Genomic DNA, 69,984 nt, shown 5'->3' with positions numbered 1-69,984 from the left:
ATGTATAAATTATTACCGAGTCGCGCTAGGATACTGATTGGTACCAACCGTATAGTAGGAAATAAATTAAAAAGAGGGTGGGAGGCATTAATATCCATGTATTTTGGAGAATGTGAAGGTAAACTGTTCGTTGCATCTACCCTGTGCCATGGTACACGGTGATACAGTCGCCTATTACCATTTCTGAGAAACATGAACTCCTGATTCTCTCTAAAATTCTGACACATGGTAAATATACAGGAGGGACATATGCAAGAGAATAATACCGGTGCACTAAAGTTCCTATTCTCTCGTACACGTGCACTTCTGCACTGAAGCACAGCAGTCCTTTATCCGAGACTCGGTGGATTTATATTGGTAGTAATTGATGAAAAACTGTATATATGAGTACAATTGGAAAGGGATTTTAGCTACTTCAGTACGTAAAATACTTCAGTACATGCGCCCCAAAGCTATCACAATTACCCTTACTTAAAAAAAAAAATGCATGAGCTTTTTGCCTCATAAACTCAGATGAAAAATGATGTTTCTCACAGCACAATGGTCCTATACACGAGGTTTCCACATTTGTCCAGTACTGACTTGAAGAATATTGCCTGTTTTATTGCTAACATTTTCTGCAGTATCCTGGGTTTTCCTGGCAAGTGTCTCATCCAAGGCCTGACCAATTCTTGGACTCTGCCTCATTCCTTTATTTCACAAACTGCTGCCCATGGTGACAAAACAGCAGGTAATGCTGCATTGTAATGAAAAAAATGCCATAAAACTGCTTCTCGGGAAGTACAGAATTGGTATTAGCATTCTTATTCTGGATACACATTTCTCCTAGTTACTTATTTTCATACCCTCTCCATTATCCTGACTTCCACGTTTGCAATATAAACTGTGGGTTTTTACTGATGTACTTATTCTCTTTCAGTTGGAGCACGATTTCAGAGAAAACAGAGATCTTTTTTCCCTTCTCCAGTGCTTAGACTGTGGAGCTTTGATCCAAAGAATTTCTAGATAGAATAAAAGGAAATTTATCCTTTAATGAAGACTGCCTATGTGTCACTTGGCACTATGGAGGTCAGCCTCTTTCGTAGGTTATGACGTTCTTCTGACCAAAGTTTTCATGTTCCCAGGAAGTGGAAAATTAAATCAGGTATCTGAAAAATGAAGGTGGAATTTTACCTCTCCTGCATAGGAATAAGTTATCCAGGGTCAGTTCTGCCCTTGGTGGCAGGAAGAACTGAAATACTGTCACTTACTCCTAACAAAACATACCTTCTGCCTTTAATGTAATTCCATAATGAAATTACTGGACAATTCCTAGATGAAGGTACTGCTTCGAGCATGGGGTATGCCGATGTGTGTTCTTTGACACTAGCGTGCATTTGAGAGTACCAGATCCTCAAGTACATACGTTTTGGGTATAGTTCCCTGTATTATCTGAATGATACAAGACAGGTTGTTTATCCTGCAGGAAAAGATCCAGCAAATGCTAATGTAGATAGAGCTTTGGAGGTGTTACTTCTACAGCTTTTGTGTAAATACAAGTTTTTTATGTGAAGCTGATTAAACTGATGTCCTTGAAAGAGTTGTGTGTAAGAATTTTAAATAACTCCTGCTTTTTAATATTCACTCCCTCTTTGGTTTTAATTATTTTGTTCCTACATTTTCCCTTTCAATTTACTAAAAATCTAGAAATGTAATTAGAGAGAGGCTGAACTCTGAACAAGCTGCCAGCATTTCTACATCATGATTAAATATATCAGCCATCCCTTTAGTGAGAGACTGAAAAACAGGATTCTCATAATTATCTCCCCGTTATCCAGGAAAGAATCTGCAACACGGAGGGAAACGGAGTTATTGAAAATGCAGCACTAATTAAAATCTCATATAGGCTTCTGATGATCAGGAGAGTATGAAAACACAGTTATTTATTTATTTCCTGTATTTGCTATCTTCGTTACAAAAACAAACAAAACCATTCTAAACAAAACCCATCTCCAATCACTGGAGAGACTTAATTAGGCTTTTGTACATGCAACAGTCAAACAAACAATGTGAGCTACTTGATTCACCTCTCCTTATGCCAGTCAGAAGTCTACACACCTCATCTTCCACATGTAATCCGAAGAGGAATGCTGCAGTGTATTCACAAGCAGCAATGGAGTCATTCCTTGGTTTGAGGATATGGTCACTGTTTGTTTGTTTGTTTAAATTTTGAAAGAGAAAAAGAATCTCGATATTACTGGCTTTACGTGGTTTCACTGTGAAACAGTAGCAGTTGTGTCAGAGCCATTTACAAATCTACTACGCAGTAGGTTATCCTTCCAGTCTAGCTTATCCTAGGTTATCTCCTCCATCCTCTTGAAAATGCCGGGCTCTCACCTAGCCCAGTACAAAGCCTCCGTTATTTGTCTTGTCAAAGGAGTCTAAGCTCTGGCACTAGTCGAACACACTAGAGGAGAGTAAGCGTTGATATGGGTTGTGATGAAAGGAAAAGCTTCTGAGATACAGGCTTCTTTGCAACCAAGTAAGTCAGTGGATTCTCCAGGGGACGAAGCTGGCGAGATTTTTCTTCCGTATCCCTTTACCGCTAAATTGAATTTGCAACAGAATAGCAAGTACTGAGCTAGACAGAGTCCAGCATTCCAACTTTTGCTTCACTGTAAATAGGAGAGTAATTAACACATTTTCAAAATGTTGTACAAATTAAGTAATCTTCGGTTTTTCATGGAGTAGAAAGATAAGTTGAATATTACGTCTTTTTTAAACTGAGGCGTAGAGAAGATAAGCATTTCATTCAAGTTTATGGAAAAAACTATTGGAACGAGGGCTACTTTAGAAACTGGTTGCTTCTCGTTCCTAAGCAGAGATCTAGAAAAGAGTATAGGAATTGGGTTCTTTTCAGGCCTCCAGATTCAAAACCGTGACTGAAAACAACTCTTGTTCAACAGCAGTATAAAATGACAGGCGCCTACATTTTCCAGGTACCACCCTTGCTGACCTGAAAGTCCACAAAGCGTTGCCCGCTTCTGGTTATGCATGTGCTCAGGACTGTCATTGCCCGAGTACTTGAGCAGCTAGCTCCTACCTCGGCTGCGTTTGGATCCAGTAGGAACTGTGCGCCCTGGAACATGGAAGGATAAATTTGCTCTTGCGCAGCAACCACATAGGTACAGCATTAAGGTCAGCACAAAGCAAGACACCTGTAAGCTCTTCTTTTAGAAAGTGCTTGGTGGTAGCGGTGGCATAGTCTACCTTCTCACATACGAACCATTCCCAGGTCTGAGCATACAGCTATGCATATTTCTTGTCAGAATTTGCTTTCCTGACTTCAAAATACTGTAAGATAACTTAACTTAGGCATTGTTGCTGTAATCCAAAACTAGTTTTACATGTGAGTAAACAAACATTGTTTAAAAAATCTTGACCTCCTTCGGAAAAACTGTGACTTGAAGGCTTTAATTGCAGGGAATCTGTTCATAGTTCTATTTTTACCTCCATTGGAAAAGTATCAAAGCTAATTTTTTAGTGGAGGAAATTATACTTTAAAATGCACTATTGTGAGAAAGTGACTCCCTAATGTCTTTGAGTTGGTGCTTTGTTTCTCGTTAGAAGCATCTCCTGTCTTCCCTGATGAGCCTGCTCTTGTTTTCAGTGCTGGTTTGCTTTAAGATGCTTTTGATCCTGTATTCATTAAAACCTGATCCTGCTGCTTCCCACCAGCCCTAATGGTCTGTGAAATTATTTTCCTTTCTCTAAGACGCTGTTAACTCTGCAAGCGCCTGCAGAGTAGAGAAGCTCAGAACATTGTCAAAAGTCCTGCAATTTATTCAAACCAGCTTTTCTCCACAAACAGAAATTAATCTTTAATGTTAACACAGCAATCTTTAGTGGAGAAGTGGGAATGGACTGGAACAGAGTCCACAGGTTTTTATCACTGCTGTTTTCCCCTTCTGCAGGTACAGAGAGATAACTGGACAAAGACTTGAGAACTGAGCAAAAGATTCAGTCCATATAACAGAGCGTGAAAGCATGAATGAGCAATAAAGGGCTCAACAGCTGCCAAAAAAAAAAAGATGGGGGGGGGGGAATGAATCATGTAAGAGAGAGGAAAAAGTAGGGGACAATGAACAGAAGGGATGAAGTAAAGGAAAAACATAAAACTGCATTTGCTGTGAGAAACTGGAGAACGGAGAGAAGAGCAAATGAAGTCTAGACCTCGCAGGGAAAAAACAACAGGTAAAGAAAAGGCAGGCATCCACAGACTAGGAGTTTGGCTTTCAATTACTTTGTGGCAGGACACATAACTGGATGACAGTTTAGTCATATCCTGTTTTTTTTTTTTAATGCTGTTGAAAGAGAGCTGTCAAAACTTGTGCTTTTGATTAGACCACAATGATGAAGGCTAATATTAGTCATCAATATGCATTTTATTGCACAAATTCTAGTGACTGCTGTGAATTGAATAATGCTTCTCTATAACAGTCTTATAGAACTGACCAGTTTAACAGGGAACTAATCCCTTTCTTGTTTATGCTGTCTCAATAGCAATGTCCTGCAGTGACTTTTATGGCATTAAGTTATTGCAATCTATTTGGATCTTTAATTTCATTTAAAGATGCACTCAATTATTGCACCAAAATTTGTTTCTAGAACAGTGATTTCTAAAGCAAGCATTCAGAAGTCACGAAGGCCAAATTAATTTTAGTCTTTTTATAGTCTTTAAATGCATACTGAAGTCTTTAATAGTATGATTACATATTATTCTTAACCTGATTTCCTAAGGAAACAGAGCTTATATTGTTGATGTTCCTATCGTCCTACTCCATCCCTCAATAACTTCAACTCAGTAGTGATTCCCATCCAAATTCAAAAAAAGAAGTAGGGAGTCTTAAGGATAATTGCGTTCTACTACCCTCCATGAAACTAGAGGTTAGATAGAGAAAACTGATATTCCTCCCCCCCCCCCCCCAGGTGCTCTAATACTTTACTCTATACCCTAATAAACATTAGGGAATCCACATGGGGGAGAAACCTTCTGAATATGCTAAGTATGGAGAAAACTTGAAACGGGAGCCACGGTCAACCACAAACCTCAAATCTACAGGAAACTAGGCTTTGCTAATTCCAGTGTTGACAGAACTACTTCTTCACCGGACTAAGCTAACCCTTTTGGGACTGGCTAAGTGCGCAGATAAAACTAAATGCTGCATCCTGCACTCGTCCCCAAAGTTTAACACACGATACCTAAAATATTTACGGAATGCCAAAATCGTTGATCTCCTCCTGGGCATTTCCTAAATAATCAAATAATGATATCTGACTGCTCAGAAGTATTAATGAAGTTTTCTTAAGCAGTATCCCAGTGATTTTCAGTGATAACATGCTTTCCAGAATATGGATGGGTGAAAAAAATCGTCTTAAAAAGTATGAAACCAGAGAAAATAAAGCTCTAAGGTCAAAAGTGTGCACTAATTTAAAGTGCCCAATTTGAAATACCTCAGGTCTGATTATTCAGAGAACATGATATTTTAATGGTACTTTGTGTTTTCAGAATACAGTTCCAACTCTCTACAGGTGTGCTTGTGAACACTCACTTTTTGCAAATCTAGCCCCGCTGTTCATACAAACAGGAAGAACTACTAAATCTGCGGGGCTTTATGTTGCCTCGCAGGTCCTAAGGCAGGGGCAGAATCTCCTAATCCGGACTGGAGTTCAGTTTCTTAATCCTGAGACCAATCTATTTTCTCCCTGCTACATTCAATGTCAAACTAATTAACAAATTATTGCCCGTCACATTCACTGAATGAAGTCTGTCAATACCTCAGGAGAAAGTGACGCTAGAATAACGAGAAGAATAAACTAAATCGGAGCAGGAACTTGTAAATCTGTTTTGAAAAATAAGTAAAGAGCCTTAAAGCTGATAAAGAGTAAGAGAGGCAGCACTTGCCTGGAAAGCTGAATGCACTGTTCTGAGGAGAAGTGATTTTACAAAGTTTAGCTAATGAGTGTCAGGTGATCACGCTGCTAAGGGATACAAACTCAACTCCCTGCTTTTTCCACTGCTGCAGGAGAGGGAGAAAATGATCTCTGTTCTTTGAGTGTACATGAGAGAGGCGAGATTTTATTGTCTTGCAGTGTTTAATTTTAGGTGGGAAATAGTCCTTTGGAGGACAGTTTTCTGTCGTCGACTGGAAGAGACTGTTGCAAAATGGGCCTGTTAACGCTCTCTATTCATCTTCCAGGGCCACTGCAAGACTACTGTGCTGTCTCATATAATACCCAGGATTTAAAGGGGAAATTACAACAGCAACATCTGATTAAAAAAGTGTGAGGCGCTTTTCCTAGTCTCCCCCCCAGACAAGCATCCCTATGTGTGTGTACCACTATGGAAATCTTTCTTTGCTGTCCCCAACGTTGTGTGTGCCTATTCAGAAAACATTTCACCTCATTCCCCCTCGCCTTTTCAGGCCTCAGTTAAGCCAAAGACTTAGTCCTCATGCCAAGTAGTGCAATGTTTCCGTGACGGACCTGGTTGGGTTTTCATTTTTATGGCATCCTCAAGCATCTGCTCTGTGCTAATAGAACTGCTCTTGGGAATGCCCCACGCTGTACGTCCGTGCTACTCTTGGGAGAGCTGAAAACCCAGTCAAAGCCTTGAACCTGCTTGCAGGAAAAAAACACAAATCTGACGGGGTTTTTTTGCGTTCTTACAGCAAAACATCTCTACTGAATGTGTCAATATTTCAACACGTGCTATACTGGGTATGAGAACCACATTGTGCCTTCTAAGCATTTTTCTTTTTAAACTAGGTTAATTGCTCATAAAAATTCCGGAAATAGGCTATTAGCTTACCAAAGTAACGGAACTGTGATGATAGAAAAGAAATATTAAAAGTATATTCAGGATCATATATGCGTATACATATACAAAAAGAGAGTGACAGTGCAAGCATTGCAGAAAAGCATAGCGAGAGAAAGGAAAAACGTCCTTACGACTTTTTTTGCTGTTTTAATTTTGAAGCCTTGAGTGCAGTCTTAATTTTTCTTTAAAATATTTTAAACCTTAAAACACCTCATTCCAGTGTGACATCCAGCTGTCTCAGTTTCAGTCTGAGGTAATTATCTCCGTTTTGCCTGTTCTTTAAATGCATCCCTGGCTCACTGTTGCTGAAATTCTATTAGTTATGAACTATAAATCTGATTACGAAACTGCTTATTATAAGAGCATATATTTCAAATGCATATCCTATCCCTTACAAGCTTTTTCCTACTTGCAGGCAGCATAAACTTATTATGTGATGAAGTGGGACTCTGAAACTTGCATGTGTTTTCCCCTATGGGTGCTGTCTTAATTATCACGGGTGCTTTCATTCGGCGGAAACGGACAGGAATTGTTTCCTTCCAAAGAGCGTATGAAATCCTGCAAGATGAGCTCACGTATTCTTTTCTGCATATGGGTGGGCATTTGGGCCTGTACTTTTTCCTCCAGGGTTTGAAGTACAGGCTTGTGACTTCATGATACAAAGGTGGGTTTAGAGCAAAGCCCAGGCTCAGAGTGAAGGTACCTATTCTAGGCTTGCTTAGCTGTAGAGGCAGAATTTTAGCCATCTGTTATTAAATAACTACTCATTTTGTAGCCTTGCAGGGAGAAACCCTAAAGGGGATGCACCTTGGACTGTCTTAAGAATCAAACCTATTAAAAAGAATATCATGCTGGGGACTCTGACTCTTTTAAAGCTGAGTGGCAAAGCACAAATCCTCATTGTTTTTGAGGAATGAACGTTTTTTTTAAAGACGTGGTAGCTTTAAGATTGATAACTCATTGATTACAAAGCAGTACCGATGACTTCCTTATCCCTTAAACTGTTGTCATCTGAGCATGAGTCTTTACTATCCCGTGATCAGAAAATTATGTGTTGCACAATTATATGTACCCCTACAAAATACGTGCACATACAGTACCACCTACCTTATTCTATATGCTCTCTAAACATTTTATATTTTTAACATCTGTTGATGGAGTTGCAGAGGGAGCTAGTAAAGACAAGGAAGATGAAAGAAAAAAGAAAGCAGCTGCCAAGTTCTCTCCCTGCGGATGCCATGTCTCAGTTAGCTATGAAATAAAACTTCGCCTTTCTTAGCTGATGCATCAACCAGTTCCTCCTGGAGGGACAACAGGCACAAACAGTGCAGCAATATAATCTGCTGTTTATTCTCAGTATGTGCATGACTCTTCTCATCTCCCTGGAACCACCAAAAACTGACAAGGTTCCTGGGAGGATTCTGGCAGAAATGCCTTCAAAAACATTGACTGTGATGCCTATGGCTGCTGCTGTGCATGAGAGCAGCTGTTTGTGTTATATGAGGACAAGAGGACATGCAGGTGTGCACATACATATTTATACACATGCTATTTCTAATGAAGGACCATCCTGCTAAAGAGACAGTGACTGTCTTAAAGCTTCTAACGACTTAGCTTCAACGTAGTCTGTGCTGATGGTCAAAAAGGATTGAAGTGGAACCAAAATGGAGGAAGACCTTGATTTCGACATTACGTTTCTACTGTAAGCATGAAGACTCAAGTCAATTCTATCACTAATTAGACAGAAACTGCTTTTTGTTGTTTTTCTTCTTGTATTTCTTGAAAACGATTGAAATAAGAGTTCCCTCTGCTGGTAACTTGCTGAGTCATAAATGGACAGATGCCTCAGGGCACCTCTGGACCCATCGAGAAGAAGATAAAAGATGGAGCCACCTCATAACTTGTCAGCCTGACCCTCATGTTTTGCACTCGGAGGTTTTGTTTAAGTCACTTATTAAGTTTACCTCCTATTTCATGGCTTTCTCTTCCTATTTCTACTCAATAGAAGGTCAGTCACATGTGCAAAGGAGTCAAACCACAAGCATTCCCTTTAGTAGTTCCCTTGACAGGTCAGCCCAAACTCAAAAGCCGAGATTACACAGCAAGCATTCAAAGTATCTGCAAGGTTGGCTGCAAAGAGCACTGTTTTACACCATAAGAAAACTGGTCGTTTTGGAAAATACTTCACTACCACAATAAAATTGTTGCTTGCTTGCAGCTGAGGAAAGGAAAAAAGTGACAGATCAAGCACACAGAACTAAAGAGAGTAAGACAGTGATTTTTATTGAACTAGGTTTATACCCTTCTGACCAACTGCAGATGTCTTAAAAAAAGCAAAGACAGACACAACCCGAGTCCCAGCAGAACTGGCCAAGCCTCAAGCTGCTAAAGGGCCAACCGCTGGGAGAGAACATCTGGGTACTGTACTTTACTCCCTAAAACCTCTGAACTGCTTATAGGTGCAGATGCTACCACATAACTCTTCCTTCTTTGAATATGAAAAATATAACTTGCCAGCAGTAGTTAAGTTAAAGATTCCTTTGCACAGCCATACCCTACATTTTATTCAATTTCTAAATCATAGAGAGAATAAATTCCCTCTACACTTTGCAGACTATTAATCTCTATTACCTCTAAGACAGAAGGCCTTTCCTGACATTTTAACAGAACTGCACTGCATCTGATTGAAGACACTTGCACTGTTTAGAAAAAAGAGCGAACCCAAGAAAACATTAAATCTAATTATCCCTATGCAAGGAAGCGCCTGACTGAAGGAGCTTACATTTCTAATAGGAAAAAAGTAATACAGAGGAGGAAAATCTTATTAGATACTAAACCGAGTTCCTTTAGAGTTTACCTGTGGTACTGCTCTTTGCTTACACAGGGACAGCTCAACTCAAGCAGCAATGCCTACCAAAAGCCACCAGGCAAGCCTCTCACAGTGGGGTAATGAGTCTGTCAAGGCAGGGAGACATTGCAGCAGTGCTCCTGGCAGCTCAAAGCCGGGGGCCTGTTTTGTGGCATCATCCAAGAAGAAAAGCCAGTGCTGATTTGAACGTAGCTTCTTGAATTGCTTTTGTAGGCTCCTCTGGGATCTCACAGCACATGAGGTCTGGACAAAAGACAGCAAGCTGTCCAAGGAAATCCAAAGGGTTCTGACTCTGGGTAGACACAAGAGAAAGCTTTTAAGAAATTCTGATTGAATAAGAGTTGGAGGTGAAGCAAGAACCAAGCTGGAGCAATACCAGGAATAGGCTTTAGAGCTAAAGTGGGTCAAGGGAGCCTGCAGCAATCAGGGTAGAGAAAAAACTGCAGTTCCTTTATTTTCTTTCCTCTTGGCAGACTGATCCTTAAATCTGTGCTCTGAATACAAACAAGTGGAAGATATTGGTAAAGCCACATCTTGCCTTAGAAAATAGGCCATAGGAAGCTCCCAACTTTTTCCTTTCTGCTGGTCCTCCAGGCTGCTGCAGCGCAGGGCGGGACACAGACCTGTGAGCTTGAGGAAAAGTTCCCTTGAACTTATGGTGGTTTCATTTCAATGGTTAAGGAAAGAATTAGCAACACCAAGCTTTCATACTGTTTCATACTCTTTTAAGACCCTCTCTCTCTCTCTCTCTCTCTCTCCTGGAGATGCAGCTAGACTTGGCGAGAAGGGAGAGTTCAGGAGGAGCAACCTTCCCAGCCTATACAGAGAAGCAGCTTGAAGTAACCTGCCCCTACCCAGTCCTCAAGAGGCAGCTTCACTTGAGATGCTGCAAGTAAAGAGGAGATCGTCTATAACTGACGGACAGTGTAGTGGAGAAAGACTGCTAATCTCTCAGTCCCTCAGTTTGTGATCATATACTTTCTAGAGAGAGCTTTAGTCACGATATAATTACTGCTAAAACAATCAAAGTAGAGAGATTTCCCTTTGGTTTTCTTTGCATGTGCTCTGGAACAAAGTTATAACTCAGAACAGCAATGACTCAAATATTTTTAACAGGTGATATGTTTGAACAGGAAGTTCATGATGACCATGAGGAGGTGGATGGTAAAGGGAGTAAGTGCATTTTTTTCAGCTATTTGAATGTGAATGACAGGGGTACCTGGGTCTATTCCTACATGACATTACTAATTTAATAGACGAGAAAGCAAGTCTGTTAAACTCATAGAACTGAGAGCCGACCTAGAATCTGTTTGCTGCTTTTGGTTACTGAGTTTGGGAACTGGTTAGATTTCAGATACACGCCTCTGTCTCTTAGCACTAAGTATTTTAAACACAGGGAAAGGATGCTTTCAGGATTAAGACACAACAAAGAAAAATCAATCCCCATGTCTGCCACAATATTTATGAACAAGTCATGCAATTTCTCCATTCCTTCTTATAAAACAGAAATAGTATTTGTCACCTTCGAATTATCCTTCCCAGTACCTCTATCTTCAGAGAAGTAGGAATCTCCGTACAGTAGCAGATGCCAGCACATGGCATTCACCAGGCAGGATTAGTGGAATTAAGTGACAGAAGCTTTTACTTCAGGATTCTCTGCTACAGAGAATATATTTGCTTGCTACTTATCACTTGACCTTTAAGACAATAAAAGTTAGCAAAGAGGCGAAGGTGACAGAAAAAAACCCGTCTAGGTAAATTTCAATATCCTCAGGTTTAATTGTGCAAAAGCCACATTTTTTGAGTAGAGCTATGGGATAAAGATTAAAATCAAAACCAAATTTGAGGCCAAAAAAGTTGTAAAAAACACTGGAAGGGTGGGCGAGGGGGGAGCTAGAGAAAGAGACTTACAACAGCCGCTCAGGAAAGAGATCAAGATCCCATCTGGAGGGGCAAAAGGCCAAAGCCGCAGAACAGATGGAGACCAAGCGACAGCTGGTAGAAACATGCTTTCATGTGTAAAGTTTGCTCTTTGGAGAATTTTGCTCTCCAACTCTGAAGGCATCGTTATGATAGTAACTCCTCCCCTACAACACTGGGGAGCTAGCGGGTGCACTCGGGAGCAGGCGCTCCAAGGCTCTCGGTGATGGTGGTTAATTAACAAGGCCCCTTTCAACATTTAGAAGCTGTTGTCACACAACCTTGGCATGGCTTTAGCAGCAGAGGGTCTTGTTCCTTCAGCAGCAGGGGGGATGAAAAGAATTAATTTGGTCCTGTAAACTTTTACATATGCCAAGAGTTATTTCGGTTTTAGAAGGGATCAGGTGAAGCATATAATGCAACTCAATGTTTACACATATTACCTTAATGGGAGAATGTCCGACTGGCTGCTCCACCAGCCCGTTCTCGGTTATGGAAAACCATACAAATCAGAAGAAGGGGGCTCTGTCTTCGTCACAGGCACTTAATCCTGAGGTCCTTCCAGGCTATGCCAAACACACTGAAACAAAGTATTCTAAGACTAGCCCTCTCCTTGGAGCAAGGTGTGCTGTTTGCACGAAGCAGATTCAAAAGAGAATGCTGCAAGATCCAAAGACAGTTTCTCCCCAAGATCAGTCAGCTGTACTGAAATTAAAGTTCTGGAAAAATGGCCGTTGTCTCCTTTTCTTTAATAAAGATATGTAGCCTTTGCTCCTCTTAAGGCAAGGATTTCATCCTGCTGCTAGAATCTAGTAATGCAGCTTTGATTACAGGAAAAAAAAAGTAAACATTTGATTACATTTAAAACAAAAGTATTACACTTTAAGACAATTCAGAATTAAAAAAACTAGAACAAAAAAAAATCCAAACGCTCCCCTTCTAATTTCCCATCCTGAGTCCAGTTTCATAACAGATTTTGAGGTACAAGACAATAAATTAAAAGTTCATTCCAACTGCAGAGTTCAAACATCTCTTCAACGGGATGTCTTCTTCACTCCCTTTCCAAATTTGGCATCAAGTCCAAGGCCTGCAAAGAAATAAAATAATCCATGTGCATGGCAAATTCACAGTCTTCAAACAAACATAATGCAAGGGACTATATGAAAATAGGCTTAACAATACCAACTTACTAACGGTCGCTGAGTGGCAGTGACTTATCTTACCAAGTGTTTAAAAAAAAAAAAAAAAAGATAAAAAAGAGAATCTGCCAGAAGTCCCTCTTCTGCTCCAGTAAGGCTATTAAGACACTTTTCCATCAAGCGTGTTCTAATACAATTAGGTTTTTTGACTAGCATCTTTTGTTAGCGCTCCCCTCTCTACACATCATCTCTCTGTAAGTTAACGGGGGAAAAGACTTCAGATGTTTTCTTCCCAGACTTACCCAAGAACACCAGGACGGTCCCCACCCACTGCATGGTGCTGATGGGATTAGCAAATAGAATGACGGATGCTAAAATGGTGAAGAACTTCCGCGTTGTGGTGATGATGGAACAGGTCAGAGGTCCAAAGTATACGACAGTCATGAAAATGAAACTCTGGAGGAAAAAAAAAAAAAAAGTTTTGTCACTCTGCCTGGAAGAAGTACACCACATATCTTCATGTTTTTGTTTTTTTGCAGGAAAATTACTCAGTCCTAGCCATAAAAGTCTATCCCAAATCTTGATTATTGGCATACAAGTTTAAACCAACTTTAATCTTGTAGGTAGCCTGCACAGAAAGTAAGCAACAACCAGAGCAAGAGAAGGTGGGACAGCTTTACTTTTCCATCTTTTAACTATGCAAGCAAATCTCAATTAAGACTGCAGAATAGGGAATGAAAACGTACTTACTTGACCCAGTGCACTTGTCAGGCCAAACAGCAGGATATTGTAAAGGATGCTAGGGTAGCGTTCAGCAAAACTCAAGAACTCCCAGAGCTCTCCAGTGAACAGTATCCCTAGAAGATTAAAATGAGAAGCGTGATTTATCAGCCCAGAAACAGCGTGAGTAGCCACTGCCTATGTAAGGTAATTCCAGTACATTCAATACCTGACAAAGGCTAAACTCTACCCAGCGAAGGCTGGTGGCAAGCAGTGAGCTTTCCCTGACAGCGATCTTGTCACATGAAAGAAAAAACAAACAAAGCCCCTCAGAGTGACAAAGCCCCCCTTTCCTGCCAGTTTTGCAACGTCTCTCCCTCACAGTACCACTTACTGGCTGAAGCCAAAATAAAAGGGAAGAAGCAGGTGCCCCAGCAGAACACAACAACGCTTGTGTGTGTTAGGCATGCACCTTCCACCAAAGGAAAATTATTAAACAAACAAATAACCCCCCCCCCCGACAAGACAGATGAGAAAAGATCACCTTCCTCAACAACTAATGAAAGCAGCATTATGTGCATCTCCAATTCCGACAAAACAGTCCCAAGCAATTAATTAGAAGTACTACTCCTTCTCTGGAGCAGGGAGCTACGGTGACAGGGCTTGCTTCTGCGCCAAAACAGGAGGGCCAACAGGTCGAAACCCAGGTGCTTATGTCTGGATCACAGAGCCAGCACACGCAAGCAAGAACTTTTCAGAAGTGAACAGGCTTTGGGTAACTAAACTGTACGTGGAGCAGTGTCCTCTAGCGGGCATGAGAAGAGCTACACTGACCAAGGACTTTCATGTAAAGAAAAAAAAAAAAACAACAAATAAATGCAAAACTATAACTGTGCACAGAACACGTTCTAGGCCCTTTTCAGAACGGGACACGATGTCTCTTCCCACAGGGTGTCACACAGCAGCCTCAGGGCTCGGTGGCTGTGCTTTCGTAGGCTCTTCCTTACCAGCCCCTAGGAACAAGGTGGACCACAGGTTAACGTTTAACATCATGTGATTGGAGCCAGTTTGGTAGTGAGCTCTCATGTGGTCCTGAGATACACCAGTCAGTCCATCCAAAGTCAGAGACAGCAGCTAAAGGGGGACAGGGGGGTTGGGGAGAGAGAGATAACAGAAGAGCAAAGAAAATCTTCATTACTTCTTCCTTCTGGGGAACACCTTGGAAGCACCCCCTTTTTTTCCTCTGCGTTTCAATCAGCTGTTAAATAGCAATTATGCAGCCTCAAAACCTATGCTAGGAGAGACGCGTGCGTACTCATGCACTGATCCCCTGCCACAGCTTGAGAGCGCATGCCTCAAACCAACGACGCGTCCGTGTTTTAATACCAGCTTTAAAGCATGCTTGCTATACAAAAGACACAGCCAGACCGGTATCACAACTGCTTTTTCGTCATCAGACCGGCCACCAACGCAGCCCCTGGGACGTTCGTACTTTGGCAGTACTCACTAGAAGGAGCTCTCCATAGCCAAAGACGTGGTCATCGCTTCCAGCCCCCTTTTTAGGCTTATACATGAACAGGGCCACGCCTGTGACTATCAAGAGGACGCAGAGATATTTGGCCAGTGGATACTTCTTCCGCAGCAAAGTCACTCCTAAAAGCATGACTGTAAAGAAGAAGCAACATCGTGAACTACCTCCAAAAGCCTCTCACGGGAATTTAACTTTGCCCAGCAAAAAACTAGGTGCATACTGCAGTGCTTGCTCTTCTTGCAGCAGAAAAGACAGAAAAAGAGAGATACTGTTTTTAAAAATTAGGTCCATGGACTGGTTCAGGGTATGAGAAACCCACGCAAGTATACAAGAAGATACGTGAAGACTGCTTACCTGGGATGGGCTTACAAGATTTGCCCAGGACCTGTAAAAGAAAGAATACCTTAACTAACTGCGCACCATCGCTTGCTGACAACAAGCAAAGAGATCAGGGAAACCAAGGGTAACCGTACCGGATCAGACCACCCTGATACCCATCTCTGGTAAAACATACCAGAGGCTCCAGAACACAAGAACAAGGACCCACAGTGGGGAGACCGCTCCAGCAACTGTCCGGGAAGTTTCAGATACTGTCCCAAGCCTGCACACATTAAGTGCCAACCCCCCCTTCCTAATGTCTACCACTTCCAGGTACTGTTATTGCTTTTCTGGAATAACTTCGACTCTCTTAAGCCATCTCTATGACACACAGGGCTGCTGGAGGAAGCAAAGTGACAGGTCATGGCCCCACAAAGGCAGCCTTAGAAAGATGAGCGCCAAAATCACAGCTCCCTCCTGCTAATTATTAGCGGCTTGTTCTCGCGTAGCAAGAACTTCCTCGGCGCAGCGGTTCCAGGGCACGTAAGCACCCCAAGCATCAGAAAAGCAAGAGCTGTAAGTTTAACGCCTTCTCCTTCTTGCCCTCTCTCTCATTCGCGCCTCTGCAGCCTGCGCTTCTTCACCTGAGTCGGATAGTTGACAAACTGCAGAGCTGAGTTGCTGGAAACCATCGCGCCCAGATAGGAGAGCGAGCAAGCCGCGTACAGCCAGTTCCGCGTCCGGTCCACCTTGACCGAGTCAAAAAACCGGATCACTAGAAAGAAGAGAGAGAGAGAAGGAGAGAGTCCAAGCAGCTGCAGGCGGCCAGCAGCCCGGCAGAGCCACGGCGCCAGGGCCGGGGGCACTCACGGAGCTTGGCGAAGGCGGCGTTGATAACGCACTGGATGAAGACCAGGGACAGGGCGTGCTGGAAACGCTCCTGCGCCGCGCCCTCGCCGTAGCGGCCTCGAGTGCTGCGGGCAGAGCGGAGTGGAGTAAGTGCGGGCAGAGCCCCAGCTCAGCCCTCCAACCCCGGCCCGGCCCAGCTCTCCAGCCCCCCTGGTACCCCCCGGCCACCCCTCCAACTCCTCCCAGTTCTCCAACCCCCCTGACACCCCTCCGGCCCAGCCCCCAGCCCCCCCCCGGCCCGACCCCGTAGCCTCCCCCCGGCCCGGCCCTCCAACTCCCTCCCGACCCCCAGCCCCCTCTGGCCGCCCCCCAGCCCAGCCCTCCCACCCCCTCCCAGCCCCCCCCGGCCGGGCCCCCCAGCCCCCTCTGGCCGCCCCCCAGCCCAGCCCAGCCCAGCCCTCCCACCCCCTCCCGGCCCGGCCCGGCCCCGGCCCCCTCTGGCCGCTCCCCAGCCCAGCCCAGCCCTCCCATCCCCTCCAGGGCTCCCCCGGCCGGGCCCCCCAGCCCCCTCTGGCCGCCCCCCAGCCCAGCCCAGCCCTCCCACCCCCTCCCGGCCCCCCCCGGCCGGGCCCCCCAGCCCCCTCTGGCCGCCCCCCAGCCCAGCCCAGCCCAGCCCTCCCACCCCCTCCCGGCCCCCCCCGGCCCGGCCCCCCAGCCCCCTCTGGCTGCCCCCCAGCCCAGCCCAGCCCTCCCACCCCCTCCCAGCCCCCCCCGGCCGGGCCCCCCAGCCCCCTCTGGCCGCCCCCCAGCCCAGCCCTCCCACCCCCTCCCGGCCCCCCCCGGCCCGGCCCCCCAGCCCAGCCCAGCCCTCCCACCCCCTCCCGGCCCCCCCCGGCCCGGCCCGGCCCGGCCCCGGCCCTCACATGCTCTCCTGCAGGATCCCGTAGTAGAAGTAGCAGGCGAAGACGCCCAGGAAGCAGACGGGCAGGCGGAGGCGCTCGGGCAGCGCGGGGCCGCCCCCGCCCATGGCGGCGCCGCCGCGGCCGCTCAGCGCCGGGCCCACGTCCAGCGCCACATCCCGCAGCGCGGCCGGCGGAAGCGGTGGCGGCGCTGGTGGCGGCGGCGGCGGCGGCGCGGGGGGCCTCATGCGGCCTCCGTGCGCCCGCCCGCCCGCCTCTCGGGGCCCGCCGCGCCGCGCCGGGGCCGCCCCTGGCGCCGCCGGGCGCGGGGCACGGCCAGGGCGGGCGGGCGGCACCGGAGAGCCGGGCGGGGGGAGCGGGCGCGGCGTCTCAAGCTCTTCGGAGGTCGCGCGGGGGCCGCAGCCCCCGCGGCCCGGCGGCGCGCCCGGCCGCGGGGAGGCTCTCAAGCCAGGCGGCGCCGCGGACGGCCCCGGGCTGGGGGCCTTCGGCGAGGGCGTCCCCGACGGTGACGCGCCCCGATGTGGTGTGCGCACATTGGTTCGGGGGCCGGGGGCGGAGCCAGCGGGCGGTGCCTTGTTGGCGTTCGGGCGGTCGCCTGAGCGACTCGGGCAGGGCGCGCATGCGCAGTAGGCGGGGCGAAGCCGTCTAGGGGCGGGCGGGCCAGCAGCGTGCCGCGGGGTCCTGCCGCCCGCCGGCCCCATGGCCGCTCCCTCCCCGCAGCAGCCCCCTCCGCCCCCCGCTCAGCTGTCAACTCTCCCCCGCCTCCCGCTCCCATTAAACCCCAAAGAAAAGAGGTACGCCTGATGCCTGAAATATTTATTCTTTTTTTTTTCCTTTTAACTGGCAAAAAACACCCTCCTCTAAACACAAGACTGGAACGCCAAAACTAACGTTCCTCCTTTAAGCTTTGCAACACATACATAAAATACAAACTTCAAACAGCTGCAAAAATAGTGTCTTTGGAAGAAAATAGAGTTTCTACATCAGATACAAGAAAACAGGCTCCTTCAGTGCAACGCCGAGCCTTTACAACAGAACACAAATCAAATACTTTTGTTGTCGAGAGGCATAACAATCCATGTTCCTGTGTTATCGCTTTGCCCTCTAAGGCATCGTTTTGGGACAGCGCTGCTGGATTCGGCGTGGTTCAGGGGCTCCTGCCCAGGTGCGGTCCCAGCCATCACCGCTCCAGGCCCAGCGCTCACCCCTGGGTGCAGCAGGGCAGTCCCACCCCGACCCCCAGCCCGGCTGCCTGGCCCCGTGGCTGGGAAGCAGCACATAGTTTCTCTATAGCAGCAGCCTCCCTCGAGCGAGACCTCTGTTACTGCCAGTTTAATTTCCACCCCTCTTCCCCTCAGGGAGGCCGAGGCACTGAGAAGACCCTTGCCCACCTGCAGGAAAGCCACTGCAGAGCAGCAAATGCCTGCTTTGCCCCAGGCACACGAGCAGCTTTCCAGCCCCTGGGGATGCACAGGCCAGTGTTTAGTCATCTCCATTTTCCCACATGTGGCAGGGCTTTCTCAAGGCTCCTCAGAGCTCCAGGCTTGCTTCGAGGCATAAGGTGCCCCCAGGAGGCACCGTCAGCGATCCATGGCCTCCCTCCCACCATCTATCTCAGTGCTCTGCAGCAAGATCTTAATAGCGCAGATGCACATCAAGTTCTGCTCCAACACGTGTTTTCTGGAGGCACCTTGGCCAGGCTCTGCCTTCTTCAGGAGCAGCCTTCCTACATGTCCCTTCTCCTCCCTTCCCACTCCCAAGGGTTCAGCAAGACCCAGACAGCCATGGCGGGGGAAGTGCTGGGAAACTCCACCTGAATTCTCTTAGCTCAACCTCCTTCAGAGCCAGGGAGCCCGAGTTTGCCTCTGCTCATGGCAGCAGTGCCCTGCTGCTCTTTACCAGCAAAACAATCGCACAGGAAACAAAGACATTTCAACACAGGAAAGTGCTTTGAACAGGGGAGGCTCAGAGAAACAAGCCTCTCCAGCAGTGAGGAGTCCTGTGGCACACGGCACTTCAGTTTTCGTCACCCTCGGAGGAAGGCTGCTGCGGTTCTCGACCCCAGGGCTGCCTCTTAGCTGTCATGTCCCAACTCCAAGGCACTCTTCTCCGCAGGCTGGTTAAGATGCACTGAGGAGCCCAAGATGCTGAGGCTGGCCAGCCTTCCCCAAGGCTTCATATCACAAGAGAGCTGTGGAAGACGACGCTCTCCTCCGTTTGGCCACGCTTCCAGTGTTCGTAGTTCAGCGACGGCGATTTAGACACCTCGCTAAAGCCATCTACTGCGGGGTCCTTCCGCATCCCAAGGAACGGGGTGGGGGCCGAGGACTGACAGGATGTAAATGAGTCCGTGCCAGGGCTGGAAGAAGCAGAAAATCCCCTGAAGAGGAAGCCCACATTCGGGAAGAGAGGCTTCACCAAGCTGACCGGGCAGAAGGCAGAACCGGTGGGGTTGAAGTGCACTTTGTTCTTGTCTGGGCAGGAAGGCTGAAAAGGCTGATCGGGGCTGGGGGATCTGAAGGAGAGAGAAGAGCGGAGGGGATTAGGAACAGACACTCCCAAGGGCACAGAGCTGTCAGGCCTGCAGCTGCAGGCCAAACACCTAGAGTTCGTCGGGCTCTTCGAAGAGCCTGACTAAAAGCTGCATCGCCTTTACTGTGAGCCGGCCCTTTCTTCAGGCACAGAACAGGCTCCGCAGCGCAGTGTGAAGAGCCTGCTTTGTTTCAAAAGCACACTTATTCATAGGAGAACCAGCTCTTTTTTCTTTCCTCAAGGTGCTGTGATGCCTGAGAAAAAACTGCTCCCTGGGAAGGGCAAGGAACCAAAAAAAGACCCTTCTGAGCACATCTGAGGGGGCAGTGCTTTGGATTTTCAGCTCTTGCACCAGGAGCAGCCACATTTCTGCTGGGAGAGCGTTTTCTTTAGAGGCAGCTCCCCACTTTCTAGAATAGAGGGTGGCAACAGCAGCTGGAGCCTCAGCTGCCCCCACCCACCCCAGCATCCTGCTGTAGCACCGATCTCACACGAGCTCTCTTCTGCCAATGACGCCTCATACTCACAAAGCTTCTTCAAAGGCCCGGACTTTCTCACATCCCTCAGGAGGTTCCCGTTTAAACATGTAACTGTGGTTGGGCCGAGGAGAAGAAGCAAAGGCCAGGACGGGAGAAGGGCTGCCATCCTCTAGGAGGAAAAGATGGGGTTTTTTTGTTTTTTGAGAAGATTTTAAAAGAAACCAGAGCTCTTTAAATCAACACCAGACACGCTTTTCTAGACCCCAGTGCTGCAGGCTACAACAATATCCCAAAGCCACATCAGATCTGTTTAGTTCCCAGCTCGTATCCCCCATCTAGTAACTAGTAGAGGCTAGTTACTCGAACCTGAAGAGTCCACTATGGTTTAGCTAAATTGGCTGAGGCCCTTTCCTCCCCTATTTTAACTGCCGCTTCCAACCCAACGTGCAAACAGGGATGAGACAGGAGACCTTGCACTGAGGTTGCCACGCTACTGGCACCATTTGTCTCCCCTGAGCTCCCAGCCTCTTTGCTTTTCACAGCATTTACCTTTCTCCTTTGGTTCTGGCTGCAGCTCATCCGCAGCAGAGGAGAGCTCTTCTGCCGCCAGCCTCACTGGGGTGTGTGGAGAAAGGCGGAGGGGCACAGAAGGGGAAGGAGAAAGAGAGAGACTGCTGCAGCTGCTACTGCTGGGCTCCGGGGCCAGGGACGCATCTCCGGAGCCTCTCTGAGCCGGTGCTGGCGCCCTGTGGCCGTCTGGGACATCCAGGATCTAAGGAGGAAGCAAAGCCTTTAGCGGATCAAGAAAGTCCTTTCACACCAGTGGAAAAGCTTAACAGCACCTGCACCTTCACTGGCCAAAGGAATCCTACCCCTCTGACCCAGAAAATATGAAGGGTGCTTGACTGGACTTATTTCTCCAGGCTCCTACAGAGACTCTTTTTCCTTGCCAGCTGGATGCTCACACATGGAGGGCTCACGATGCGACAGCAAAGGCAGCCAGGTGCCCTCTGTATACCGCAATAAACTTCAGTTCACAAGCTGCCTGGGATCTCTCCCACAGCTGCACAGTACAAAGTAGCCTTTGGATGCCATTCTAACATAGTGCCTTAAAGCTGTCAATGAGGTGTCATCTGTCCTGGTATTACCACTGGCTGATTTCCCGTAGCATGAGCAAGTTTTCAGGAGGGGAGCCAGCAGCCTTTTGGCCCAATTCCAAAAGTTATATGCCTAGCACAAAATGAAACTAGACATGAAGACTGTCCCCTGCGGCCAAGGAACAGATATGGGCAATGTTCTTAGAAGAAAGGATTTCCGAGACCACCCAGGAGATTAGGGAAGTCTTCTAGTGGCCTTCACTCACCCTCAAAAGCTCTTCATCTCCCTGTTCTTTCACAAACACTTCCTCTAGTTCTTGGTTTAGCCCCTCAAGGCTCCTGTGTAAGCAGGGGCTGAGCCTCAAAACGGGAGACGGAGAAAAGAATCCTGAAGAAGAGTCCTGTAACAATCCAGAGTCAGACAAAGAGGAGTTAGTTACACCTGCACAGACTCAGCTGCTGCTCAGAGCAGTTGCTTCCTCACTTCCCACAGCTCTCCAGAGCTCAGCCAAAGCCTTCCAGCAGGCTGACTAGAGAAGACTGACAGAAAGGACATGATAAACTAGCTGCAAATCAAAGCACTCACAGGGACATATTGGAGATAAGAAGGGGTATATACGTGGGGGAAGAAGAGAAAAAAATTCTCCTCTCTCAGATATGAGAGCAGAAGTCAGAGAACAGCTTGGGCACCTGCCAGCAGAAACAGGAGTTTGCTCTCCACCTCATTAGGGCACACAGTGACAGCAGAGCAAAGGGAGACTTGAACATACCCTGAGCGATCCAAGGACAGCATGGTCCCCCTGGAGTGGGGAGCTCTTCTCCTTTTCTTTGCCACTTCTGCCATTTAGCTTTGTTCGCTGGAGCTGCTGCTTCAGTTTGGCAATCTAGCAAACAAAGTTTCAGCTACAGAACCAGACAAGCCAATGCTCCTCCACCAAAAAAGGATCATCTCTTCTCTCTCCTCCCCCTTTCTTCCAGCCCACAAGGAAGTGCCAAAATAGACACAGTTTATCCACACAATAAGCAGCTCTGGCAACCTCTCAAAGGACAGACCAGAAGTACTCTCAAGGCCTAGTCACAAACTCCCCCATTAAAATGTGGCCCAAGCCTCTCCTCTGGTAGATCTTCCAGGTCTCCTCTGGGTTATCTTCCACCTACAGAAAGTTATGAACCAAGCCCTGCCAGAACCCGCATACGCTGCAACACATACAAGCAACGCACAGAGCCTCAGTGGAGCTTCTTTACAATGGCTGCTGCTAAAGGAAGCCAACAAGATCAGCTTCCAGTTCAGTCAGAGCGGTAGGGATCAAAATAAGGGCTAACGTCGCATCTCCTAAAGTAACCTCTCATCCCTGTCCTCCCGCTCCCCTCCCATGCGAGCAGGGACCTCCTACAGATTAGCTGCAAAGACAATCTTGCTTAAGCATTGGGAGTGGTCTCTTTTACCTCTCTGCGGTGATCTGTGCTACCCCAAGAAGCAGAACGCTTGTGAGTACTGGAGCTGGCTTTCCCCACTTCTGTTTCATACCAGGACACTGGAGTCTGAAGTGACGAGAAACATGGCTGAGAACAATCACAACATTTACTGTTTTTGAGACCGGTGGTAGAGTCCAAAGAATACAAGTGACCAACGACTGCCCATTCATTGTCCTAGTCCAGCCTTCCCCCATTAATCAATGCTCAGTAAAATACTCTAAGAGAATCTAACTTTAATATTTGCCAAATCCAAGTCATTTTGACCAGATTTGTGCCTCTTGGAAACTGCACCTCATATGGACCTCACAGACATACATGGCAAGAGACCTACTCAGAAGTCAGCGGCTTAATCACAAGTACCTGGCAAGATAAAGTACACCAATGCATTACTCTGGAGAAACAACCGCAACCACCCCCCTGCGCTGCCTGCACCGGCTCCCGTCTGATGGAAAGCGACGTAGGGTTTCAGGCACTCATCGCAGCGAGAAGAGAAGCATTACCGAGAGGAAAAGCCTCACCCAACTGTGAGAACACACAGCTCGCTGCTGAGACCTCAGGCTCCCATATCGGAGTTCAAAGGCGTAACCAAACCCAGCGTTTGGCTTGCGGACTGGAGGCCCGAGCGCTGGAGGACCCCAGCTGCCTCTCCAGCTCACGTCAGTCTGCAGGGCTGGCAGTTCTCAGCTTACTCTCTTCATTTAGAAAAACAGCCTCAGCACCACATTACACAGCTGTTTCCCAAGCAACAGCTACATTTCAAATATCAATGGCCATCAGAAAAGTGCTGTTAATCTGATCAGCAAAGGGTGTGAACTTCCTTCCAATGAGCTTGGCACTCAGTGGGAGACTCCAGCATCGGAACAGCCCTAAGGCACATGGTTTCTAAGATCAGCCGGCCGTTGTTCCCCCCAACATCACGCTTCCATGCCGCTCAGCGTTCACCCTGTGTCACTCTGCTGCCTGCCATTTCTGTGGGAGGCTTTGGAAGATACTTCCCTCCTTCGTGACACGCTGCCAGAAGGTGCAAGGGCCTGAGAACAGTTCCTCTCCAAGCAGCTTAGCTGATCTCCCCAGAGGCTACTGCAAGAACAGCAGCTGTTTTAAACAACCCTGTTGAGTCATGAGGATGACAGAAGCCTCTCCTCTCAAAAGGGGTTTTAAAACCCGCTTAATCCAAAGAAACAAGGCAAAACATCCTGAGAGGTACGCGGCTTCCATTTTGTAACTCGATACAGGAGATTTTGAGGCAGAAATCCAACCTTCTGAGTTTCAGGCTCTGAACCGAACCCCTCTTGACACAGAGGGGGCAGAGTGCAATGTCTTCTCCACTGCTAACACTAACTGTTGTCTGCAGCTCCTTTTTGCAGTGCTGGTAAGCAGATAACATCACAATACAGAATTTGTTCCATTTGCAGTGCTCAGCCTGCTTGGTTTGAGGAAAGAAGTTGGTTCAGCCTGAAGCATTATGCTGAAGCCCTGTTGAACTCAAAGCGGTCCAGAACGGTTTCTTGGTACAGCACCAGGTAATGCTGAAGAACAGACCAACGCTATAGGAAACCCCATGGCCAAGACCAACCTCGCAGTTTTAGCATGCCACACTTCTGATCTCATTTCCCACCTCAAATATTCTCTCCTAAACAACTCAAACATCATTATTTGGCATTTATCCCAAAGCATTGTGCCACTTCACATCCCTGTAGATAACACACACAAGAAAGCCAACGAGAAGCGTCAAAAGATCTGAGAGTCACAGGACAGACCCCGGCCCCATCCCACGTTACTGCAATAGGAAAAGCTGCGGAAAGCTCAGCTCCAGCTCCTAGGCGTGCTCCTGAACTGCAGGAGGGAACTCATCTCGAGTCCCCAGAAGTTTCCTGAGCAACAGCACCCTGCAGCTCCCTGTTTGAAAAGTCACTTATGCCAGTCTGACATGCACCTGGAAATGGAGCCCAGTAAAATTGCTCTTGGTGCTGCTTTCCTCCCTACACCAGGCTCACAGCAGTGGTTTCCTTGGGCCTTAATGGGTTCCAGATCTCTACTCTCAGCACCATCTTTTCGGTCATTGCCTTGATACCCAGAGTACTAAGCACTATACCAGGGCTCACAAAGAAATAGGACCTAAAAAGGAAGAAAAGACACTCTTTGCAATAGGAAGGCCTGAAAGAACGCATACGCATCCTACCTCTCACAGGCAGACTCACAGTCAAGGCAGAAGGAAATTACAGAACCTTTTGTACTAACTGTGGCAAAACCGCTTCCTCAGAAAAAAGAGAGAAAAAATGCTTTGCGCAGCAAGCTAAAGCCACAAGCTCCAATCATGTATATTGCTGCCATCCTCACCCCCACACAGAGCACCTGCACTTGAATCTCTCACTTAACCACCTTAAGATAGCAAATCTACAGAGCTCTGCAAAACAGCTGATCAGTAGCTGAATAAGAAGGGAAGTAAACATGTACTGGCTAGCAGATAAAGTCCCAAGTTTGATAACTTTATTATGCCTGAAAACATGGAAGGAGTGGCAAAGTCCTGGAGGTTATGACGAGGAACATTCTGTTAATACTCCGGGCAGTCTAGAAATCAGGACTTTATTCCCAATTTCCAACAATAGGCAAGTCATTTAACAGGCCCCCCCCCCCCCTTCAGTTTGTGCCTGTGTAACAGCAGACGTAATTGCTTGTTTCACAGGCATGTTGCAAGGTAACATTAGCATTTGCAAGACACTTCAGATAACTGATGAAAGACTGCCGCACACCTGGCCTATTCACTGCAGAGGCTGAGTGATCCACTCCATATTCAGCAGAGTCAGAATTAACACAGCGGTATCTTCCATTCTGGGAAGAAGGAGGTGTCTTCTCCAACCCCTTCCCATAAAGGGCCACGTGCAAGAAAAGCTAAGAAGCTGTAGCTCCAAAACACTGGGGTTAAATGTTCCCACCATTGCCTTAAGACAGAAAGGAAGAGTGTGCTTCCCTGACACAGAAATAAAGTTAGACAAATTCTTTCCTTTCCTTTCCAGCATGCCCTCTGCCCTCAGCAGAGCGCTTGGGCACCAGAACTGAAACAAAAGCAGGCAAGAACACATTGGAAAAGGACAATGGAAGTTGGAATCCAATTGAGAATTTCCTGCAAACAGCCCAGTAATAAATTGTTGAATAGCAAAGATCAAACAGCAAGTTAACAGAGATTGAATGCGCTAAATAAACGACTGCTTAACCAAACGGATGCTCTTATCCTTCTAAATTCTTTCACCTCTACAGATAGGCAAGCGGTATTTGCTGCCATAGAGTAATATTTACAGGTTGCTAAGAGTTCCTCGAGGTCTGGACCTTTTCCATCCTACAGCAGAGTGCTGTGCTGTTCGTGCTAGGAAGGCCTTCTGTGGGAGCACCCTTGACTTCTCAGTGTGTGGCACAGAGCCCGTGAGTGTTATATAAGGACTTGGCCCAGAACTGCAAGCTAGGAGAAAAAAAAGTAGCATTGAGCCAGTACTGGAGCAGAAAGCCAGAGGCCATCTGCCTCCAAACAAGGCCAAGGAAATTCTAACTCTGCACCAAAGTGGAATGAACTGAAGCCGAGAAGCAAAAGGGGGAGAGAAAAAAAAGAAGTCTTCCTAGAAAGTTGCAGCTGGACAGATGAAAAATTTAACGCTTTCTCTACTCATCTCCAATTTACACAGTCTGTTTTGTTCTGCAACCCTCTCCTGGCCCAGAAACTTCATGCATAGTCTTTGAGCATTTATACCTGGGTAGCTTTGTCATTCATGCATGAAGTGGAAGCCCCGTCAGCATCCCGTGGCCATTGTCCCAAGAGGTACGAACCCACAATGGTGTCTAACGAAGAGGTGCGCCGCACACGGGGCTGCCTGGGCCGGCAGGTCTTTTCAGTAGCAGCAGCACATGGAACGCTGGCTAGACAAGGGGAAAAAGGAAAAAAAAAATTAAGACTTCCAAAGCCAAGATACAGCGACACCTATCGCAATTACCCAGTCTACAGCCATTGGAAAGATCACAAGATGAGAACTAGGATGTACAGACTGGAGAAGTCCAACTACTTTTCGGGAACCAAAGTCATATTGCTCCTAATGTGGCCACCAAGTTCCCACTCTTAGAGTAGCAGAAGCTCTTCTGGCCCAGGCCAGGCCACTGCCCAGCCAGTCCAGCGCAGATGCTTTTGCTGCTCGTAGTTAGCTGTCAAAAGTAAAGAGCACCAGAAACATGCCATTTGAGCAAAGTAGGCCAGCGAGAGCTGGTGGACAGAGGCCCCCCCCCCCATCCATCCACCCTCCCACTCAGTCCACTCCACTGCAGAAAGCCGTATTCATGCTTATCACCAAGAGATTCCTTCTCTAGAACAAGAGATTTTATTGCAGTCCTTAAGGGGCTGCTTGAAACCATTGATTAGACATTCCAGCTGAAGTCAAGGGAGCTACTACACAACAGAGTGAAACATTCTGCATGTCCACAATTCTTTTGCATTAGCGCTGCAGAACTACAAGCACTGCCTACAGGGCCATATCTCTTACTAGCTGCAGCACAGTACGCAGCCAGAGAACCTAGGCTCTTACCCACGGTAAGACCCAACACTGAAAGGGAGGCTGCATGCCTCAGTTTCCCCCCAAGGAAGTGGGATAATGCTTGCTTCCAGTCTGAAGGAGGCTATGAGAACGTTCACAAAGTTTTGGCTCCTCCACAGTGGGACTGAGCGAATCTCAATGCGGTTAGCAGGTGTGGGTATTCACTCCAAGACCAAAAATGAAGATATGCAATCTGCTCATTGCCACAGCCAATCACTGACTGGGCCCAAACTAAAATCCAGGAGTTCCGGTTGTTTTGTGCAACTTCCATGAGATGACTACATTGTCTATTCAGGCAGTATTTTCCTAACAGTAGCTTTCTGACAAACAGAAAACCTTTGTAAATAAAGCTAGTTTAAGTTCATGTCAGTAATGATGCACACCAGCACAAGTCCATTGCAAGCCAATAACAGAGTACAGGATGCCAAATGTCTCTCTTGGCAGCCTAAGGCAAGGGCATACATACAACACACGCTTTACTGCTCAGATCACATCCTGGTAAGCTCCAAACTAGACATGGTCTGCACGTATGGCCCATATATATACAGCATAGCTGCTCTTTTCTGTAGCTTTGTTGTCACCCTTGTAGCTGAAAGAAGGTGTTGCTGCCAAAACCAAAAAAGGTAGCAACGAAGAGGCAAGTCCAAGCCAGTGCAAAAGTTTGCATTTAGTTTTGATTAAACATGCAAATTGCCATGCACATTAGAATCAGCCCTGTGGCCTCCTGGCAAGATATTAGTAACGCCACGAGCAGCTCCACTCCGGGTGCTTTGTGTACAGACATTCTCTCCTTCCTCCCTGAAATCAGGGCATGGCAGGCAGGTAGCAAGTTAAACCACACTAAAACCAACGTAAAGGCTATTAAGGACTCTGCTGTGTTTGCCAAATACCTTCGTAGAAGAAGGCTCTTTAGCGCTGGCTCCATGGCATTCTGTGGGCTCAGAAACAGCTGAGACTGTTTCCAGGGACACTGTCTATTAAATACATCTTTTTTTATCAGCTAGAATACCATTTGAGGAAAGCGCGGAGACAGAAAGCCACGCAGGAGGGCTAGAGAAGCATTAGTCCTTGCACTACAGCCACACCTTGTAAGGTCCACACGGGATTAAAGGCTTATTGTGTTCAGTCCAGCTGGCGTTTCAAGACGTGCTCCCCACTTCCAACGCTTAACAGTCTAAGGCAGCTACCACTAACTCTAATTTAGAAACTCATTAGTATTTGCAGCTTCCTCTTCAGCGCCTCATTGCCCCCACAGGCTAGGTTACTCGCATCTCCATTACGTATGACTTCAGCTGTCTCTTCCTCTCATGCTGGTCTCCCCGACTAGGCTGCTGGCAGGAGAACTGAACGCTATCACAACAGGATAGCCTCTCTCCCACACTGCGTTTTGCCAGCACACGTCCACTGCAGCCAGACGAGCAGCTACTCCTTCTCCCCCACAAAGTCCTCCAAAACGCCCCTCGTTACAGCCAGCACACGCGGCGGTCGCCTTCATCCTCCAGACCTTCTCCAGGACACCACAGTGAGCATCAGCTCTTTAGCAGCCTGCAGGGACAGACACGACAGAGCAGAGGAACGCGGCCTCCCGCTGTGACGACTGCACCCATACATGCGATGGGTGACAAACGCACACATCTAAGGCCATTAACACTCAGAAAGCAAGAACCTCGCTTCCCTTTTATGAAGCACAACTCTGCTGTTAAGCAGTACCTTCTTGCTAAGCAGCACCCAGAGGTGCAGGTGGGTCAGCTGGGAGGACACCAGGGTGCTGGCTGGAGGTAGCTGCCCCTCACTGGGGTGCAGAGGCCTGCAGGCAGCTGGAAAGTGTTTCGGGCACGAGGAGAGAGCACAGGAGAGGTGCTGAGGCAGGGTGGAGCGTCCTGTTTACAGCTCCGTTCTATTATCATCCCTCTGCACCGAGCCGGCACAGCTGCCACCTGGCCACCAGCTCTGGATTCGGTCCAAGCCAGCTACTCAGCTGAGAAGCACCAGGTTGGGGTGCTTTTACTTTTCACGTGACAGCAAAGCTGCTGAAGATAACAGAACCGTCGCTGTATCTCCGAGAGCCACTTGGCTGTCTCCCATTGCTGCAGCAGGCTTTTGCACAGGCAGAAATTAAAGAGACCAGTGTGATACGTGCATTTAAAAGTGGAAATTTTTCAGTTCTTTTTTTAGTACTGGAAGCCTGGGTTTGCAGTCTCCCTAATCTTTCCCAACTATGTCAACACTGGGGGGGCTCAGAGCTTCCTGAACAGTCTCCCTAGGCCAGCCAACCTCTGCATCTAAGAAGAGAAAAATCAAGATCTTCAGTAAATTTATCAAAAAAAGCTACTAAAATGACTTTCAATTTCCTACCCCAGGATTTCCAGAGTTGCTTTTAAATGAAGAATACTTACAGCTGAATCCTAAAATGACGACAAACAAAAAGTTCCCGCTACTTCCCCTTTTAGAGTTGTAAAACTTTCTTCCTTCCTTCTCCAGATTTCACCCTGGGGAAATTGACCCTTTAATATCAGAAGAATGTTTAGAAATGTAAGGACAAGCTGTTCAGACTCTGACATTTCTGGAATATGTCCATGTAAAGGACTATCTTAAAGTGATGAAGCATAAAATAAGAGTCCATGTTCAAGCATAAGCAGTTCTAAACCATGGAACAAGGCGATACCTCAGCCTTCACTGTACAGCGAGGCTTTACTTACATTCTGTAATATCAAGGCATATCAAATGGTTTTTGGATGCCCTTTTCAGTTCATTGGCTCAAGCAAGAGTCAAAAGCAGCTTCCCAGAGCGAACCTGTCAGGAAGAGCATAGCTAAGACAGAACCCAAGCAATTCTGTCAATAATCAACTCACATAAATGTCTTCCACCCAGCCATTACAGAACTTATACCTAATTACTTAAGTTCTGTATCAGCTTTCTCCACCTGTGCGCCTTCTAATGCCCTTTATAACACGCATCTTATGCGGATGACACTGCTGATGTGGGGCAGTAAGACAACAAACACCCAAGCGCAGGTTCTCGTGGGCCTGGTAAAGCACAGCAGGACCCTGCGATGCAGAAGCTTCTTTCCCGACAAGGCTGGAGGCCTGAGAAACCCACGCTAAGCAGGGTTGCTGGCTGAATATCAGGGTCCCCTGCTGCACTCCAATACCGCTTCCTTGATCTTTAACAACTTCCTACAACCTATCGGGGACATCTCCATGCAACGCCTTTTTTTGCATCACAGCTACTCAGACGCAGTTCAAGTGATAGAACCCAGACACAGCACGACCACAGCTCTCGTGTTAGTATTGCTTACCAGGACAGGTATTCCTGCATGAGAAAGGAAATAAGCCACCCTACCACATTAGAGTGACCAAAAAAAAAAAGTGCCGTATGTTCATCTTAAGAGACCGTACTGTTGAATAGCTTCTGTAGAAGAGGAAGAAGTTACAGCTCTAACCCAGTAGTTTCACTAGGGCAAAAACTGCGGCATAGACCAGGCCACGGTGACATCACCCTGAGCTTGCTGGATCTGATCCCAGCGAGCAGGAGGGCGAGGTTGTCTTGATACATAGCAAGCAAATCTGGTGTCTTCCGTTCTTTCTCATTTTTTTAAAACGTAACTGGACAAGAGACACGCACAGGACTACCAAATGACATATTACAAACACTGATCCACAAATCAGATCAAGGAATCGCACTTCATCTAACCTCACTCTGAAAGATGCCATTTCACCCCAGCGCCAGCAAGAAAGGAGAATATCTCCTTTGAGGACCAAGACATAATTTAGCTGGGCTTTTCTAGTACAATGATCAGTAGTGGAAGCGTTAGCTGCATAAAGATCAAAACTGAAGCTTCATCATTATAATGTGTTTAAATCTCATTTCCATTTCTCTGCAGTTTCATCACAGTGAATCTGGTTACCTGACAGGCTGCTGCCAAACAGGACTTAAACATTCTCAGCAGCAATCAAGCTTCGGAAATATATTCTCTCTCTCTCTTTTTTTTTTTAATTACTTCTTTGCAGATTGAGCAAAAAGAAAATTTGGTATGTTCAGACTAGCAAGCTTGGAGAAATGCAACAGAATCACCTATTTTGAACAGTCCCAATCTTTAACCTAGCAGAGACCAAAAACACTGCCTTTTCCCAGCATTGTCGTCTTTACTGCACTCTTCACATTCCAAAAAAGTGTTAAGATGTAAGAAACTATGCTTGCCACCATCTTAGTCGGCCCAGGCACTTCCCCATGGCATACTCTACCACAAAATACTGCTGTTGCATGCTTCTTTTCCAAAAGCACGCCCAGTGAACACTCTTAATCTATCATGCAATTTGAGGACAACTTAGTAGTATGCAAGGAGTAAGTATTTTTGCTCTGGAAATCCCAGAAAGCCTAGAAGGGGATGAACAGATAGTTCTAGTGATTCTTAATGAAGTTTAAAACCCCATGTTTTGTAAACTACAGAAAGTCCACATAACACGCTAGAAGATGGAAGCATTTCACAGGAATTTACAGCATGGCCAGGAGCTAACTACCAAGACTGGAACGAGAGCAAGAACAAGAGCTGGAGAGGCAGTGAGATGAAAGGTCATAGACAGGTCTTTTAAAGTGGAGGAGACGAAAAGATCTCAAGCTTTTACCAGAAACAGAAGGAGACCCAGAAAAGACTGCTGGAACATGCTTACTCAAAGGCACCAAAGGACAAATGAGGCTATAAATCCACACCATCTGAAGGATCTCCTAAAAACAAACAAACAAAAAAAAAAATAAAGAGACAATGAAGCCAAGTAGGCATGCAGAGATGATCTCCAGTACGATACAGGAGGTGGGCTGACCAGTCAGCAACCTTTGAAGGCTCAAGACAAACACGGCCCCCATTTTCTAGGGAAAGAAAATCTCACTTTATCCAAAAGAAAGGAAAGTTATGTTCAGCAGTAACACAGTTGAGACAAGAATGCAGTAACAGAACCATTTGCAATTGATATGCATGAAGAGAGGAAAACACCAATTTGAAATGTTAAGGGGTTTCAAAGAGGAGGCTGAGCCTGGAATTTATAGGTAGATCAAAAGCTAGTGATAGACATAACCCTCTGCCGCCCCTACAAAAAAAGGGCAGTTAACACCTCCATAGCAGAATCAGCTGAACAGCTCAGTAACTTCTGGCATCTTTTCACCTGAAGTCTCTGCAAAGGAACTATTCCACCTCTCTACCCCCGGCAATATTTTACAGTTATAATCCCCTTGCCTTTAAGAAGATTTACAACCAAAGGGAAATTCACACCCAGATCAGAACGGGATTTCAGAGCGCTTTGCTCATTTCAGTACACGTTAATACAGAAATGCAAACCCCTCAGAGCACTGAAATCCATTGCACCTTCCGGTGAAGAGACAGAAGCTGTGGTTAAACCACACTGCCCCTCATGACTCTTGCTCAAACTGTACGCGCAAAGCTCAAGACACCCAAAAAAGTACCTGCTGTTCCCAAAAAAAAACACAACACTAAGAAAACCCACAAGAATCTTTGTTTCAGAGCTTGTCCTGCACAGAAAGTAGCAACCTACTGACCAAGGACATCAGGAAAGCAAGACCACCATTTGGTTGTGGTCTCCAGCCAAGGGCAAAGAGGATCCTACAAACAAATCCTCAGGCTGGAGAGCTGGATTCCCATCTGATACAACCCAGTAATGACTTGCCCTGCAGGCTTCGCTGAGCAGGGCTGAGGCCTTCTGAATCAGCCCAAGAGCACAAGTAAATAAATTCCAGGCGTTGCAATCACTCCCCTGGTCACAAGCTGCATTAGAGTACAGCTGGAGAGAGCTGCCCAAAGGACAGAGCATCTGCAGATATCATTGAAGGAAATTAATATGGGACACTAGCAGTTCAAGCTTTTTTTTTTTTTTTTTTTGGACACAGACACTGTGTTAAGAAGCAACTCCCTCAAACACAGCTCAAGGCCTAAAGCTGAAGCTAAATACCCAATTAGAGGAGGAAATGAGCTGAACTTTTCACCTTTTTCTTAATTCTTTCAAAGTTTGTTTTTCAAATGATAAAACAATCTGAAGAATTTCAACATCCTCAAACTTAAACATTTCCTAAGTCTTGCCTGATGCAAGGCACCACTTCAATGGGACCTTCAGGCAAACCAGTCTCTTACCCCCCAATACATGCAGGGAGCACCTCTGGACTGGCTTTTATACCCTTAAAGTTAAGGAAGAAGTAGAAAAAAACAAGATGGGCTGGCAACCTCTCATGCATGTTACAGGTGGTTTAGAAACAAGCAAAAACCTGTTCAAACTTTAGACATTCAGGGCTCACTTCACTCCGATCTGGGAAAATACAGATGACTAAGGAGCTACTAGGATCATCCATGTCAGCCATACCAGAAAAACAAAACCCAAGCAACGAAGATAGAGCTGTGCTTTTTGTTTTTGTTAAACCTACTTAAACCAACTGCTGATGAGCATCTAGGAATCAAGATCACTGAAAAAGATTCAATTCTCAAACTCAAAAAGGTGAGAGAACCTGTGATTCACGGAAAAAGTGAAGGCTTCTTATCCTTTATAAACCTATATCTACATAAATCACATCAACACTTTATGGCAAGCCCTTCTCCCATACTCTTCCAAAGTTGTCTTCATGGCTAATTTCAACTAAGCCACTTGCCCAGGAGGCCCAGCATGAAGCTGCCGAAATATTGCAGAGAAAACGTAGCAGGAGAGTCACAACATATGATACACCTTACCAATATCTTTCCTTGCATATTTTCTAATTTGGAGAACATGATGCCAAGGCTAAGAGCATTAACCTTGCTGCTACAGCTAACCTAAACACAGTTTAGGCACAGCAGCATTATGCATGTAGCAGTTGCACAAAAAAGCCTCAGGCTCAAGCATGCCAGGAACTGTACAAACTCAGAAATTCCTGTTCCTAAATGCTTACAGGCTGAAAGGATGGCACATAAACTATGAGAAACTGAGGCACAGGGAGGGGAAGCAGCCTGCCCAAAGTCATGCAGCAGGTTCCAGGCAGGCATGGAAACAATTATCTTCCGTTATTTTCAAAGAATGGACTAACCACAGCATCATCTTTGATATTTTCCTCATTTCCTGTACAGTCACCCCGAACTACCAAGTGGCTGGAATGGCAGCATCACAAACTTACTAACTTTTAACGCAAAAAGGGCTAACGTAAATTCCAAGAGGGAATATTTTTTTAAAACAGGTTCAATGCTATCGGTCTGTTAACACCCTTTTCTTGTACAACTCACTGTGAATCACACTAAATCAGTACTGTCATCAACGACTGCACTAGTTATGAGGGAAGTGCCAAGATCAGCTTGGAGTAGTTAACGCAGCTTAAAGGTTTTGCCACTTATGCAGTATTTCGACATCTTGGGCTTCGCAGAGAGAAAAAAAAAAAACTCATCGCACTCTGGTGTTCAACATTATTTCTGACACAAGGCTAGGCCAAGCATTAGTCCTTTACGCTGTGCGGTCATTAGACTGTAAAATGTTTACATGCCTTGAACAGAATTTGTTCTTCTCCGTGCAAATCAGTGCCCAGGTTCTTTCCGTTCTGTACCCTACCCAGCAGATGTTGAAAACTTTGTTATGGTCAATGAAATGTTGTTAGTTAAACTCCAACTGAAAGAGTCACAGAAAAGTCCACCCAGGGAGAAAATGATTTGTGAGTGTCCTAGTTCCTTTGGGACATGCTGCTATAAAAGGGACAGGTCAAACTTACAGCCTTATCCTCCTCCCCCCCCCCAACCCGTCCCCCTCCACAATTTCTGTTTTTAAATGTCATCTCCAGCATTTTAAAGCAGGGAAAAACTTGTCTCACCCACAGAATGTCAACACAAGTCAAGATTAGTTATAGATGTGTCCTTTGTTTCCCCTTTCCCACACCCGTATCCAGAGGCTACCAAACTGGGAGCAGCAAGTTTAGATTGAAGGTATGATCAGTATCAGCTGAGGGCTGCAATGCCGTGAATGGGCTCCAATTACTGTACGAGAAACTCGTTCTACATTAAACAAAGCCACCTGCAGTGCTTCTGACTTCAAACCTGAGCCAGGTATTGTATTCAGCTATGTTTTATACAAAAAGTGATTCGATTCCATAGGGCAGAGGCAGGATTCTTTGGGGCTAGAGCAACAGCAGGGCATCTTCAAGGTGTTCCTATCCTTAAGCAGTCTCTACGTGACTGCTTTTTCCATTACAACTCCCTACTTGTGCTTCACCCCTCCATTCTGTCAGTCTATTTACACGTAACAAACCTGCAAAGGCAAAAGTAGAATTATTGAGGATGAATTCCAAAATCTGGAAAAGCAGAGTTTGTAGAAGCAGCTGTTGGCACAGTGCAGCAGCACAAATTTTCCCATGACAAAACTACCGCGTCCGCACTTGAGAAAGCGAGAAGGAAAAGAAAGAAATCCTTTTTTTTTTTTTTTTTTGGAAGAGTTAATACAAACTGAGCTGCTAGTTCTACTGAGATACCCCTCATCCAACACAAGTTTTTCGATTTAGACAAGCTCAGTACCATATCTCCTGCTCAGTTCTGATCAGTAGAACCACTGCTTCACACCCACTGCAGGGAATGACTCACTCCATACGTTAAATATTTAGAGATGCTTAACAAAAACAGAACAAAACAAATCCTATCAATTTGTACACGACCTACCCTGAGAGTAGAAATCTAAAATGCAAAGAATTCTAATAAAGTCATCACGTTCCCGTTTTTTCCTGAACACTTTAAGTAACCGACGCTACAGTTCCCCCACTCAGACGCGAGGAGAGGGGGAAAAGGCAGAATTTATCAGCCCCAATGTTTCAGGGCCACCTAACTCGCATTGAAGCGATAGCAATAAGCGACCACAATAGCATCTGAAAGGTAGAAGCACTGTGAAAGAATTACAGCACCACCCCTCCTTTGGCTGAAGCAGCTGGGTATAGGATATAAGCGTTATGAATCCGTGCACCCCCTGCTCATTTGTTTAAGCACCCCTGAAAAACTACAGGTGTTATTTCACAGCATAAAAGAAAACTCAAGAGCATATACACCACGAGCACCTGGACCACTATTTTAGTAATGAAAGCCTTCATACGCATCCCCCAGGAAACAGAAACCCCATCAGACACCTATTGTTAAAGCAAACACAGCAAGGCCTGAAACACTAAAGATGTTCAGCTAATAAGATTAGGGGGAAAAAAGGAGACCCTCACACTCGCTTTGTGATGCCTGTAGCGAAGGAAGGGAGGAGAAAAATATTAACAGCTCTGCTGCATCACTACCATGTAGGCAGCAATCCCACAGCACTTTCAAGTGGTAAACAGGCATTTTTATTCCTAAAGAAACCTTTTCACGTTGCTAAACATATACTCAGACAGAATTGCCTATGAATAGCGTCCCACTAGTCTGCATCTATAATACACACCAGGCACGGGTTTCATTCAGATACCAAATAAAGATATTTGGCAGTCTGCTCACTTAGTCTCACTCTAGCAGGATCCACGCAGCAAAAACAACTGGACATCTCGAAAAACAGACAAGTTAACAGGCAAGCAACAAAATCCCAAGTAGATGAGTCACCTCAGCTACTAGTAACTTCCTGAAAAACTAAAAGGCACCATGTAATTCTTATAGAGGTGGGGTGGTCATAGCGGGAAATCTGTCGAAGTTCTCTGAATTCTGTTGAAAAGAGACCATCAGTTTCACAGAGGGTTAATCATGTGAAATACATGCAGTGCTAGACATCTCTCATCAAAGCCACTCCTGAAGTCTCCCAAATCAACTGGGTAGGTTTAAAAGATGAAGATTTGCATCTCTATATCTTACTGTCGTCCCTCTCCTATGCCAGTGTCACTGATAAACATATGTAGTATTTAAAAGATACAAGGGCAGTTGTCAACTCTTGTCTTCTCCCCCCACAAGAAGTTTACTCCAAAATCAGTTTAAAAAAAAAAAAAAAACAGGTGGCAGGTAACTCCCTATCACTAGCTATTCATCCCATCTTACTCCCTAAACTTTTAATTAAATTAAGAGTGCATAGAAAGAGCCTGTGGAACTACTAACATATGAAGTTGCTTTGTTTTTCCAGTATGCTCCATTTTCTCCCTCTTTGTGCATGATCCAATTTAGACAAGTAGCTAAGTAGATTACTTACCTCTTTACACAGATAAAATATTATATTCACCAATGGGTCCACAAATTAAAATTCATATTGGAATTTAAACAATCCTATTTTTCCAGTGCCATTCTGATATTAAAAAAAGAAACATAAAGCCTTTCCGGTGTCCCACTTTAGAAAATTAAGTCACGTGGTTGACGACGAGGACTGGGGTTACAACCAAGCAGAAAATTCACAAGAGTGAAGGCACAGGTCTCAAGGAGGCTAAAGTTTGGATACAAGCGTAGAAGTTCTCCTAGCATGCACTTCAGTGCGGACTTTGGAGGAAACAACCAAAGCCACAAACAGCATGGGTATTGCCACTAGCCGGATTAAACTTCAAAGTTTCCATAAAGTTGGAGAACATGCAATCTTGCCAGTGTTACAGCACCTGCAGAATTCCGACTACCCCAGCAGGCACCTCAGAGCCACCTCATCCAGCATAAATGGAAGCAACAGGGATGGGTTTGGCCTGCACCTGAGCAGGATCAAACACTTGTAAATTATCTGCTTCACCTCCAAAAGCCACATCACTGAAGATATAAGAAATTAAAACAAAAAAAAAAAATACAACCTCCCCCCCAAACCCTTTGACACCAATGACATATCAGATTCATGGCTAGAAGTCTGCACGTCTCTATTTCCAAACACCAAGACAACTCATTTTTAAGGATTCTTAGACCTGCTTCCTGGCATCTCCAAGTTCCAGCTCTTCCTTTTAACAGAAGCTCTTTGAGAAATTCAACAGCTGCTTCTTATTTCAATGGGATTCTCTATTAACAGAGCAGCTGCAGGATCAGACCCTGGATCACCCAGTACCGCTCCCTCACCCTGCATCTCTTCTTCTAAAGCTACAAGTCAGAATCAAGATACTCCAGAAACCAGCCACTAAGGAGCTCAAGAACAATTCAAAAAGTCAACAGAGCAGAATGAGGAAAGACTGGATAAAGCAAAAGATTTCCATGCTGAGCTCCCAAAAGGTAAAAGTGTTAGATTATGAATCACCATGATAATAGTTTCAGTTAAACCCAGCCAGGTTACTGCTACAGCTCCCACACATGCATGGAGCAAGCTGAAGCTTATGAAGAGCGATGGAAATTCAAGTACTTCCAAAACAGTGTACGAAACGACCATGATCAAGAGGAAAAATTCAGGCTCCTACAGCTTGAACAGCAAGGCACAGAGCCAGCATGAAACGAAGACCAGCAATTCTGGTTCGTGTCAGTGCAGCTCCTGCCTTCTAACCCTCCAAAAGCTGTAAGGGATTCACCGCGCTTCAGAGCGGGCACAGCACAGAGCTCTGACACAACCAAAGGCACAGAGGCAGCCTGGCTCGCCTTTCTTTGAGACTGGCTTTATTTTGTGCAACATCTCAAACTACCCAGTAATTACCCTATTAACAGCGACTTCACCTCAGAATTTCAGACTGCTACTGAGCAGGAGTAGGAGACTAGCACCGAAAGAAACATACAGTTTACTTCATGTACTTGTTCCAAGCATAAATGGAGCAAAATGCTCTTTAATGGCTTCTCTGATCAATACCAACCCTGGCAGTAGAAGGAACGACTGTAAGCCTCAAGTAATGAAATGCACAACGCTTCAGGAACGGCCATTAATTCTCACTTTAGGATGGGCTGCAGCACTCGCCCCTGTAAAGCGGATTAACTAGCTGCTGGATTAAACAAGAGAACAACGTGCTCAATGGAGCTCCCGAGATCGGTTGGCCCAAAGTTTGACAAACGTTTCCTGCTGTTTAAGGAGTCTGCTTAATCTCATATTTAACCTAGGGAAAAAAAAAAAAAAAGCAAGCTGTAAAAGAAGTATTTTAATACTTCTTGTAATAACGAATAGCCAAGTAACAACCCAACACCCAAGAGAAGTCCTACAAACAGCCAATAGTAACGCAGACATGAAGAAAAGCCTAAGGTTAGTAGTAGCTCACTGAAAAGCTGCTCTTAAATAAGCATTTTTGAAGTGGTCAGAAAAATCTCAGCAATGCAACCGGGGACAAACTGCTATTAGCGCCAACCAAACTACTGCTCCTCTATCAAGCCAGGGCAGCTATATAAAACAAAGGGCTCCGTTTTATTTATTTATTTTTTTTGGGGGGGGGGGTGGTGAAACCACCTCAGAATCGGCAAGTCACTGTAATGGAAGACCACAGAAAGTAACGCATCCTGCCTCGAAGCAGGCCGGACCAGAAAAGGAGACGTGCCGACGGCGGAGATCGCGCTTTGCCTGGACGAGGAGAACCCACGTGCAGAACTTGAGCCGCTTTAGCTCTTTCCTGGCAGCAACCTCTCGCCCTGTGAAGGTTGCTGCAGCGCATTGTCTTCTCCTGTCTTCACCCCCCCCCCCCGCCTCACACACACATGGTTTTTGTTTTCCCCTCTCTCATCTGCTCCGGGTTCTCTTATTTCTCTTTCACTTCCACCCACAAAGGACCCGTTAAGAAAACCTCACAAGCACGCGACGGCTTTAGCAGCCCCTCCGACGGCGCTTTAACGTCTTCGGGCACCTGCGAGCACAGACAAGGCTTTGCGGCAGCTTCTCCCAGGTGGCCGGAGGGGGGGAACCTCACGGGCACCTCCCCGAGCATGACGCAGCCGGTCGGCTCGGGGCCCCGCGGCAGCCCCGGCCTCGCTGGGGCCCAGGCCGGCCGGGGATAGGGGGGGGGGGTCCCCGCCCCGCCGTCGTTACCTGCCCGGCCCCCGTCTCCGCGGCGCTGCTGGAGCTGGAAGGGCACCGTGGCCCGCAGCGGCTGGAGCCCCCCCGCGCCGCCGCCGCCGCCGCGGCAGCAGGAGCCGCCCGCCGCCCCCGCCATACCCGGCCCGGCCGCGCGCCCCAACCGCACTGACCGCCGCCGCCGGCGCCGCCGCTTATCAGCGCTCCGGGGGCGGTGCCGGCGGCGGGAGCCGCCGCTCATTGGGTGCTCGAGGCCGCCGGCTCCGCCCTCCTCGGGGAAGACAGCTCGCACGCGCTGTAACCGCAGCCAATCAGAACCGCAGGCACGCCTCACTCCCTGCCGCTAGAGCCAACCAAAGGGGGAAAGGAGGGACGCTCAAGCCCCGCCCCGAAGCTGAAACACAGCCGCAGCTGGGCGGCCCGGCCCCCTTCGCTCGGGGGAACCAATCACAGCCTCCCGCGCCCCGCCCCCTCCCAGCGAAGACCAATCGGAGGGGCGGGCAGTGTTTGTGTACTGCGTCCCGGCGGCGGCGGCCGCCAATCGGCGGGCGGGGCTGGCGCGGCTCTCACGCGCCGCGGCCCCGGTTTCTCTTTCACCTACGGCGGCCGCGAGGCCCCGGGGGGGGGGGGGGGAGAGGGCGCCGCAGAGCCGCGCTCCTGCTGCCCCTCCTGGAAAGGCCTAGCCGGGATTTTTCACAAGCTTTTTAGCGTTACCTTAACTGCGCTCCGAGGGACGTTACCCTTGCAGGGGTTGTTTGCCTTTGAACTAGAAAAACCTGTTGTGGAAGATCCTAATGCGAGCTTTTACCACCACGTGAACTTCCACTTTTTTTTCTTTTTTTTTATTTTTTCTCCTCTGCAGGCCTGAAAGCCAAGGCACCTCGCTGCAGCCTCCCCCGCTGAATTAGGGCATTAAGAAAGTAAACAGCTGGAAAAGGAGAACAGAAATCAAAACGTTACAGGTTTTTTTTCCTCCTCCTGCTAGTCCTGCAGCACAGAGAGCTCTGGTAGAAGCAGCTACAGGCTGGAAGAAGTGGTTTCATCACACCAGCGGAGCCGGGCTGGTGCAGTCCCGCAGCAGAGGCCAGACAGGAGCAGGTCACCCTGCCTCGCGGCTCGTGTTCTGCATTTCACACTTGAGGACATAACTCACTTCCCCGTCTAGTTTTAGGATTTGACCCTCCTTAACAGCAGCTTCAGCAGGAGCTGCAGGAGGAGCTTCTTCCTTAGGCTCCCACCCTTCCCCACTGCTGCCTGCCCTCGACTCCAGTGAGTTTTGTTGAGCTCGTTACACTTCCAGAGGCTCTGCTCCTTCCACTGTCTGACACCTTATGTCACTTGCAGGAATCAACTGCTAAATAAATGAGGAAAGCAGCCTGAGAACACTGACCCATCATCTTGTCAGCAAGAGGGAGGCAGCTGTAGCACCGGGCCTCAGGAATGACAAAAGTTAAAGCTTTGGCTACGGCCACAGCAAAGGGGGCATGTCCAGGGTTCGGGGTGTCAAGGATTTTTTTTTTTGGCAGGGGAAGGGTACCAAATTTGAGCACTACAAAACATACTGCTAGTACTAAAGCTAGTTTTTCAGTTGCAAGTGCTAAAATATTTGGAATTCTTACCCCACAGCCTTTTTCAGGCTTAGGCTCCTAGAGTCTGCCTCATTTCCATTTGTCCCTGCAGTCTCATACCTGAAGGCACAGAGGAAAAGGTCTTTCTACCTGCCCAGGGCTCTTTCAGTAGCCAGTCATTCACCATCCTCTGACTCTCTTTTCCTGAGGTATCATTTCTGATAGAACGCTTAAATGGAGGAAACTATTATCTTGTTTGATTTCTTAGGAAGACTTTAAAACATGCTTTAGGGGACTACAACAGGAAAACTGCATATTGTAGTCTAATTAACCCTCAAAAAAGGTCGTCATCATAAACCCTTTTCCCTCACCATACTGCTACTAAACCTTTGAGCAGATTTTACCAGCTATGGGTCCTGGGATATTTTCAGACGGGCAGTTATGTGGGTTTAGGGAAAGGAAGCATCTGTCCAAGTGAAATGGGTGTGGCAGATCTATCTCATACAGGAGACTGGAAAGCTGTGGCATAGCTAGATAAGAGAAGGGGGAAGGCATGAGGTGGCAAAGTAGCCTGGGCTTTGTGCCAGCCGCTCTGGAAAGGAGAGGCTGTGACAGCAGCAGACAGTTGGTCTCTCCTAGTGGCTATCGCAGCAGCGCAGCATTCCCCATCTTCTTCCTGTATCTCTGCTCACAAGGCTGGCTGTTTCTATTTGCATGTAATCAGGCAACAGATGGGAAACTAGACAGTGCAATTTTCTTGTTTCAAGAAAAACCCCTGCGGGGAGGGGGGGGAAGGGCATATTGCAATAGTTCAGTTACTAAAGGAAGAGACAGAACGTACCTCCTGATGGAACCAAAGATGAGACAGAAGCCACAGCTTTGGTTATTAGATCTCTGCAAACAAGCAAAATGCAGCACTCCTTGCTAGAAGGGCTAGGGCTGATTTAGTTTGATGGGTGGCAAGATCACCGATAACGTGGAAACTCAAGAACCCCAGTCACCTAAGGAGGCACGGTGATCTCCGTTCATGGCACAGTCTGAATATTCTAGGGGAATATTCCAGAAGAGCAGTAGGGGGCATTTCCAGAGGCTAACAGCATTCACCAGAAAGTTCAAGTACTTCTCAGCTCACCCCATTTCTCAACCTCAAATTAAGCTACAAAAATAACAAGACTCCTCAAGTGTCTGTTCTCCCAACTTCTTCCTATCCCAGCTCCCCCTGTAGAAACAAGGTAAAAACACACGCAGGGGGTCTTTAAAATCTTGCTGCCACTCTGCATATAGACCTTTCTTCAAATCAAAGACACTCTTCCTTTACTAATAGCTGCAATGGACTTTGAGAAGGAAATATTTTCAGGAACAGGAAATTAAATGCAAGAAAGGAATGGACAGGGGACTACCAAGCACACATGTCCAAAAGAAAATTAAAAAAGCAATATAAAATAGAATTATGACGGCAAAATAGAGTTGTGACTGTATTCTTTTCACGGATAGACTGGTAGCTCCACTTTTCTAGGAACCCTGCAGAGTTAGTCTCCTTCCAACCTAAAAATTCAAATTCACCTTTCAGTTTCTTGGCCACACTGTCTTTTTTAAGACACTGCCATTTGAACCCAATACCTACAGCTGGAACAAACTAAAAATATTCACTCCCCCTGTATGCCATTTTGTTTTAACATAAGGGAGGTCACACAGCTGTGCCGATTGTCCTGACCATATCTCTTGCTATAAATACAGCAAAGAACACTGAAAAAATTAAAGCGGTTCAGCATGATATTGCTGAGCACCACTCAGGAATAGGCCCTTATTTTGCTCTCATTGAATGCTTCCCTCAAGTTTTACAACCCATGTTTTTCTTTATAATGAAGAAGTGAGAAAGCACCAGCTGTTACCTATCAAGTGGGTTGCAGCTATTTCAGCTGAAATGGGGTTGCACATTATCAGCCAGCCAAGTTTGTTTCATTTGCAACAAGAACAGGCCTTTCTATATCTTCCCCAACAAAGACACACCACAGAGCAAGTGTTATAAAAATGAAGTTCTTACATTCCTGGAGGCTACACTCTTGCCTACGCAATGCAGTCATCTCCCCATAATTGAGGTTCCTAACGATATGCTGCATAGTAGCCGAAGTAACACAGTCTTTTTACAACTACTCAAGGGCTACAGGTCAAGGATCCAACTTCTTATCATAGGGTCTGCTCGTTTCCATTGCTTCTGTCATAGGAGTTTCTGTAGCCTTCTCTCCTTGCACAGAGAAGGAGAGCTGACCTACCACGCCACCAGTTAACTATTCTCAGTTTTCAGAGCCTCAGAGGCCAGTCATTTCATCATGATTAGCCAACACTACCAAGCTTCAGAATTATCAAATATACTGTGTACTGACCTCCTCAACATGCTACAGAAAGCAGCCTTCTAATGCAGCCCAGCACTGTCCAGTTTCTCAGTACTTATAAATCCATAGGAGAGTATTTTTTATAAAACAGGCCCTCCCTTTCCCATTCACCCTCTCAAGTACAGCCTCTCACATGCCCCAGAATTGCTACTCGCCATTCTCTAGCTTTGTGTCAGCTTCACTTGAGGAAGTGGCAGATAAATAGGAAATACGTAAGGATGAACAATCTCACTGCAGTCCTATCATTCTGGTCCATCGCTCAAGACCTAAATGAGATTATATTTCTTGTTGTTTGCTATGGGTAGGAGGGAGACAGAGCTTAGATTTAAAGTCCTGATCAGCTGAGCGTGAATGTGGAAGATCAAAGGGTCACTTAGCATATGAGCTAAGCATTCCCTCATTGTCCTTGAGGAAAATTCCTCTCACTCTAAACTGTGGAGTAAAATGCCTGCCTGTCTGCCTCCCACTCTATCCCCATGAGAGATGGCTGCATTTCCTTACTGGACAGTTTCTGCACTCAAATGTTTTGAGATGAAAAGCTCTACAGAAGAGCAAGATAAATAAAACTGCAGTTTATTTATTAAAAGAGACTAACAGATTATTCACCAGACCAGCCAAGCTATTTCACAGTCTGATCATGTTCACAGTGAATACAGTGGGAGTTTTGGGAACAGAGTAAAGCCCTGTTAAAATTAAGGAGACGTTATTAAACAGATCTTTTCCACTAAGTCATGGAAAGGCAGGAAGCCTGTCCTAATAGTATGAATCATCAATACACCAGAAAGGAAGAGTGCTCTTAAAAAAAAGAATCACTGATGTCTGGCCCTGCCAACATCATAACAGAGCATGTAAAGGAATACAAAATAAGACCAAGGCAAGGAAGTCAGTCAAGTACTGAGAAATCAATACAACACAGGAGAGGGATTCAGAAGTATGAGAACAGTCTTCATTTAAATAAACACTCTGAGCAGTGCTGTCTAGTGCAGGCAGAGCTATAACAAAACATGTCTGACACCTGTGACATCCTCTGCTGCTGCTTAGGTTTCTTCCACCCACTGCAACAGCTGTCTGATCATCCCACTGCTGTGACCCCACACCTTCTTCTTCTGGAGAATGGACACAGCAGGCATGTTTATTAGTTCATTTGGGACTTTTCATCATACACTTGCTGGAGCTTGGGCACGCTGTTTCCAATTTGTTTTTATAGCACCATTAGTGTTGGTGGCATTCACAGCCATCTCCAGCTTTGCAGTATGCCCTGCATCTATGCAGGAGCTGGCACTTGACTGTTCAAAGGGGCAAGCAAAGGTTGCCTGAAGGAGGACATAGCACAGCTCCACTGACACCAGGACTTCTCCTCTGTGCTGGCAGATCCCACTTACCTTGCCCTAAAGAAGGGACCTCGCTTCTCTTCTCATACCTAAGAGCATGGATTTAGGAGTCAGCACTGAACACAGAACTACATCAGAAACTTAATACAATTTCATGAATAAAATGGACTACATTAGTTTTAATTATTAAGGAATGGCAGCTTGCTTAGGAGAACATGCATTAAAGAACAGCAGGGAAAGCCTTACATGGTTGGGAGAGAGAAGCCATGGATTCTCAGCTGGCACACAAGAGTCAACAGTTAGAGCTCTAGTTCACCCACCAGCTACTGCCTGGCAAAGCATGGCTGCTCAGTCACACAACACTACCTTTCTACTTCCTGCAACTGAATTAGATTAGAAAGGATTAGAAAAGGGATATAGAAAAATATTGTTTATGTAAAGGGCTGTATTTGGCACAAGAATACTACTCCCTCACGGATACAAGGCAGTCTCAAAACAATCTCTCTTAGAAAAGCTGCTGAACTTTTCCAGAACACGGAACCCATGAATTATGGAGCACAGGTAAAGAAAACTGTGTGGTAACTGGCACAATATAATTAGGAAAAAATGCAGTCACTTGAAAATAAAATAACCTACTCGGCTCACCTCAGAGCCATACAAGCCAGAAGTTCATATGAGAAGGAACTTTTTTTTTTGCCATGAATAAATTATGAAAATAGGAGTATGAGAGGAAATCAGCAGGTCCAGCTGGCACAACCATTATCTAGGAATAGCCATTTTGCTGCAGTGCACTTCTAACAGGACACAAGCCCCTGGAGAGCACCAACATTGCTCACACCATCACTGTACTTGACAAGTGTCCCCAAGACAGGCATGTTTTTTTCTAACTAGAGGTATGAAGGACAGTGATCATCTCACCTAATACAAACTGGTATAAAAACTGCTGATCCTATCTCATAATACATTTCTTCCAGATAGACTACCATTCTCCATCCATTTTGTATTGGCAATTTGCATTCAGTCTGGTTTTTTTTGGGCTCCTACCGTCTTTAAGGCCAGAAACCAAGCACAGGGGTCATCTGGTAGTAGTCAGTCTCCTAGGAAACTAAGGAAGAGAAACCTGACTAAACAGAGAAGCAGCCAAATTGATGGTATATTTGATACTGGAGTAAATCAGACTATCCCAGCAACCATGAGGCTCAACATACCAACCTGGCAGTAGTCAGTTGTTCTCCAAAACCTTTTTGCTTAGTTCTAGTTCTTACTTCCACCTAACTACAGTTTCCTTCTTGTCTTACCACAATCCCATCCAGCTCCTTGTCTCAGGGCTGCTTCTTTTCTTCAGATTTGGCTGAACATACAAGTATATGCCACTCTTTAGTTTGGAGTAACTCTTGGTTTCTCTAATTGCTCATCACCTGCCTCTTATTTTCATTTTGGCCCTAAACATTAGGCACATCCTACATGTGCATCCCTCTACCTCCACTACTGTAAGTGACTGCTTGAGGCACAGAACATGGTGATTTTGGACCACTGTTTAATCAAATCAAAGCCAAATTCTGTCCCCACTATACCCAACTATAACCTGCTCTTAACACCCCCAAAGTTCTTACTACAATCAAGATATTCTTCATGGCAGCTGGAAACTGACCTACAAAGTCTCTGCTGCTCATTGCCCACATTACCACAGTTGGCCTTATGGAAAAAACTGCCCACAGGATAGCCTCAGAAATGCCAAAAGGGATTAGAGCAGCATCTTCACCTCCCACATCAGCACCATCCTTGGTGACAAATGCTTTACACCTGTGAAAGGTTGTGTCACTGGGCTGAACAACATGAGCTGAGTTTTCCTTTAAGGAAGCATGCAATGCACTTGATTGATTAGGAAGCAAGACATTAACATCAGTGCCAGGCAGTTGGAGAGCACTGCCTAGACTGGAAGGAATGTATTAAAGGAGCAGATCACAAGACTAAAAGCAGACGAGAGAATCCAAAAAATAACCAGTTTTGGCAGGATCAGGGCAAGGATGGCATAAAAATATCTAGTCTATCAAGAGGCTTCAGTCCTGCTGGGGCAAAACATACTTCTATTGCAGCTGTTTAATAAATTAGATTATACCATGAGACCCAAGGCAGAGGGAGAGAACCAGGAAGCGTGGCTATATTCAGCTGTAACTAAGTGAAAAGCTCCTGCTTTCAGCAAAACTCAGACTGGATTCTTTTTCTTTTAGAATTTAAAAGAAAAAAAAAACCCACTGATGTAGGCCAAGCTGGCTTGACCTTGCTCCTGATGCCAGGAAACACTGGCTGTACTCAGATGTCTGCATGCCAGAGCCCTAGAGGAAAGGGCGAGCGTAAGGATTTTGATGAAGTCTACTGAAATATCCCTGTCCATCTATAGCTAGTTGGGTTCTGCAAGACCTTCAGCTCAATGCACAGCACATGCCCAGGACTCTTCATACAAGGGTTTTAGCTACTAATTTATACTTCAAGTCAGTATCCACCCAAGTCTAGAACAGCTTCAAGCTAAAAAACAAACAAAAAACAAAACACACCAAAACAAATACAACATGAGCTTCCCAGACAGGATTTGGTTCTCTTGTTTTATGAGACCAGCGCAAAAACCAGAGTCCTCCTGATGAGCATCAGCTGATGAATATTTTAATTCATGTTCAAGTCAAAACCTACTATGCCTATCTGCAAATAAATCCAACAGCCTAGACTAGCTTCATCATTACTATTGTCTGGATGGAATATATTTGTTCCTGTAGGGTTTGCTTCTGAAACATACCAAGGCCCGCTTGAGAGCTGGCCTCTGCAGCTGTAATCAGAAGTTAGGGTTCAAAAGTACCTAAGGTCAAGCTTAGTCCAGCTTCAGCAGCAAATCTACCAAATTTAGATTCAGTCTCTCAAAACGTCTACCATTTGCATATACACATTGCTATTTAGCTTGTTTGCATTTTAATCCAATCAAGAATCAAGTTCAAGCTTCTGAGCTACCAACAGTCAGAGTAATTTAGGTTCCAACCCCTGCTCAAAGCAGGGCCAACTTAGATCAGGTTGCTCGAGGCCCTGTCCAAAAGTAATCCAGCAGGCAGCGGCAAGGCCTCAGTTATTCTACAGCAAAAGGGCATCTGTGAGAGACAGGGACCCACATCAATAAAGGCCTTTAAGATGCATCAAACCAGGCCCAGGAATTCTTCAAGCTTTACATGCTCCAGCCAAGAGCTTCTGTGGTGCTGCTCCACTGCCCAGACCTACCACACCTAGAAAACAGACAGTTTAAAACATTAAACTGCAACTCAAAGCACACAGAAACCACCTCTACTCACCCTCAGAGGATGTGAAAGTAGGAAAAACAGCAGTCCTGGGTCCTCCCATATACATAGCAATGCTCTGGATATTTGTAGCACTCAATCATTAGGCTAGCCTTTCTTCAGTCTACTGGGTGGACTGATGATACCTAAAAAACAAGCAAGATTTGTTGGAGTATAGCATTTCACTTTTTTTTTATGGTAGATTTTCATTATAGCACATTTCTCCCACTTCACTTGAACACGCTTAAGCGGGTAAAGTAACCCTGTAGGAATGTATCGTAAGAAACAACACACAAAGCAACTAACAAAATGAACGCTAACTTTCCTGACGTGTTTATCACACAGTGATAATCCTGAAGTACTTTACTAGTATTTATTCTGCTTCATAACAATTCCTGTATAAGCCTACTTTATATTCTCATCAACATGAGCGATGGCTAAATCAAGACAGACAGATCACTCGGCGCTGCATCTCCAAAACAAGTGGGTACCAAGATCAAAGTTTTAAATGTAATTTCTACCAACTGGTGCCTCTCGGTTTATGGATTTTTTTTTTGGTGGAAATTCCCTTTTTGTTGTCTATATTTGCTAAGATGCAGCAAGAGTTTTTATTTTTTAAATTAAGGATAGCAAATGTACATAAGCCTAAGTTCCAATGAATTTTAATTGGATCCAACACCTAGAGAGCTTTATTGAGATTTAGGGGGACTGTCAGGGCCAAGAGATTTCAGGTAGCTACTCAGCTGGCATCTGTGGGAATTTACCAACAACATACCTTCAAGATTCTAGAGTTCAAAAATTCAAAGGAGGGGAAGAAAATCACTGTGTTCAACAATTTAAGTCATCAAGCAATTGCTGAACTTTCTTCTGATGTGACATCAGGAAATTCCTCATTCTAGGTCCTACCTGGAAAATTCTGACACAGTTGAGAGACTGCAAGTCTGTCTCAAGAACCTGATTATGGGAATTTACCTCCAGCCAAGATCCTTGTAGGCAGGAATTTTACTAATTTTGCACCCTGAGGAATCCACTTGGTCTGTTTCCAGGCTGACTCCTGACTTCACTGGCTTGCTCATGGTGAAGTGGTTTCAAGCACTGACATCTAGTGGTGAAGCCAACGAGGCAGGCACCTGTAAGCATGCGGCCTCTCAAATTTCACATCCATTTATGTTTTGCTGCAGAACAGATCTACAGTTTAGGCTCCAACAAATGCGAGTGATGAAACTTCTGCAATACCAATGACTGGGACATGGTCAAGGGCTGTACTTATCCTCCACATACAAATTCAGGAAGAGAAACAAATGTTTATTTTTGCCAGAAGCCTCCTAATTTGGGGTTGGATTTTGAACCGAAATGCAATAGCAATGACTTCTCTAGTAATCACCCGAGACTTTATATCCCTGTAGTTTAGTACTAGAGACAGCTGTAGAGCTTGCAAGAACCCTTCTGTATGTATATACCTGTCATAACATGATCTGATCCTTTGCTCTTCTTGAGAGTGAGACAGCTCAGCTAACACAGGCCATCTTCTCATTACCCACATCCATCTACACACACTAGGTACTGTTTTAGTTTTCCTTCCTTCCCCTTTGCTATGTCCATTCATCGTACAAACGGCACAGAGGATTTAAAGTTTGTATTGCCAGTTTAAATGCCAGGAGTTGACTAGAGAACATGGGGAACTGGCTTCTATTCAAGTATTGCTACCTCTAGGAAAGTTACTGAACACCACCCACTTCAATTTGCCTGCTTTGTTTTTCCCAATAACATCCTGTTGGTGGTGGTGGTGGTGATGGTGATGATGATAAATCCTGCTAATATGCAATAACATAAACATAATGAAGTTAATGTTTAAAATAAATTAACACTTAGAAGTTCTAATTAATACTTGGTGCATCTGATACAATTAAGAGCTATAGCTTTCATATGAGGTATAGTTTTAAAAGAGGAATCCTTCAGCTACCACTGATAGGCAAACACTGCAATGGGATATGGTAACGTGCAACTTTTTACATGGCCATTATATTCTTTGCTCCTTTTTATCCACACAAAGGTGCAAGGGAATTTAACACATTCGGACTCTGCAGCTATCTATGTTAAATGAGCTTTTAAGCTAACTATCAGTCTTTGTACCACAGGCAGATTCTACTTAATGCAAGAAGAGATAAAAGATGAAGGTGCAATTTATAAGTCCTTTTAAGTCTTTTTCGTTTCTCCTGACTGCCCCACAACATTTCCATTACAGTCCTTCATCGGTTTGAGAGAAACAGTCACTCTTTTGCAAGGCCTCAGCTTTGTCTCATGAAAATATGGTAGATGAGCAATTATGAAGTGTTCAGACTAACTCCTCCCCTTCCATTAAGGCGTAATACACTGCTCTTCTCTGCTCCCATTTCCACTGCCCTTTGGAGCTATAGCTTTAGCTCATTTTTTTCCTGCAGAATGTTTTCCCAAATTAATCATAAACTAAAAGTTTCAAGGCACTCTAGTAACTTGAAAATATAATGCTCATTAGCCTAGTATAAGACACTGTCTCAACTGCAATTTGAAGTTCCATTGAATCCCAGGTAAATGGGAAATCTTATCCAGATCTTAAATGCTATTTTTCTTGTAAGGCATGAAAATTTTGCAATCTTATTCCAGCTCCTCCCCCTAAAGCAAGAATCCTTCCTTCACATCCTGGGCTAAGAACGCTGTCCTCCAATGTAGCCATGCTGATGTGCATGGAGTTCTTTGTAAATTGGGAACAGGGTTTCCATTATGTGAGGAGGAAGAGGGGATTGAGGAAACAGAAAGAGGAGAAAAGCTGCTAGTTTTGTTAACAAGTCTTTTTCCCCTTTAAAACCAGAGTCATAATTATGCTATAGCAGGCAGGTGTAGCCTGGGAAAAAGCAGAAAGCCAAAAAGTGGGTTTTTTTTCCTGCAATCATCTCATGAATAGATTAGCAATTGGGCCATTAAAATAACCAGACTTACTCATGAACTGTTCCCCCATCCACAGTTTTCCTGCGCTTCATGTGTGCAATTATGACATGCATGGTGATTTGCAACCAGTACGTGCAGCCCCACTTAACATACCACACTGCTGCTTCCCATCCCTCTCTGCCAGGGCAAAAAGCAGAGGTATTCCACTTCGAGCTCTTCAGTAAGTTCGCCTTTCAGCATTACACAGGAGACCAATACACCTAGGAGCAACAGCAGTTTGGAATGAAAGAAAGACTATTACTTGCATGACTAAGAATGACATGCACTCGCAAAAATTATAAGATTAGACCTTAAGAATGTCCTAATCCTTAGAAATAACCACAACTGCAAAGAAATCATGCGTTTGACTAAACACCCTTATTTCCCCCCCAAGTCCTTTAAATAAAGCAGCACTTTGTCACTCTCTGGCAGTGTTACGGCCTCAGCGTTACCGAGAGGCTATGTCTAACCAGGTGTTGGCCTAACCACAACTAAGGAAACAGCAGCACTCGGCCAGGCCGGCCTGCAGGCCCGGCAAGGGGCCTTGCTGCAAGGCCGCTCGGGCCCCCCCCCAGGCCAGCGAGGAGGCAGGGCCCAGGAAAGGCCTCTCCCTCCAGCAGGCCCCACGCCGGGCAGCAGCGGCACCCCCCCGGCAGGAAGGTCTCCGCACACCCCGCCTCCGCCGCGAGAGCGATGGGGACTCACCGCCTTCCTCCACCCAGTCACTCCATGCACCCGACGGCGCCTCTCTGCCAGGCCTCAACATGGCCACGGCGGGAGGGCTCGGCTTGCCCGTATCCAACATGGCTTCCTCGGGAAAACACCCGCGCCGGTCTCCGGGCGCCGCGGGGAAGCCAGCTGGCTTCACACCCGGACCCAAGATGGCCGCCGCCTCACCCCTGTGCAGATTCCGCCGCCCGGACCCAAGATGGCCGCCGGCAGCTTCACTGTCGGCGGAACCGCCAGGATACCTGTCCGAATCCAAGATGGCAGCCCCCGCTGGCGTGAGGCTGGCTCCGGGTCACGTGACGGGGGGTGTGGACCGTGTCCCGGCGGAAGCGTGAGGGACCGAGCAGGGAACAGGGACCGCTGGCGGCGGAGGGAGCGGGCTGGCGCCGCCGGAGCAGACGTGCCGGAGAAGAGGAGACACGGCTGTCACCACGGAGCCCGCCGGCGCTAACACGGCGGCGGCTGCCGCTTCGCGGGCCGGGGGCGCTGGGGACCAACCCGCCTCGCTGCCCCCGCCCCCGCCGAGGATGCCGCGCAGGAAGGTGAGCGAGGCCGGGGGAGCGCGGAGGCTGCCGGCGGGAGGGCGGCAAGCTCGGGCTACGGCCTCCCGCCTTCTCTGTCCCCCTGAGCTGCCTCTCGCGGGGGCAAAATCTGGGGGAAAATAGCGGCCTTCACCCCCCAGCGCCCGCCCCGCTTGCTCCCTGAGTGGCTCCCGCAGGGGCCTGCTGGGCGCTGATTGGCCGCCATTGCTCATCACTCATCGCCCCCAACGGTTGCCGTTTCCCCTCCCCCCCGCCTGCAGTGCGTCCTGCCCCTCGGCTTTTCCGATTGGGCGGCTATTTGGAGAGCTGGCCGCGGATTGGCTTTACTTGCCCGCCGGGCTGGCCTCTGATTGGTCGCCGCAGCTGCCCATCTACGCCCCCAACGGTCACCTCCCCGCGCGTGCCTTGTTTCTCCCTCTTTCCCTTCCCCCATCCCACTCCCGCCCCCTCCCCCGCGGGGTGGATGTTTCTGTAGGAGCGAGGCTCCCCCGGATAGGCTGGCGGCCGCCGTCAGTCACGCAGTGGTGGCCACGCCCCTTCGCTCTGCCAGGTGCCATTGGCGGGCTCCCGCATTCGGCCCCTCCCACGCGGCTTGTGATTGGCCGGGGCCGGCGCGTCTCGGCTGGGCGCAAAACAAAGCGGCGCGGGGCTGCGCTCGCGCCACGGGGCGCGCGGGGCGGCCTCGCTCCCTCCCCTGAGGCGGCGGCGGCGGCTCTGAGGTAACCTCAGAGGAGATTTTTCTCCAGGGTAGAACACCTGGCGCTTATTTATTCCAGTATGTCATTGTGAGCTTGGAATTACCTGTCAGGAATCAAATATCCTCTCTGTATAGCCTAAGCACGGTATGCAGGTTGAGGTGCTGTCGTGCTAATGCCCGGCTCTGTGGTGTTGCAGAGGAATGCCGGCAGCAGCTCAGATGGAACAGAAGACTCTGATTTCTCCACTGATCCTGAACATACAGACAGCTCCGAAAGCGATGGCACGTCGCGGCGATCTGCCCGTGTGACCCGTTCCTCAGCCAGACTTAGTCAGAGCTCTCAAGGTGAATGCTTTATTTTCCTAAACGCCTAAGTGGCAGGAGGCTGGATGTACTCTGTCTTCCTGACCTTTAGAACGTGTTGAGTTTACACCTAAATAAAATTATTTTATTTTTTGTTGGTGGGTATTGCGGTACCAAGGAAAAGAACAATCTCATGTAAGCGCACTTTGCGCAAATGAGATGATATAATCTAAAGACTAAATTGGTGGTGAAACTCAAGAATCTAATATCTTCTGCTTAAAAAGTAAAGTTGCCTGCCTATTGAATGAAAGGGGAATTAAAAGCCTTGATTCTGCTGCCAGCTTTGACTAATTTTTCTGAGACCTCTAAAATTTTACTTTCCGTCTAGTTATTTACTTAGGTACCAGAGTAGTCACATGGTGTCAATACAGAGAGGGTGTTCAGGAGTGAAAGTTGGTTTTGTTTGCTTTGTTTGTTTGTTTTGGGTTTTCTCTGCCGCAAGGGAAGGTAAACTTTCATGACTTTTTGAGGCTATTCTGCAGTAAAAGTAATCAACATATTGGCAGTTATTTTGTATACATCTACTTTGGCTTCAGATTGTAAGAGGATATGTTGAGTCTTTCTACCTGGTCGTTTTTAGTTTTAGTTTAGCTGTTTCACTGGTAGTTAATAACAGGAAATGAAATGCCATCTGGCATCCAGAGGAGGAAATGACAGTGGATATTAAGTTCTTTACCTTGTTCTGTTTATACTCTTTGACAAAGAACCTGTTTTGTGACAAATTTCCTTGCAGGTAAGAAGTATGCGTGCATAATCATCTGATGGTTATGTCTTGAAAAACAAAAGGAAATGTGATTTGCATCAGTGCATGGGATGCCTGTGATTTTCCTAGGGAGCAAAAGTATCACTTTCCTGTAAGATGGTCAGTTTTGTAGCCTTTTAAGCCGGATAGGATGCCCAAACCACACAGAGGGTTCCGAATATAGTTCCATACCAGAAGCAGCCTTGATTTTCCCAAGGGTTGCCTAAAACTAAGAGTTCTTATTTAAACTAATGATTCTTTAGCTTTTCCGATGGGAGCTGTTTTGTAATTACTAGTTACGTAAATAAGTCCAGAGAAAGTTGATCTAGTCCCAGATTGCTCGGTATTGGTTATAGTGTCAAAGATTTAACCTCAGAAGAATAGAGCAGATCCTTGTGATAACATGCAATGGTGAGATGTGGGAGGACAGAACTGTTTGTTGATATCCAGCTATCGCATGTTGATATCGGAGACTTCAGAGCACGCTTGAGTTAAGTTACTTACAGTGGTTGTTGTATGTGTGATTATGGTGTCTCTGTTGAATTAGATTCCAGCCCAGTTCGTAATCCACCATCGTTTGGAGCAGAAGAGCCTGTCTATTCTACAAGGAGAGTAACTCGCAGCCAACAGCAGCCCGCTCCTGTGACTCCAAAGAAATACCCGCTCCGGCAAACCCGATCGTCTGGGTCAGAAACTGAGCAAGTGGTTGACTTTTCGGATAGAGGTATGTGGGGTGCAGTGAGGCTTTGGGATTTTGCAAAATGCAGTGGGAAAGAGCGTATGACTTATTCTCTGAGGGCACAATACAGTACCCTGAGGATACTCAGGAGTTGCTTTACTTATTTTTCTGAGAGCTTTCTTCCATGTAAATTTGTAACATCTTGATCCTTATTCAGACACTAAAAATGCAGCTGATCATGATGAGTCTCCACCTCGCACCCCTACTGGGAATGCCCCTTCCTCCGAGTCTGATATTGATATCTCCAGTCCAAACGTATCACATGATGAGAGCATTGCCAAGGACATGTCCATGAAGGATTCGGGAAGTGACCTGTCTCACCGCCCTAAGCGCCGCCGCTTCCATGAGAGCTACAATTTCAACATGAAATGTCCCACTCCTGGTTGTAACTCCTTAGGTAATTTCAACTCAAGAATTAATGTGTTAGTTTTTGCCTTCCTGCTGTGATATTCAAAGCCCTGCTCAGTTAAGTAATACATCCTGACAGTACGCATTTAATTAGTATCAGGAATGTTGCTGGGAAGTGGATATAGAGAAGGGATATGGAGTACATCTGTAGGTATACTCTTTCACAAGGTGTTTTTGGCTAGAAGTGTTTGGAGGATGATGGGATGAAGAACAGGTTAAGAGTACTAGCACAGGTTTGGGAGGAAAATGCAGAATCCCGCAGGTAAGGTACTGGTCTCCACCAGAAGCAGGTATTCAGAGGCAAATTAATGCAATCCTCTGATATGTCTGGCTGCTTGTATGGGGTGCAGCCTTAGGGCTCTCGTGAGAGGGATTTTCCTCCTTTGTTCTAAAAGATGTGCCGTGAACCGTGACAAGTGTTCGTCCCATCGTGCTGGTAATAAACTTAGCATACCCCTTGAGAAGCTCATATGTGGTATCTAGACTGCTCTTTAAACTTCTTCATTATATCTTAAAAGCTTTTTTTCTGATCCTTCGCAGGACACTTAACTGGAAAGCACGAGCGTCACTTCTCCATATCAGGATGCCCGCTATATCATAATCTCTCAGCAGATGAGTGCAAGGTAGTTGAGTCGCCTATTTGGCTTTCTTATGCTTTTATGAAACAAAATGCCATGACAGGTCACTTGTCAACAGAAAGTGGAGCTACCATGTTCCAACTGATGTCTTTAGCTGTAAGACAGCAGCATGGGTGTGTCACATCATCTGTGAATTACAGTTCAGAGAATTTGCCTAGGCGGAAACGTAAAAGATGAAGGCCTTGATATAGTTTGCTGCAGTATTGACAGATGACTTTTGACTTCCAGGTGCGAGCACAGAGCCGGGATAAACAGATTGAAGAGAGGATGCTGGCCCATCGGCAGGATGACAACAACAGGCACGCCACCAGACACCAGGTAGGCAATCTGCACGTGATAGAATGGCTTCTCAACTAGAAGTAGAAAAACTCAGCTTGTGGTTTCCAATGACAAGTACTTTAACTTGATCTCCCTTCTTCATGTCTCAGATAAGCTGTTACGCTGAGTCTTGGCACTCCCCGTTTGTCATCTCCAATTTGTTTGAGCATGGGAAATGCATTGTATCCCTTAAATGAGAAACTGGAGCAGCTAGTGAGACCGCAGAGGTGGCATTTCCCAGTAATAATACAAAGGAGGCTGGAGCTCTTCTCAGGATGATCCTCTCTGTGTGCTTTAATGTATCTGACAAGAGAATTTCTGCAGAACTATAAAACTCAATTTTACTCTGACTAAATCCAAAAGAATAAAACGAGGGGAATTACATTTTTCAGTTCATGAACCTTGGAATCAAGTCAGGATGACTTTATGAATTGGCTCTGAGCTTTTCCACCTGACTAAACGGGTGGATAAGGATAAGTGGATAAATTCTGTCTTGTGAGACTGAGGCACACTGGCAGAGAAGAGCTGTGAAAGGAAGAAATATTTCCAGTTTTACATACTTGTGTTGTACCTGAAGTGTTCTCTCAGCAGCACTGAAATCTATAAAACTCAAGTTTCTGAAACGGCTGTGCAGCTATCGTACGTTATGAATTGAATACCTGGACAAAAGTATTTTGTTGTGGTGTTTTAGGGGTTGATGTGGCATGCCAAACGTCCGTGATGCTTCACTGACAGAATTTGGTTCGTGAGCAACAAATCTGATAAATTGGAAGTCAGGACAGAGGTCTTCTGGGGTTGGAAGGTGAATAAAAATCTTTGCAGTAGGTGAAGCCTACCAAAGGTTTCCACCTCTGGTTTCTTTCAGGCACCGACAGAGAGACAGCTGCGGTACAAGGAGAAAGTAGCTGAGCTCAGGAAGAAAAGGAACTCAGGACTAAGCAAGGAGCAAAAAGAAAAATATATGGTAAAAGTAGCGATTTTATTTTTTTGGTTCTCTTCTGTCTGGAATGAGACCATTAGGTGAGAGTTTGGCTTTCTCAGACTTCCTGCAACGTTCAAGGTGAAAAAAAAGTGGTGAGAGCCAACAGTGTTCTAGCAGCATAGCTGCAAAAACTAATGTTTTGTTGTTCTAGGAGCACAGACAAACCTATGGCAATACTAGGGAACCTCTACTTGAAAACCTGACCAGCGAGTATGACCTTGAGCTTTTCCGAAGAGCACAAGCACGAGCTTCTGAGGACCTGGTGAGACTTCTGAATCATAGTCTATCTTACAGCAGTTGTCTTTGTTCAACAGCAGTTGTCTTTGTTCAGAGATGTGAATGTTTTCTGGGATTTGTGGTACTTGTGCAGATAGAATCGGAGTGTGTCAGAAGAGGAGCTACAGCCCAGCTAAGGCAGCAAGGTTATGCTAGGGATAGGTAACTCTTTTAAGTGCCAGTCGTTCAGAGAGTTTATCGAAAATACAGGTGGAGCTACGCATTTGCAGTCATGAATTCTGTAATGCCAGCAAGAGGAATAATTAGCAACAGTCCCATTTAATAGGTGTTTGTTTTTGTTGAGAGAATGGACAGCTTTACTTGCTGTGAAAGGGCAGCTAAGGAGTGACAGAAACGGAAGACAGAAGTGCTTTGCAGAAGGCTGTCTTGATGGTAGCCTGTGACCGTGGAAGAGAGTTCAAATCTTGATGTTGCTAAGGTTTCTCCAGGAGATGAACCAAAAGATATTTTGATGGTCACTAGTGGCGGTTGTCTCTGGAGTACCTCAGGCAGAAGGCTACCCTGTATCTTTCCCTGCAGATGACGGAAGAGGCACGAAATGGCAAGGAGGTTACGTTGCTTTGATGACAGAAAGTAGGATCCCGGTGTTAGGGTGCCTCTAAATGCTGAGATACAAAAGATGAGAGGAAGGCTCAGTAGCTCCACTGCTGATGGACAGGACTTAGTCTGAGGTTGACTGAAGAGAGGTGTGTGGGAGTGCTCATTAGATCTGGTCCCACTAACAGGTGAACCTAGAAGACTTGAAGAGAAGGATTTTCTCAAGGGAATTAATTAGGGCCCTTTCCAGCCTCACGTCCACACCGGCTTTTATTTAATTAACCATTCATTTTTCTTATTCATAGGAAAAATTGCGGCTTCAGGGCCAGATCACAGAAGGCAGCAACATGATTAAAACAATTGCCTTTGGCCGTTATGAATTGGATACCTGGTATCATTCTCCCTACCCAGAGGAGTATGCTCGGCTGGGACGTCTGTACATGTGTGAATTCTGTCTCAAATACATGAAGAGCCAGACAATACTGCGCAGGCACATGGTAAGGCCTAGGGTGATTCTTGAGCTTTAAACACGGATGTGAGGATGGAGATGCTTTAAAATATTCTTGCTATTGTTATGTCAGTTACCCACTTCAAGGTCTGCTCTTTTAAACATGAGATGAGAATATTCTGTGCAGTTTTGAAAAGAAGAGAGATTTAATTAGACTCAGGTTTCGTGTCTGTTCCACTCAGTGAAACATAGAGGAACAGAAATGGGATGTGGAATTAAATTTGATATCATAGCTAAGAAGTGAGTGTTTCCTGCTGTATCCAGTAACTTTTGTGACTTTTTCTGCCCTTAAAACAGCAGCGTCACCCTTACCTTGTTTTCCTGTCGTAGGCAAAATGTGTGTGGAAACATCCTCCAGGCGATGAAATCTACCGCAAAGGCTCTATTTCAGTGTTTGAAGTCGATGGGAAAAAGAATAAGGTAACTAACTGTGGTCACGGGCCAGTCTTGAATGCAGATTCCATCCTTTAAATGTACTGTGCGCTGCTTTCCCTGTAGAGCAACAGGATGTGAATGTTCCTTTCTCCCTCTAATTTCAAAAAGGTTACTAGAGTCTGTTCTCTCAGTTCTTGCAGTTCTGGCAGTAATTTTGTCTGCGTTTTCCTGGTGGTTATTCCTCAGCCCTGTTGTGCATCAGCAGTTCCATCTGTTGTCTCATAATCATCCTGGACTAGTAGCTTTTGGAGTTACATGTCAAGATCCCTTTCTGAAAGTTATTAGAGAGATCTGAAGCATGGCTTCAGTAGATTGCTGCTGCCCATCTCACATTCAGCTGCGAATACTCTAGTCAGGCTTGAGTTAGAGTTAGAAGCTGCCCAACATTATTGCAGGTGATCTCCTTAACCCTAAATTTAAGGGTAGAACATGAGACTGCACCTGCGAATTAGCTGCTCAGTCGTAGTAGGGTGCTGTGCTTGTGTCCTGTCTCTAGTTGTGTTCAGTCTTGAAGGCTTCAGAGGCAAGAACAAAAAATAAATGCAGAAGATAAATTTTGCATTGTCAGAAGCTGGGAAGAGTCTTTTCCGTTCACTACAGGTGTCATTGAAGTATAGGATGAATACAAATACAGTGCAAGCAAGCAGAGATCCAGTTTTCTTTCAACCTTCCGCTCCCCTTCTCTAAGTATGTGATGTTTCGGGCATTCAGAGATTGCTACGACAAACTTAAATTTCGGGAATTCTTCTATTTGGTACATAGGCTTACCAAACTTCATCATAAATGGAGTTGCTTCCCAACCTAGCTGCTCTATTTGAAAAACTGTACGTTATTTCTCAGATGGTTCACAACTTTCTTCTGATTTCCCGTCTATGTTTGTTTTTGTCTCCTTTGAGGATGTTCCGCTGTAATAAACACGTGTATCCTGTTCTCTCTTTGCTTCTAGATCTACTGTCAAAACCTGTGTCTGCTGGCAAAACTTTTCTTGGACCATAAAACTCTGTATTATGACGTTGAACCCTTCCTCTTCTATGTCATGACAGAAGCTGACAACACTGGGTGTCACCTGATAGGCTATTTCTCCAAGGTTAGTTGAAAAAAAAATGCATATACTCAGTACCTCACTGGAATGAGATTTAGGGCACAGATTATCAATATTGAATATATCTTCACAATTTTTGCGGTCTCAGGATTTGTTGCCTTTAAGGAAAGGTAAAGTTTCAAAGCTGATCTGCATAAGTGGTTCATGTTGTTTGCTACAGGGGTTGCAGGTGCTTTGCGGTAGCGTCTTTCCTCATGACTAGCAAAAAACAAATCGGCTCAAATAAAACTAGTGTCACTAGGAAGTGGTATCTTAAATGTAGGCAAAAGTAATGATAAAGAAAAATGCATTGCTTAAAATATGTATTAGTTGCCATGGCTTTTTTTTAATAAAGTACTTGGAGGAAGAAGAATACTTAGATGGAGAAGCTGAGACGTTAGTCAAGTTTCTTGACCAGATTCCCAACATTAGTTACTGGCTAAGCTTATGGTAGAAGCTAGTTTTCTTGACCTTGTTCTGTGCCCTGTTTGCTCAGTCATGCTGCCTACCTAATAAACAGCCAAACTGTTTGTTTAATCCCTACGGCTTGTTCATGAAATATATTTCCTGGTTGTCCTTACTTAGATGCAGTAAAAGTGATTGGCCTTCTGGACATGATGGTATCATGCAATGCAGTCATCAGTTTAGATATTGCAGCCAGTGAAATTCTTTAGGCGGGAGAATAATCTCCCAAATGAAGTTCAGGAAAGTATTTCTTAAACTGCCTGAATCAAAACTGAATAAATATCTTAAAAAACCCAAAAAACAAAACTCTAGAGAAAAATCTGCATTGATCTGAGAACAAGTGTGTCTGGAAGAGTCTCTTCTTTGTCTGAACACTTCAATACGTGCTCTGTGCTTATTATGCTAGTATTATGTTGCCCTTTTTATTGCGTATAAATCTGCTGGATGACAGAGGTGGTAGTTACGGGACTGCCTTAAAGTGTTACTGCCTTCTCCCCAGATACAACTCTATTGCCTGCCATCCTAGGCTTAAAATTGTGCACCAATCACCCAATTTAATGGCTAATAAAGTAAGACACTAAGCCAGGTTGGTAGCTGAAGGATGATCGTGTTGCTTGTTAGTTGTTAGGCAGGTTTTTCTATGGCTGCTCCCTTCCCCTTGTATTGTATCAGTTGCACAGGCTTGTTCATTCTGTCAGGATTATGATACACCCATTGTTTGTACAGATCGAGACCTGTTAATCTATCTTCTCTGTGCTCTTGTTTTTAGGAGAAGAATTCTTTTCTCAACTACAATGTTTCTTGTATCCTGACAATGCCTCAATACATGAGGCAAGGTTATGGCAAAATGCTCATTGACTTCAGTAAGTATAAAAACTGATAATGGCTGTAGAATGAGGCAAAAATCTCTGTCTTAAGGAGTTCAGTTTTCTCATGCTGATGTTTTGGGGATCAGAGTTGCACGGCTGACTTGTTTGAAGGGACTTTATCCAAAAGTGTGTATGTAAATGCCTATAACTTGCTGAACTTTGAAACAGCTGTTTAGCACAGGCACATGCATTGCAGCCTGCCAATGAGTTCATTCATCATGTACTCATTACTGGTATTTGCATGCAGAAGTAGCTAAGCGAGTAAATGCCTTTTGTGTGCTTCATATGCATCAACTGTTATGTGTTAGGAAGAGAAAACATAGATTAAATGCCCACATTAACCCTTCATCGTTCTTTTCAAGTGTGACTTGGGTAATGCCAAGATTGGTAAAAGTCAGCAGTGCTTTCAGTCTGCGTTCTAACTGCCCGCCACCTGACAGTCAGTGGTTAATTAGAAAAAGAAGTTTGAGCTCCTTTTGCAGGACTGCGTGGAAGAGTGACATTCTGGAAACATTTTCTGTCCAACATGTACAATTTCACCCAGAAATCTAACATTTCTCAGTTGACTGTTGAGCAGTTTTGATTATAGCTGATTTCTGCATGTGCTAAAGAGAGTAATAGTCAGGAGAGACTAGTTTAGGAGGGATAAATAGGTTTTCTTTCCTTTACAGGCTATTTGCTTTCCAAGGTAGAAGAAAAAGTTGGCTCTCCGGAACGGCCTCTGTCTGATTTAGGTCTCATCAGCTACCGTAGTTACTGGAAGGAAGTTCTCCTTCGTTATCTGCATAATTTCCAAGGAAAAGAGATCTCTATAAAAGGTATGTCTTCAAGCTAAATAAGCTTGTAATGAATTGGTTGAGGAGCATTTCTGTGCATCTTACTCACTCATTTTCCTCAAATATGAGGCATGTCATGCTGGGCTCATTTTTAGAAGAAAATAACACAAGTGTTTATGTACCAGCACGGTTCAGCAGAACATTCTTAACAGCTGGGTGTTGCTCTTTCCAAACCTGCCACCATTAAAGATAAGTCAGCTTGCTGAGCTTTGAAAGTATGTACTGGCTTCTTTTTTTAAAATATTTTTTCAAAGAGGATTCTGTAGAAGAACTTCCTCTCTAAGTTAGAATGTTCATTTTAAGAAGATAAATGGCTACACTGAGAGGCTTTCAAACACTTTGGAAAAATACTAAGACTGTTTAGATTTCTGCCAATAGCATTTTGTACACGGATGGTACCTAGGAGTATGCAGGATTTCATAGAGACACTAAGCTGGTTCTGAAAAAGCTGATATGTCTTCTTTCAGAGGATTACACCATATTAACTTTGATCCTAAAAGCAGTATCGCTAAATCATTATGATGTTCCGTTTCAACTGATTTTTTTCCTCAGTGCTTCTCTCGGGCTGACTTTCAGTGTCAGGGCGAGTTGGGCTGTTTCTATACAGCTCTGCATGGCTTGCAGCCAAAACCTATGGTTCTTCAAGCTGTTTGCAATCAATCAGTCCTCAAGAGTAAAATGAGCATAGGCAAGTTTATGTAACAGTGCTACAGATAACTAGGAGGGTCTAAGGGTGTAAATCGGGCAACAACAGCAATATTGCTTGTGTCACCTTAATATCTGCAAGGTATTTTTTGGATATGATTACAAAGGGAGTTGCATAAAATTTGTTGTTGAAAACGAACAAATATTGGGTGGTTGCAAAGGACATTCATGGTAGACTGGCTTGTTTCTCTCCTTACATAAACAGATATTGTTTTGCAGAAATCAGCCAGGAGACTGCAGTAAACCCTGTCGACATTGTTAGTACATTGCAGGCACTTCAGATGCTCAAGTACTGGAAGGGAAAACACCTGGTCCTAAAAAGACAGGTAAGATTTCTGATGGCTCTCTCTGCATTTTTGTTTCATTATATTTAGCTGTTACACTTGAAGTAACAGCCTTTGAACCTACCAAAATCAATATTTCCTTTGTCTTGTGCCAGGCTTTCCAGCCATTTGATTCTAGTGGGGAGCACTGTAATTGTCAAGTGAAATGCAGTAACTGATAAAATATGATATGAGCACCCAGCCTGATTCTTTGGTAGTGTAGAAACATGCTGCATTGATCTTCCTTATTTTGATGTGGGGAATAACATTGCTCATTGTTAAGTGGGTTGTAGAGGAGCAATGGATCAACATTCCTGTCGTGCTCCTCATCATGCCTGCCCTTTACTGGGCAAATAAATGACCTAGTAGTGGACGGAGTTCATTGAATCCTGAATGGGTTCTGCTTGTGTCCTTGTTAGATATGAGGCAAGTGGTGTGTAAATAACTCAAATCTGTGACAGCTTCTCTTTTTCATTTCCCCCTTCCTGAGACTTTACTTTGTAGCTAAAAGTAGCCTTATCAGTGTCTTTTTGGAACTGCTTCCGGAAAACACTGTGGAAGAGATGTTGTTTTTGTCATGCGAAGCAGAGAGCAGGCTTAGGCATCTTTACATTTGTGGACTGAGATATTTGGTGTTGTACCATGGATAACTCTCCATCACAGATCACTTGTTTTAACCTGCCCTTTCATGCTCTTTTCCCCAGGATCTGATTGATGAATGGATAGCCAAAGAGGCAAAAAGATCCAACAGCAATAAGATAATGGATCCCAGCTGTTTGAAATGGACCCCTCCTAAGGGAACTTAACTACCTATCACTCCTGAAGCCAGTGAACCCCAGCAGTAGGAAGTACCCTAGGGATCTCTGTTGTATCTGTTGCTGTTGTGATTGGCTGGTACAGTACCCTCCCGAAAGATCAGTTCCCCTTGGTACTGTTCTGGCCCAGATCTTTTGTGCACACCACAGACGCTAGTTCTGAGGAACTTTATGTTTCGGCCTCAATGAGGTTGCAAGGATTGGATCTGTATAGGACCCAAACGATGCTCCTAGCAGCACTGGCCCAAGGAGTTCTGATATCTGGTACTGTACCTGTCCAGTCACTGGTCTTACCCTCATGTTCTTATTCCAATGAGGTTGTGTTGTGTCTATAATCTGGTTGTTTCTTCCTTCAGGCTCCTTGCCTTCTAAGTAATGGAGATAACTTCTGTGGCTTTTGAACAAGGTCTAATAATGCTCATTTGGGGAAAGTCTGGTTTCCGACAAGCAGCAATTACACTGACTTCAGCATTTTTGACAAGTTTTGTCTGATGGACTGTTCCGTTCCATGTATCAAATAGTTTAATAAGGTAACATGCCACCTCTTTGAGCAGTGTGTTCCATATAATATAGCAGGTCTTCACATAGTTAATATTGTACAGTCAGAAGCTTGCATATCTTGTACCTGAGGGGTGTGATTGTTAGTGTTACCCTGGAGAAGTCAAGGCTAAGTGTGTGAGAACACTGTGATCTGAGGTATTTGATAGAGTTGTTCCTGGTATACTCTCCTGGAGCTAGTACTGTACCATGTCTGTTGGAGAGACCTCTTTGGTTATATGTTATTCATTTCCTCGTTTATCTGTTGGAGTTGGTGGATTCCTTTACACAAAAGCAGCCTGTTCAGTATAGCTCACCTTAACTGTTTTTCTCAGAGCAGTCTTCCTTGAATTGTAGGTCTCTTTCTACTGGAGAGGAATTTTCTCTATACTGAAGAGGTAAACCTTAACTTCAGACAGATACTTGCTAGCCTTGTCCAAACAGCCACAGAAACTCTGTAATGCAAATATCATCAGTTGTTGGGTTGCCTATTGTGTACATTCTGTGCATCAGTGGCAGCTCCAGTTAGCTGTGTGGATGCTTTGCTTCTCTGACAGTGCATCCTTGTTTGTCTTTGTAAAACAAAAGAAGCTTTTGCTTCCTCTCTCCCATCAGCACCACCAGAAGAAACTATCATACAATGGCTTTCAATTATAACCACTGTCCTTGTTCCACAAGTTTCCTAGATGGCTGCAATGTGATAAAAAGGGGGGGGGGGGACAATCTCTGAGTAGATAATGGCAGCATCATATAGTGCTGATTTCATTTAAACCTTCCAATGCTTTCTCATTGAATGGTGTCTGAAACGAAGCACTTGCAGTGTACTGGTAGGTAGGAGCCATTTCCTGTTAACCACTGACCCATCCTAATGTGGAAAAGTTCTCCGTGGCCCCTTTGATGGTTGTCTCTGCCTTTCTCTTCCTTCCTAAAAAATAGATCATCAGTACATGATGTGTACTTTGTGGGCATTACTGAATTTTGCTGTCATATGCCCTTTGCTCCTGTATTGTAACTAACTACAGATACTCATGAAACTATCCAATGAAGTAGATCTCTTGTGGAGTAGGGAAGAAGGCCATTCTTGTGCAGAAGCTAAACCCTGTTCCCATGATGTGGCAGAATGTGCTATTCTTGTATCTACTTCTCAATAAAGCATGTTCTCTGCTCAAGTCTGTGCCTTCCTGTTATTTTTTTCAGTCAGACATGCTATTCTGGCTCTCCAGTTAAGTGATGCTGCCTGTCTGTGTTGCAAGGGACTACTTTTGAACCTCTCTGTGTCCGATATAATACGGATTGTGACTGTAGCAGCCTTTAGGTTGGATGTTTTGGAAATACTCTGTATTGTATGTTCACTCTAGAACTGATCATGCACAGGAGGCTATCATGAGGAATATATGATGTTACCAGATACTAGCAACTTGAGCATGATTTAAGATGCTCAGCTTATGAAGGAAGAGAGTGAACTAACTGAGAGGATATCATGCCTTAGTAGCCTTGTTCTAATTAACATATATGTATGAACAGTAGTTCACCAAGACCAAACAAAGCCAGTTCCCTGAACAATGATGTTTGTTTACTCAAGCCATGTCACAGCTATTCCTACTGCTGTCATATTTTCCCTAATGACAAGACGGTTCTTAGAGTTTGATTTGGGAGCATTGCCTTTCCTTATTTGAGCGCACTTTTTTACAGTACCAGTTGCCTTTATTTTATTTATGTTATTTTTATTGCAAGTACAGACGGCTGCATCGTGGTTTCGTTCATAGGTAACTGGACAGACTCAGGAGGATAAGGGTTTTGTTCCCCACTGTTATGCTGTGTGACAGCGAGCAAGTCACTTTTCAACTCTAGGCTTTTGTTTCCCTCCGGTCCTTATTCTGTTTAGCCTGTTTACATTGCGAGGTCCTCTGAGGCAGTGACTGTCTCACTGTATCTGTACAATTCTTAACATGGGGTCCCACGCTTGACTGAGACCTCTGGGCGCTTTGGTAATGCAAATGCTAAAGTAGTGAGTCATACAGATAGCTGTAAGCATCTCTGGGTAACCAGGGGATGAGGCATGCTACTGCTCACAGTTTCACTCACGGTTTATTCATAGCAACTGCAAACTTGCAGATGTTATACGCTATAAGCAGTTTGACGCCTACCTAAAAAGTCAGGATGCCTACCAAAAAGCAGTCAGTGCTCTCAGAAAATCATTTCATAGATTGATCCATTCTTGACCCTCTCTTTTCTCATTTATAAAAGACATTTGCCTTTAGCCTTGACCAAACACAGGAATAGAAGGTGTATATGATTTTAAGCACACTGGTAACCTCACAGAATGCTTTACTGGACAGCAACCTATGGTAGACCCAATAAACCCTAGCACAGACCCAAATTCAATGCAAGACTAAATTAGAGGTTGAGTGCCAGACTGCCTCACATGAGCGTCCCACAAACCAGAACTGGCTATGGAACTGAAAGTGATACAAATCAAATAAGATTTTGAATGCCAGTGAAGGTGAACAGTAGGAGCATATCAAACCTCTTAAGGAATGGGCTCTCATTGGAAGCCTTATGTTTTATGCCCCAAATCAGAAAAGTACCCTGCTGAGGAACTAGATAGAAAGCAAGGTCTTTCAGTGCTCAATCCTGATGCTTTAACATCAGACTTGTCCTTTTTTCTGTGGGCCAACACCCAAGTTTCTGTGCTTCTGATGTCACCTAATGCACTTGCCAACGTCTCTTTGAGAGGAATTTATATTTTTCTAAAAGATTTGTCTTTTTCGGCAGAGCCAAAGTTTAAAAGTCTTTGTTAAGTATGTTTCACTGCTGTCAGTATACAAGAAATACTCTTTGAAAGCTTTAGAGATGCAGTAGTAGCAGTGTATATACTAATAAAACAGTATTGTTTCCTGATTGAATTTGCTTCCCAGAGAACTTTCCATGACTTCTGCCCCTTTACTCAGACTCTAGCTAGCCTGTAGCCATTTTTCTGACTGTCTCAGCAGTCTCTACAACTTTTTCCATGTTTGTTTTGCCGTTTCTATCCCTTAGCCTTCCAGATGTCTCAGTTAAAGCAACTTCACTTTCTATTTTAATCTCCATGCTAAGGTGCAGGTGTAATAGCTTAGACTATGGATGGGTATAACACAGGCACCTGCTTACCAGAGGACTTCACCCACACCTCTTTGCGTTGAATTATGCACTGCTATTCCAGGCTTAAAGCTGCACTGCACAGTTACTATTATTTCAAGCTGGACGTGGATAAACAGCATGGACATATCCTCTGCTCGTTAGCTGGACTCGTAATTGCTTCAGCTTTAGGAAGTTGAACTGAAGATAAGTTAATGGACCTAGTTAATGCACAACGTCTGTATTTCAGACCCCCAAAACACCTCCACGTTTGTCCATGTAGCTAAAGATTTCTTAGCCACAGGAATTCTTAGCTCTTAGTGCAAACTAATGTAGGAAGTGAGACACAGGCAACTGGCACAGAGATCCCACTGTCACTATTTCCTCACTGCCAGCTGCTTTGTCCTACCTTACATGTAATTGTGCTGCCTTCAGTTGTACCAGTACAGTGTTTATAGGGACCACTCTGAACTAGATCACTGATGTGATTCAAACATCTCCATCTCTCTCATTGTCTCTACTGGCTGTATCATTTGGCAGACCACAAGGCCCCTCCTTTTCACAGTTTTTTTTTTCAGATTCCTGGAACGCTGGTACAATAAGTTTTCACCATGATGAGGCAAATTGGTGAATTTTGCAGTGCTTGTGTTTCTTTGCCAAGGTCTGTGTGCATCTCCAGGAACTGGTATATTGCTGCTGTTCCTTCTCCCCAACTGAGCACTGCCAGTTCTGCTGGCTTTTCCTTTTTGATATAATTGTTTGGGGCAGGATGTGGTAATGTTGTGGCCACGCTGAGGATCTGCAGGGAAGGAATAGATGGTTGATACTCCTATAAAGAACACTAGAGGAAAAGAGACAACGAGGAAGCAGGAAGGAAAGGAAGCTAAATATGTAATGTTACTTCAGTTGCTTCTATTGTGATTGCTGTGCAACTCTGAGCTTAGTTTAAACCCATGTAAAACAGTCCATCTGCCAGTAACTCCTCCCTCCTGTTGTTCCAAAACTATGGAAAGAACTAGAACACCTACCTCTCTCACCAGCTCACAGGCAAGGGGAAAAGCAACTCTATTTTTGAGAGCATTCCCTGTAATTAGGTCTGCTTCCCCCTCCCCCTTCCCCTGGGCTCCTGCCCACACACCATAAGAAAACACCCAGCCTCAAGTCTGGCATGACAGCAGAGGTGTAGCAAAAAGGGAGAAAGCAAAAGGAAAAGAAAACATGCCCAGGAAGTGTATAGATCTCAAAGACTCTTGCAAGCTTTCTACAGTGAAACATTTTGAATTAAAAGCTGTTAAGCTGCAGAAGGCTAAGACTTGACTCCCTTCTCCACTGTCAGTTAGTTCATGCGCTAAACAGTGGTAATATACTGCTGAATTTGTGCTTACTTTGCACAGATAGGCACAAGATCCACAAATTACAATAACCCTGCATCATATCTGACTAGTCGGAAGTAAAAAGGGTAGGCTTCTGGAGCTAGATTACCTATTATCTGTATAAATTGATCAGTAAAAGATTAAACACAGGGGGTTATATAAAGCAGTAGACAACTGAGCTGTATATCTTTAAAAGCGATATGCTTCTAGCATGGCTAAATTCATTGGAGGTGGTT

At 45.5% G+C, this 69,984-nt stretch overlaps 3 protein-coding genes across 19 annotated transcripts; 1 reads left to right on the top strand and 2 right to left on the bottom strand.

Annotated features, from left to right (window-relative positions):
- Positions 1–11,483: 11,483 nt before the first annotated feature.
- SLC35B1 (solute carrier family 35 member B1) lies at positions 11,484–17,334 on the bottom strand. Its single transcript, XM_068918929.1, has 9 exons — positions 17,129–17,334; positions 16,227–16,330; positions 16,001–16,131; positions 15,393–15,423; positions 15,015–15,172; positions 14,515–14,641; positions 13,538–13,644; positions 13,090–13,243; positions 11,484–12,735 (listed from the first exon to the last, which is right to left on the bottom strand). The coding sequence occupies exons 1-9, from the start codon at positions 17,230–17,232 to the stop codon at positions 12,683–12,685; spliced, it is 969 nt and encodes a 322-aa protein (XP_068775030.1). The 5' UTR covers positions 17,233–17,334; the 3' UTR covers positions 11,484–12,682.
- A 590-nt stretch (positions 17,335–17,924) lies between these two features.
- On the bottom strand, positions 17,925–52,802 carry FAM117A (family with sequence similarity 117 member A). 17 transcript variants are annotated; one of them, XM_068919364.1, is made up of 11 exons: positions 52,664–52,802; positions 51,807–51,913; positions 49,701–49,858; positions 48,744–48,874; positions 26,452–26,618; positions 22,680–22,796; positions 22,004–22,117; positions 21,500–21,634; positions 20,686–20,908; positions 20,185–20,305; positions 17,925–19,640 (listed from the first exon to the last, which is right to left on the bottom strand). In XM_068919364.1, the coding sequence occupies exons 4-11, from the start codon at positions 48,796–48,798 to the stop codon at positions 19,301–19,303; spliced, it is 1,272 nt and encodes a 423-aa protein (XP_068775465.1). In that variant the 5' UTR covers positions 48,799–48,874; positions 49,701–49,858; positions 51,807–51,913; positions 52,664–52,802; the 3' UTR covers positions 17,925–19,300. The 17 variants fall into 17 exon arrangements, with proteins under 17 accessions (XP_068775465.1, XP_068775469.1, XP_068775463.1 ...); XM_068919368.1 differs by having other exon boundaries at positions 22,680–22,775; XM_068919362.1 differs by having other exon boundaries at positions 52,398–52,665.
- Positions 52,718–66,427, top strand: KAT7 (lysine acetyltransferase 7). Its single transcript, XM_068919357.1, has 15 exons — positions 52,718–52,963; positions 53,858–54,005; positions 55,313–55,489; positions 55,662–55,901; positions 56,453–56,535; positions 56,779–56,868; positions 57,734–57,832; positions 58,002–58,112; positions 58,990–59,181; positions 59,523–59,612; positions 60,574–60,714; positions 61,943–62,036; positions 62,714–62,860; positions 63,803–63,909; positions 64,611–66,427. Exons 1-15 carry the CDS (start codon positions 52,949–52,951, stop codon positions 64,710–64,712), a joined length of 1,836 nt encoding a protein of 611 aa, XP_068775458.1. The 5' UTR covers positions 52,718–52,948; the 3' UTR covers positions 64,713–66,427.
- Positions 66,428–69,984: the final 3,557 nt, after the last annotated feature.

This window comes from Struthio camelus, chromosome 25 (genome assembly GCF_040807025.1).
Source record: "Struthio camelus isolate bStrCam1 chromosome 25, bStrCam1.hap1, whole genome shotgun sequence".
Classification (NCBI taxonomy): domain Eukaryota; kingdom Metazoa; phylum Chordata; class Aves; order Struthioniformes; family Struthionidae; genus Struthio; species Struthio camelus.
Note: the sequence above shows the minus strand (reverse complement) of the source record. Positions and strands in the feature narration are given on the sequence as shown.

Excerpts from the sequence above, each read along its gene's own strand:
- FAM117A (XM_068919359.1), bottom strand. The coding sequence starts at position 40,258 with ATGGCGGGGGCGGCGGGCGGCTCCTGCTGCCGCGGCGGCGGCGGCGGC. Across the intron at positions 22,797-26,451 it reads TGAATGACAAAGCTACCCAG|CCATGTTTCTCGTCACTTCA; the intron begins GTATAAATGCTC and ends GATTGTTCTCAG. Across the intron at positions 22,118-22,679 it reads GCACAGATCACCGCAGAGAG|ATTGCCAAACTGAAGCAGCA; the intron begins GTAAAAGAGACC and ends TTTGTTTGCTAG.
- KAT7 (XM_068919357.1), top strand. Across the intron at positions 55,490-55,661 it reads GGTTGACTTTTCGGATAGAG|ACACTAAAAATGCAGCTGAT; the intron begins GTATGTGGGGTG and ends ATCCTTATTCAG. Across the intron at positions 59,182-59,522 it reads CAATACTGCGCAGGCACATG|GCAAAATGTGTGTGGAAACA; the intron begins GTAAGGCCTAGG and ends TTCCTGTCGTAG.
- SLC35B1 (XM_068918929.1), bottom strand. The coding sequence starts at position 17,232 with ATGGGCGGGGGCGGCCCCGCGCTGCCCGAGCGCCTCCGCCTGCCCGTC. Across the intron at positions 15,173-15,392 it reads ATCTTGTAAGCCCATCCCAG|TCATGCTTTTAGGAGTGACT; the intron begins GTAAGCAGTCTT and ends TCTTCTTTACAG. Across the intron at positions 12,736-13,089 it reads GACCGTCCTGGTGTTCTTGG|GCCTTGGACTTGATGCCAAA; the intron begins GTAAGTCTGGGA and ends ATTTCTTTGCAG.